Source organism: Neophocaena asiaeorientalis, unplaced genomic scaffold (assembly GCF_003031525.2).
Source record: "Neophocaena asiaeorientalis asiaeorientalis breed wild unplaced genomic scaffold, Neophocaena_asiaeorientalis_V1.1 scaffold598, whole genome shotgun sequence".
In the NCBI taxonomy this organism is placed as follows: domain Eukaryota; kingdom Metazoa; phylum Chordata; class Mammalia; order Artiodactyla; family Phocoenidae; genus Neophocaena; species Neophocaena asiaeorientalis.
Window position 1 is genome coordinate 2,592,957 of NW_020173036.1, and position 72,089 is coordinate 2,665,045.

General features: G+C 38.5%; 1 non-coding gene across 1 annotated transcript; it reads right to left on the reverse strand.

The window, feature by feature from the left end:
* Positions 1-47,711: 47,711 nt before the first annotated feature.
* Positions 47,712-47,814, reverse strand: LOC112398128 (U6 spliceosomal RNA). The gene has a single exon (XR_003002926.1). It is a non-coding gene; the product is annotated as a U6 spliceosomal RNA (small nuclear RNA).
* Between the last annotated feature and the right edge of the window lie 24,275 nt (positions 47,815-72,089).

Genomic DNA, 72,089 nt, shown 5'->3' on the forward strand with positions numbered 1-72,089 from the left:
CTGAATCTATTTAATTAACCCATCTATTCAAGAAATATTCATTGAATGTTTTCAATACTCTAGATACTGTTTTAGGCATAAAGGACACAATAGTGATCAAGACACACATGGCTTCTGTCCACATGGTATACTTAGTAGGTTAGTCCAATAATAAATGATGGAAAAGATAAAGAGAAAACATGTGCTATTACTTTGCTTATTGATTTTAAAATATTTTTATGTGAAAAACAAATAAGAAAGAGGTGAAGTAGAAATAATCATATCCCAAATACTTCAAAATTACATAAAGTAAAATTCTCCTGTACCTCTTTCATCCTACCCAAAATATGGTTTATTCCTTTCCAGTAGTTTTAAAAAAATAAATTTATAAAGATATTGCTATAGGCCTATGCATTTTGATAAGCAGCTTTGCTTTATTACTTAACAATGTGCTATGGACAACTTTCTAAGTAAATACATATAGATCGACCCAATCTTTTAATAGTTGTCTTGTAGCCCATAGTAGGGGCATAACTTGACACATTCAGCTATTTCCTTCTAGATAGACATTTAGATTATTTCTAGCTTTTATTATAGACGATTAATGGTGCATCTTAAATCTCTTCTGTATGAGATCCTATCTGGTTCTAGAGATAGGGGTGGGTTGGCTTTGAAGGTGGGAATCACGTGGGAACAGGGATGGGAAGGAAGCTGGGAAGCAGGTATAGCCTGATAGGCACAAGGGATCCTGTCCCATACAGACAGTAAATGGGTCCATGATTATCAATGAAGCCCCCTCTCTAATATTGTGCCTTTGTTTCAGATATAAAGGAGCCTTATTCACCCTATGGCTTCTTTGTCTAAGAACCAGGGGAGTGCCTTTGAGAAAGGTTGGTAGGGGCGGAGGTCTTCTATCTGAGTGACTTTCTTGGTTGGAGAGGAATGTACTTCAGTCAAAAGAGAGAAACTGGAAGAAAGGAAGGAGAGAAAACAATGTAATATTTTTACAAGGTTAATGAAACTTTGAAAAAGTTTGATGCAGTAACTGAAAATATTTAGCTTTTCCATTAAGTTGGAAGTTCATGAAAAATGTCCTTTTCTGGAATATTAGAGCGAATTTCTGCTTGTTTTCTTTCCAAGTTCCTTTTCTTGTAAACTTTTTAATATGGGAATTTAAAAATACATATACAAAAGTAGAGAGAATGATGAACTCACATACCCATCACCCAACTTTAACAATTATCAACATTTAGCCATTCATCTTCATCTGTCCCTCACCTCAATTCTTTCTCTCTCCTGGAATTATGGTTTTTTTGTTAGTTTCTGATTTATAACAAAGTGAATCAGCTATATATATACACATATCCCCATATCTCCTCCCTCTTGCGTCTCCCTCCCACCTTCCCTATCCCACCCCTCCAGGTGGTCACAAAGCACTGAGCTGATCTCCCTGTGCTATGCAGCTGCTTCCCTCTAGCTATCTATTTTACATTTGGTAGTGTATATATGTCCATGCCACTCTCTCACTGCGTCCCAGCTTGTCTTTCCTCCACCCCGTGTCCTCAAGTCCATTCTCTATGTCTGTGTCTTTATTCCTGTCCTGCCCCTAGGTTCTTCAGAACCTTTTTTTTTTCTTTTTTAGATTCCATATATATGTGTTAGCATACGGTATTTGTTTTTCTCTTTCTGACTTACTTCATTCTGTATGACAGACTCTAGGTCCAACCACCTCACTACAAATAACTCAGTTTCGTTTCTTTTTATGGCTGAGTAATATTCCATTGTATATGTGTGCCACATCTTCTTTATCCATTCATCTGTCAATGGACACTTAGGTTGCTTCCATGTCCTGGCTATTGTAAATAGAGCTGCAATGAACATTGTGGTACATGACTTTTTTTGAATTATGGTTTTCTCAGGGTATATGCCCAGTAGTGGGATTGCTTGGTCGTATTTTTAGTTTTTTAAGGAACCTCTATACTGTTCTCCATAGTGGCTGTATCAATTTACATCCCCACCAACAGTGCAAGAGGGTTCCCTTTTCTCCACACCCTCTCCAGCATCTATTGTTTGTAGATTTTTATGAGGATGGCCATTCTGCAAGTTCCTTTTAAGAGAGGAGAGCCTGTAGCAAAAATTAAGCTTCAGGACTGCATGAATTGCATGCCTGTCTCAGTGAGCCAGCTCTTCCATTCCCCAGTGGATCATCCTCCATGGCACAACCACAAGCTTGACAGATTTTTCATTTCAGGTTTTGGATCTTCTTTCTGAAGGAAAAAAAAAAGTATTATTTTATTGCAGAAATGTTAGCAAGAGCGGTGCTTCATGAATTTCTTTGAAAAGGCAAGATAAGCCAGGCTCATTATTTTCCTATTATAGTCTTCTCAGTATCAGCTTGTTTCTTTATGTTCATTGCCATTTAGGTCAGCCTAATAGTCCCACACCCCCCACTGCATTTTATTATCCCCTTTGGTGATTTTTTAACATTTAGCAGGCAAAAGGGTCATTCGTCATCTCAAAGTGTCATCAAGGGCATCAGTAATTGTACGAAATGTTACCTGCCGGAGCTTGGTACTTTATACATCTTCATCATTTGTACTTTTTGTTGTTGTTGCATTTTCTACGTTTTGTTTTTTATATTTCTAACCAGGGAATGGATGCCATAAAGGTCAGTCTAGACTCCTTCACTGTGTCTCCCATAGAGGTTTGATGAAGTAGAAATTCAATAAATAAAGGCCTTTTGTGCATGTTACTGAGAGGACTTTGAAGCAAGGGGAAGAAATGGAGGTTGTGGATCTAGGCATGAGAGAGATTCTACCACAAACTACATGTGTGGGGCATGTGGGGTTGTGTGCCTGGCTAGGAAATCCACTTGGACAGGAACCTCACGATTCTGAAGGAGCTCAAATTTTGACTTGGACATCTCCAAAGTGATTATACTTACAGTCACAGAGACACACTGTATAAAATGAAAACAATACAACTTTTAGAGATTGCATCCTATTATGAGACTATAGCATCTGCAATGAATACCGCATTAATGTTTAAATAAAATTGTAATTGTCTTATGGTCAGTGTAAATATACTGCATGTATGTTTGTGCTTTATAAAAATAGCTTTATTGAGATATACTTGACATTCAATATACTGTCCATATTTAAAGTGCCCAGTTGATAAATTTTGACATATGTATGTACCTGTGAAACAATTAGCACAGTCAAGATAATCACCCTAAAAGTTTTTTTTTCCTCCTTTTCTCATCCTTTCCTCCTGCTTCTCTCACTTTTGCCTGAGGCAACCACTCGTCTGCTTTCTGTCATCATACGTTAGTTTGCATTTCCTAGACTTTATACAATTGAAGCCGTACTATATTTACCCTGTTTGGGTCTGTCTCCTTTTACTCAACATAATTATTTTGAGATAAATCTATGTTGTAGCATGTGCCAATAGTTTATTCCACTTTATTACTGAGTAGTATTCCAGTGTATGGATATACCGTTGTTTGTTTCTCCATTCACCTGTTGATGGGCATTTGGATTGCTTCCAGTTTTTAGCCACTGGAAAGAAAAAGAATCTGCTGTGAGCATTTGTGAACAACCACTTGTATGGATGGATATTTGCTTTCGTTTATTTTGGGTAGATACATAGGAGTGGAAAGGATAGAAGATATGGTAGGTGTATGTTTAACTTTTTAAGAAACTGCTAAACAATTATGCAAAGTGGTTGTACTTTGCACTATTATACATTCCCAGCAGTAGTGTATGAGAGTTCCAATTCCTCCACATGCTATTCAACACTTGGTATAATGTTTGCTTTTACTATTCTAATATGTGTGTAGTGATATCTCATTTGGTAAAAATTTACATCCCCTTAAGTATATTAATCTTTCATGATGTTTAGCATATTTTCATATGCTTATTTACCATTTATATATCTTCCTTGCTGAAATATTTTTTCAAGCTTTTAAATTCATTTTTAAATTGAGTTTTTCATTTATTATTGAGTTTTGAGAGTTCTTCATATTTTGTTGATAAAAGTCCTTTATCCGATATAGGCTTTATAAATATTTTTTCTCAGTCTCTGGCTTGTCTTTAACAGTATCTTTTTTTCTTTTTGCGGTACGTGGGCCTCTCACTGTTGCGGCCTCTCCCGCTGCGGAGCACAGGCTCCGGACGCGCAGGCTCAGCGGCCGTGGCTCACAGGCCCAGCCACTCCGCGGCATGTGTGATCCTCCCGGACCAGGGCACAAACCCGCGTCCCCTGCATCGGCAGGCCGACTCTCAACCACTGCGCCACCAGGGAAGACCTAACAGTATCTTTTGAAGAGTAGAAGTTTTTAGTTCTGATGAAGTCCAATTTATCAGTCTATTTTTATGTCAGGGATCCATCAGAGCACCCTCAGTTTTGAGATTTGCTAGGAGACCTCATGGGACATAGCGTGTAATTATACTCATGGCTAAAATTTATAAGAGCAAAAGGATACAAAGCAAGATCAGCAAAAAGAAAGGCACATAGGATGCAGTCCCAAGGAAACCAAGTGTCGTCTACTAGGGAAGCTTACTAGAGACTGACTGCCTCAGGGGCTGGTCACGTAGGCATCTTCTTCCTAGAATGTACCAAAAATGCCAGACTCTCTGAAAGAAAGCATGTGTTAAGCGTAGCCATGTTGTTTGTAGAAATAGTTTAGGTTCAGTGGATACTCTTATCAGTTAAGAATGGTGGAAATCCTCCTGAAGTCCAAGTTCCCAGACCCTAGTCAAGGGCCAACCTCGCAAGCAGGTCTTTCAAGGACAGCAGTCTCAGTTCTGCTATATTAACGCTTTTCTATACCGTTCGTTTCTGGATCACACTTTTGGTGGTGTATCTAAGAAATATTATCCTAAGCTAAGGTCACAAAGATTTTCTTCTATGTTGCCTTCTAGAAATTCTATAGTTTTAGTTTGTACATTTAAGTGTATGAAAAACTTTGAATTGTTTTTTTGCATATGGTACTATTGAAGGAATTAAAGGTCACTTTTTAATGTATGGATAGCCTATTGTTTAAGCACCATTTGTTGAAATGACAATCTATCCCTTCTTCACTGAATTGCCTTTGCACCTTTGTTGAAAATGAGTTGTCCATATATGCGTGGGTCTATTTCTGTCTATTTCATTGATCTAAGTGTTTATCTTTATATCAACAGTGTACACTATTGTTTTCATACATTTTACTTTTATAATTGTTATAAGCCCCGTACTACATTATTATTTTTGTTTAAACAGTCATCAGTTATCTTTTAAAGATATTTAAATAATAAGAAAAACTAATATATTTACTCATTCAGTTATCCTTTCTGGTGTTCTTAATTTCTTTTTGTAGACCCTTTTATTATCTGATATTATTTTCCTTCTGCCTGAAGGGCTTCAACATTTTTTTGCAGTGTAGGTCTGCTGGTGATGAATTCTTTCAGACTTTGGATGTCTGAAAAAGGCTTTATTTTGCTTTTATTTTTAAAAGATAAATTTTGCTGGGTATAAAATTATAAATTGATAGTTTTTTCCCAGTACTTTAAAGACGTTGCTTTAATATCTTCTCACATGCATTATTTCAAAAAGGATGTCAGCTGCCTTAGTTTATGTCTTTTAAAAGAAACTTAAATTCCCTTCATACGTTTCTGGCCAGCTTTTAAAGCAGAGTGGGGGCAGCATTGTAGATGGAGAATCCAGGCTTAGGTGGCCGGTGAACCGTGCCTCTAGAATTCGTTATCTGGATTGCCTAAGGCAAGATGTTTAATCTCTCTAATCTTCTATTTCCTCTTCTGTGTAATGGGGACATCATGCCTAAAAACATATGGCTGGGCATTGACACTGAATGAGATACAAGACATTGAGTACTTAGGATATGGCTAGGCATTATACTCTGTGTTTGTATTAGTCAATGTTCTCTGGAGAAAGAGAACAAATAGGGTGTGTGTGTGTGTGTATGTATAAACAATTGTCTGCATTATGGAGGCTGACAAGTCCAAAATCTGCAAAGTGGGCTGGCAGACTGGAGACCCAGAAAGGAACTGATGTTGTAGTTGAAGTCTGAAGGCCATCTTCTGGCAGAATTCCTTCTTACTCAGGGGAGGTCAGTCTTTTGTGCTATCCAGGCCTTCAGCCGACTGGATAAGGCCCACCCACATTATGGAGGGCAGTCTGCTTCACTCAAAATCCACCAGTTTAATTGTAAATCTTATTCAAAAACAACATCACAGAAATATCCAAAATGTTTGACCCAATATCTGGGCACCTTGGCCTAGCCAAGTTGACACATAAAATTAATCATCACGGGCTTCCCTGGTGGTGCAGTGGTTGAGAGTCCGCCTGCGGATGCAGGGGACATGGGTTCATGCCCCGGTCCGGGAAGATCCCACATGCCGCGGAGCTGCTGGGCCCCGTGAGCCACGGCCACTGAGCCTGCGCGTCCGGAGCCTGTGCTCTGCAACAGGAGAGGCCACAACAGTGAGAGGTCCGTGTACCACAAAACAAACAAACAAAAACCAAAAAAACCAAAAACAAACAAACAAGAATTAATCACCACGATGTTTATGTTTATGTAAATTAGCTCATTTAGTTCTCTCATCGATCCTGTGAGGTAGATATTGTATTCCCATGTTTATATTGGGGAATCTGAGGCTAAGGAAGGGGAAGTAACTTGCACAAAACTGAAATTTCAACTCAGATTTGTTGGACTACAAAGCCCATGCTCTTAAGAAATCTATTAAAATGTATCCCAGCACAGGACCTGTGACATAGCAGGTGCTCAGTTAAGGTTAGCTCCCATTTCTTGAAGTGCAGAGTGCTGGTTTCCATCCCTCCCTTGCTGACTAAGCTGTGAGCAACTAAACAACTAGGACAGATCTTTCTGGTCTTCCATTCTTTATGCTCTCTAAAGTGCCAGGTACACTGCAGGTACTCTGCAAATTGATGCGTGAATGCAGTTGGAGACATTATTTTGAACATCTCCTTTACTAAATCAAATAAATTTTTTCTTGAATGATTACTTTGTGTAAAGTACCAAAGAGAAAATGAAGCCAGATCTAGCCTGAATCCTGCCCTCAAAAATCTTATAGTTTCATATTGTGGGTGAGTAATACATTTACTTATTCATTCTTCATTCAGTAAGTGTGCATTTATTCCCTGCTCCGGGCCAGGAATTAGTCTAGGAGCTGGAAATACAGTGTAGACTCTGTATTAGTAGACCCTGCTGCTGCTATAACAAATTAGCACAAGCTTAAAACAACACAATTCTGTTATCTTATAGTTTCGAAGCCAACATCCAAGATGAGTCTCACAGGGCCAAAATCAAGATCTTGGGATGACTGGTTCCTTCTGGAAGTTCTAGAGGAATCCATTTTTTTGTTTCTTCCAGCTTCTAGAGGCTACCTGCATTCCTTGGTTCATTGCTCCGCATCACATGGCCTTTTCTTCTTCTGCTTCCCCCATCACATCATCTTCCACTGACTAATCTCCTATCTCCTTCTTATAAGGACCCTTGTAATTATATCATGTCCACCTGGCCAGGATAATACCTCCATCTTAAAATCCTTAATTGATTCTCATCTGCAATGTCCCTTTTGTCATATAAGGTAACCTATTCACAGGTTTCAAGGATTAGGGTGTGGGCATCTTTGGTTGACCTTTATTCAGCCTCCCATAGACCCTCATGCAATAAGTAGAGATAGATACTAAAACAATTAGCATGCAATATTATATTATGTTTAGACTGTTATAAAGGAAAATGAATTATGGGAGAGAGATACAGAATAACTGGGAGGAAGGAGTTCTTCTCGTGAGAGATTTATTTGTTAGGGAAGGCCTGTCTGGTGTGGTGACATTTGAGCAGAGGCTCTGGGACTGTAGGGTATCCAAACTATTGCCCCACAACTGAGGGTCATCAAAGAGCAGCAGCTTCCTACCCAGAGTGAAGCACAGCGCCCTGTCCAAATTTCCTGTTGTGAGCTTCAAGCTCTTGATGGCACTCCTGAGCCCTATCAGTTACTTCATAATAAGAAAACTACACGGGGTCCAACACAATGCTGGTACCGAAGAGACTGACCAAGCACAGGCTTAGGGCAAAGGAGGAGTGCCACCTCTACCAGAAAAGGGGGGACAGTTCAGTTTTAATAAACTTACCCATAATTTTGCAATTAGAAAATCTAGAAAACGCTCTTTTCATCCAGCCTATATATAAAGTTAATGTCTTTTTTTTTTTTTTTGGTATGCGGGCTTCTCACTGTTGTGGCCTCTCCCATTGCGGAGTACAGGCTCCGGATGCGCAGGCCCAGTGGCCATGGCTCACGGGGCCCAGCAGCTCCGCGGCATGTGGGATCTTCCCGGACCGGGGCACAAACCAGTGTCCCCTGCATCGGCAGGCGGACTCTCAACCACTGCGCCACCAGGGAAGCCCTAAAGTTAATGTCATTTTGAGAAATAAATTTTCTTTTGACTTGCCTGTGAGGAAGAGTGAAACATAGCCTTTCACTTTCTCAAGGTCATTGTGGCCCTGGTCTCACCCATCTGGGCTCACCTTGGTGCCAGTTGACTTTCCCCAGTGTTCATCCTGCCTGGGCGGGCTGGCCACTTTCAGGAACTGGGCCTGCCTGACACTTCCCTCCACCCCCGAGCACATGCTACAAATGGCTTCCTGGCCGAGTCTCCAACTTCGTTATTCACTACTGTTTTGCTGTTTATTTCCCAGACTGTGATTAACATCTAGAAAGGCAAAGATCCCTCTAAGTGAAGCATTGAACCATCACCTGGAAATATACCCAGCTGTTTCCATCATAGAGTTTAAGAGCATTTAGCTAATTACGGTCCGCAGGAAGAGAAAGCTTCTAATGGAAGCAGCAAGATCTTTTCTGCCTTACAGTGGGAGCCAATCACTGACAGATAAACTGAAGTTATGTCACGCCTCTCCTTGTCTGTGCCCTCACAGGGGAGGGTGTTGTAAAGTGCCTCCTCCGCAGGCCTAATGCTATGATATGTATTTTGACAAAGATGCTTTTTCAGGGCTATGAAAGTAAAAGCGCCATAAAATCAGAAGGTAGCAGAGTATAAGTTGAATCGGAATTGAGTCCCAACCCAGCTTCACCATTGCACCTTGGCTGAAATGGCATGACGCCTCTGTCACCTCCAGCCGCTTCAGTGGCTGGACTTCTAGGAGCCTGACAACAGAACAGTCCATTGAGCTGGGTTGGCCTGGAGGGCCTGGGGAAGGAGAGAAGGAAGGAAGGGAGACTGGCCCTGTCCTAGTGTCATGGGTGCACAAGGGCCCTGAAAGTCAGTATGTTGCATGTTTGTCGATGTGTGTGTGTTGCTTGGCTGGCAGGTGGCTCAGGGCTGTGGCTCCCGCGTTCTAAAAGGTGGCTGCCCACTCCTTTTATGAGGCATTGCTGGGAGCATGCTTGCCCTCATTAATCTCTGTAATAGCAATAAGTAGGCAATTAAGTTCTCCCAAGGATGGATGTAAGATTTCTTGGCTTTAGCAAAGCTATGCTAGTTGGAGTTAATGGCAGGGAGCTGGAGCTTTGTGTCTGGGTTCAGACTTATTTTCAGGTTCAGAGAGATAATGACAGACCCAGAGTCAATCAGGGTCTGATTGATAAATAAATAAATAATTTTTATTTTAAAAAAAAATTAATTTTATTTATTTTTGGCTGTGTTGGGTCTTCATTGCTGTGCGTGGTCTTTCCCTAGTTGCAGCGAGTGAGGGCTACTCTTCATTGCAGTGTGCGGGCTTCTCATAGCGGTGGCTCCTCTTGCTGTGGAGCATGGACTCTAGGCACACAGGCTTCATCAGTAGTTGTGGCATGAGGGCTCAGTGGTTGTGGCTCGTGGGCTCTAGAGCTCAGGCTCAGTAGTTGCGGCACACAGGCTTTGTTGCTCTGCGGCATGTGGGATCTTCCCGGCCCAGGGCTCAAACCTGTGTCCCCTGCATTGGCAGGCTGATTCTTAACCACTGTGCCACCAGGGAAGTCCCAGTCAATTAGTTTTGTCGACTCAGAGAGGTGACCCTCAGATTTTCTAGATGGTGAGCTCAGCATTGCAGGGGTCATGACTTCTTCATCTCCCTGATGTAAGGATTTGCTGAGTGGTTGCCTCTGCCTGACCCCTCTATCAAAGGGTGGCCCTCTCTAGCCAACTCCTGATCACCCTGGAGAGCAGGGGGAGGGGCCGTTCCTGAATTGCGGCTCACTCACTCTGTTGTTAGAATGAACGCCCAAACTGTGTCAGTGAACTAATATCAACACTGAAAATGCTGTTGATCTGATGAATTCTGACATCTTAAAGGCCAATCCAAATCTACCTGTTATCAGGATCATTCTAACAGTCTCCTGGAGTGGGAATTTCCTTGAAGCTCTCTCTTACCCACCTCTAGATCATCTCGCTGTTAGACAACCTTCTTAAACACCCACCTCAGAGTATGGTACCTCTGCTCAGGAGCCCTTCAGGCTTCCTATCTCCTTCCGCACGAAGCAGGCTCCCCTACTGAGTAATCCTTGCTCAGTCAGCCCATCCAACTTGTGTCCCACATGCTGCTTCATTCTTCTCAGGGTTTCTCCCTGGTGCTGGGCTGTCTCCTACCCTTTTGGCTTTTCCCCTGCTGTTCTGCTCATTTTGAAGATTCTCTGCTCTCTTCTTCCCTTAAACAAATCCTATCTATCCCTTGAGAGTGACTGTGAATCCCGCCTCCTTCAGGAAGGCTTCCTGGGCTGATCCCCAGCTGCACCAAGCCCTTGTTCCCTGAACTCCTCTTAGGTCTGTTATCGTACAACTGAAACTTTAATTTATATTGACTTGGTAATTTCACTTATTTCTTGTGTGCCCTCAATTAAGTTTTTACCCAGCTTCACTGGTAGTGCCTGGAGGGCAGAGATCAAGCTTTCATTTACTTAGTGGGACAGTTTGGAATATGGGCGAGGCAGCAGACATGGGCCCTGAAAACCAAAGAGCTAGTTCTGCCGCTTCCTACCTGTGGAAATTATTTTTCATGTCTGTTAGATTTTCTGTTGCAAGCATAAGAGCCCTACTTAAGGTAGAAGTTGCCTTTTCCTGTCCCACATTCTTCCCTCCAGGGCACAATGCCCACAGCTCAGGCCCAGGGCTATTCATTGACCTTGCCTCTTTTTTCTCCAACTACAGTAATCATTAGGATTGTGATAAATATTCAGCTCTTCCCTTAGGGGCACAAAGTAGGATTGTACTTCCCTGTCCATTAGGGGTGATCATGTGACTATCACTTGCTCAATAGAAAGTGAGCATAGCAGACACTTGTCACTTCCCAATGGAAGCATTAGTAGCTAGAGCACGCATCCACAAGTTCTGCTTCCCTCATGGTGATCAGGAAGTGCATTGTTTCAAACAGTGGCTGTTCCCTCCACCTGGATCCCTGAGTGAAGCTGAATGATGCAAGCAGAGCCTCCGTCCTGTCCAAGAAGGTCGTGTATTGTGAGCAAGAAATCAACCTTTGTTATTTTGAGCCACTGAGATTTTGTGTTTTGGCTTTTCTTTTTAATCAGCACGTTATAACCTATTCTCTCCTGTCTGATCCACCATCTTCCATAGTTTTTGCTCCTATTTCTCTTTTTCCTGATTTCCCTCACTTGTAAGGAGTAACCTGAAGATGGGCAGCAAGCTGTGCTAAAAGCGTGAGAAACTATTGGAGGATGAGCTGCTGATACTCTCAACAGTAATGTCTCCATTAATTTCAGAACCAGAAAACTCTTTCTGGTCTTTTGATGAACAAACTTGAAGTGTGAATATGTTCGGCCAGATCGAGACTTGGATTTTGATTTTGTAGGTGGTGTGTCATTACTTCCCCAACGTTTCCTTTTGATGTCCAAATCAAGGTACTATAGAAATAGGCAGAACATTTAAAATGTTAGAACCAATAAAAAGATCTGTACTAGATTTGAATTGATATGAACACCTGTGAACGTCTGTGATTTTTTTTCTTTTCATATGATACTTACTAATCTAATCTAAGTGGCTACAACTTCCAAACATTCTTTGCCAAATCAGGATCTGGGAAAGTGAGTCTTTTGCAACATACAGAGCAGATAAAGCTGACTTTATCTGCTCTACCTTGTTGAGAGATATGAACAAAGACTTCCTCAGGATCTCTGATACGGTAGTCTGAGAGAGCCACAGAAAACAAAATTTCCTCATGGAATTAGTTCCCATTTCATGTATTCTTATCTTTCTCAGCTCCAAATGTACGTGCCCAACTATATCTGCAGTAGGGTGTCTAGTCTAAGAGAAATTTCAGAAAGAATAGGATGAGGGTTGTTGACTGAAAAAATTGCACAACCTAAAAGTTGAGAATTACGTTTTATTCTGCGGACTTGCTGAGGACTGAAGTCTGGGAGGCAGCTTCTGAGGTCTGAGGGACTGCTCAAAAAGGTGAGGGAGGAGCCGGGATATATAGGGGTTTCTGCAGTAAAAATCAGGTAGTTGGACCATCAAAAGATTAATATTAATTAAAGAAAAAATAAATATCTCAAGTTAATAAATTCAGAACTTTTCTATGTATGGGAGGATGCAAGCGTCTGAAATTATTCCTTTGATATGCACTTTAACTATCCAGGGCAATATCCTGTTTTCTCCATCTTGAATCCTCTCAGGGTGCACAGTTGAGGTGGGGGTGGGAGGTGGCTGCAGTGTCTGATGGCTTGATGGCCTCATGTTTACTGATATGACAGGCAACATTCTTTGTCCACAGGGGGAATGACTTTGCATCTCAGCTGAGAAGAACAATATAATTTTGTTCTTCAGTTGTGGCTAACCTAGGCTTTTCTTTAATTAACAGACTTGGATAATAATGTGTTATCTAACAGTGTGTCTGAAAACAAGAACACTTGTTTTCTTCCCTCTATGACAAGGCCCAGATGTGCTCAAATCAAGAGTCAGTGTAGAATCCAAATCCCAATACAGGACTCATGGTTTATTTAAAGAATCTAGTGAATATGGCAGGAGCAAAGAAAAAAAATTCAAATGTTCCCAACTACTTTGCTTGACTAGAGATTGGGACTTGGTTGGTAAAAGAAACTTAGAGTAACTTCTATCCCTGGAAGGTCAGGCATAGGGGATTCAGTCTGTGGGATGGTACAGCTGTTTTGAGAAAAGGGTTCTGGGCAAGTATAGTTTTTAGAAATATTTTTTACAGGAAACAAAAATGTCACAGAATGTGAAATTTCCAGGGAACTGGCTCATTTTGTAGCAGCAGTTGGGTGATGGAAATGACCCACCCCTTTCTCAATTTGGATGCTGGATATGAAAATTAAAGTTGTCATTTTTAAACTCAAAGAACTCCTGGAGGCAGTGATGTAATAGCCAATTTATAGATGTGAGGGTTTAAATAGCCATGACCTGAGAGAATTACAGCCATGTTGACACCTTGAAAGATACCTCTTTCTCTTTGGCTTAGCATGGGTAAGCACATTAAATACAGAGATTATTCAGTTGTAAAGGAAAATCATAATGTTGCATGAATACTGAGGAGTAACAAACTTTGGCAGACTGGAAAATTCTTCAAAGTGGAATGCTTGCTAATGAAACTAGGAAAAATTAAGGAGGTGAGACAAAGTGAATGATTTTTCTATTTTTCAAAGTGATAAAACAGGCTCAGTTGACTTTATACTTACACATTTATCCACAGAGGAGGAGGGGAAAGAACTGGGATTCGTCCAGGAGACATTGGACTGAATCCCAGCTCTGTCACTTTCAGCTGTTTCATTAAGCACATATTTCAACCTCTCTGAGCCCATTTTCAGATCACTGAAGCTAACACAGAAGGTTGTTTTGGCAAACAAATAAAGTAATTTATTTGAAAACACTATGTAATTTGTAAAGAACATTAGAAATATGTCAATATGATTTGCTACTATTATTGCTTTTAATTTCCTACTTTTGATGGGGGTGTGGAATCAATATCAAAGTGAATTCAATCTAAGGTGAATCTTATCCAAAAGAAGGAATATGTGTAATCTGTGTATGCAGAGAAGGTAAATACATTGTTCTACTATTCTCATTGTGATGGTTACTTTTACGTGTCAACTTGACTGGGCAAAGGGATGACCAAATAGCTGGTAAAACATATTTTCTGAGTGTAGCAGTGAGGGTGCTTCCAGAAGAGGTTAGCATTTGAATTGGTTGACTGAGTAAAGCAGATCATCCTCATAATATGAGTAGGTATAATCCAATCTGATGAGGGTCTCAGTAGAACAAAAAAGCGGAGGCAGGGCAAATTTGCTCTCTTTGCTTGAGCTGGGACATTCATCTTCTCTTGCTCTTGGACATTGGCACTCCTGGTTCTCAGACCTTTGGACCTGGAGTCAGATTTACACAATTGCCCTCTAATTTTCAGGCATTTGGACTCAGAGTGGGACTTACACCACTGGCTTCCCAGGTGCTTAAGCCTTTGGACTCTGACTGAATTATACCACTGGCTTTCCTTGGTCTCCAGTTTGCAGGTGGCAGATCGTGGGACTTCTTGGTCTCCATAATCTTGTGAAGCAATTCCCTACAGTAAATCTGCTCTTATGTATATCTCTATATAATCTATTAATTCTGTTTCTCTGGAGAATCCTGACTCATATACTCATATTACTGATGACCTAGAGTAGAGATAGCTAGCCCCAAACATCATTTAATCTTTGGGCAGTATTACAAAAGGTATCGGAAACCCAGCAGAAAACTCTTTCCCCACTGCTCTCCTCTATATGCAGGACTGGTTTCTATATCTAAGAGAAAGGTTGCAGATGAGTTGCAAAAAGCTGAGAGAAAAAGGAAAAAAGAGAGAGAGAGAGAGAGAGAGAGAGAGAGGGCAAGTGCTACAGGGATCAGAGGATGGAGACTCTTGCATCAAACCACACAGAGAAGAACTTCAGTCTAAGGTGAGGCAACAGGGGGTTAAAATCTACAAAAAGATGAGTAGTGAGAACTTTGTTCACCCAGCTTCATCTGTGTCCATTTATTTGATATGTGAATATGGGGCAATTTTAGAGCTTGTGAAAACTTTAGAACAAATCCTTAAAATATGTGCCTACACAAAAGACAGTGAACTTTCTGATTCAGAGCCCCATCCTCTCTTATCTGCTAATTGATCTCCCTGCCAGTTACTTCTCATTCAATCCACCCTTCATGCTGTACATGCTGAGACCCAGACATACCTCCAAAATGTGCATCTGGTCATGCCAACCCCAACTTCAGATTACACTTTTGTGTAAGCTTACCAAATTATATGTGTGGCTTTCTCAAACTACTTACAAAGATGTGGTGATAGAAGAAGCTGAAGATGGATGTTTTATCTCAAATGTTTTACCACACTGTAGAGATAAGACTGTACCAATACTTTGCTCTAGCCATGTACATAGCCAATATGTTACCCTAAAATCTAACCTTCACAGTGGTGCTTGGAACTAAAGAAGAGTGGGGGGAAACCTTGAGCTTCTTCTAGGGGGACAGTATTTCCTTTTATTTCCTTCTTTCTCTTGTTAACTTAATGAACCTCAGAACCAGTGCTGTGATCATCCTAATGTTATGGCTACTTGCTTTAGAGAAAGAGCCTGAGTACTAGAGAAATCTATCTGTTCACGCCATCATTATCCCTGCTTCTCTGTTACCTTCCACTTGGGAGGGAGGATTGGGTGGTTCAGCTTCTTTAGACAGTTACAAGCCTGTCTTGTTGTTGCCCTAGAAACGTCTGACATAGACCTCTTCAGGATATCACATAACCACAAGGCCACAGGGTATACTAGGCTGAGGTTTATTCATGATTCTATCTCTCATTTCAAATTAGGTGCATCTTCCTTATCTAAACAGGCTTGTCAGAGAGTTGAACAATGGGCATCAGATGACAGCATTGTCCAGATAATAACCCATTAGCAATGTAACATGCCTGAAATTTGTTGTAACACTTTAAAAATAATTTGAGCCCCTGCCCCATGTAAAGACAATTAATTTTTCCCAGAGACATAAAAGCCTAACTGAATAAGTCATACCTCCACAGAGAATATACTTTCTTAACTAGGTACAAAAGTATCTTCTCTCTCCATGTCTTACCGTGCATTGCTCTTGTTCCAAAGACTGGATCCTCACGTTCTTGGTTAAAGCTGTTGTGAGCTCTGCCATTTGTTCCTTTCCCAACAGCTCTCGTGTTCTAGAAGGTCTGAGTAATTTGTGTTACTCCAGTGTAGCCAAAACTCCCCACAGGTTATATTCGCAGCAGTCCTTTCTCCCTCTAGGTCCTCTTTTCATTCTCATCTGTCTAGAGTGTCCTTCTTTCAAGCAGGTTCAGCCCACAGCTCAATCCTGCTGCCTAGACTGAGATTTTCCTCCTTTACTGTATGTAGGGACAGTGCTTATATTTCCTGGTTTGGAAGATTTTTTCTCTTTTCCACAAGTTTTAATATAAAGCAAAACCTGTTTCTTGAAATTATTTGTTTTCCCCCTTGAATTTCTGATATCTCAGTTTCAAAGGTCAAGGGTTAGTTAGCTGTTTAACATTCAATCTTGAAGCCTCTATTTCTGAGATTTTTTTTGCTGCTCTGAACATACTAACACACTTTTCTGTTGGTTGCCAATTTCTTTTTTCACTGTGATTGAAACTGCATTTTGAGTTTCTGGAATCCACAACCATCATTCAATGTTTATATCTTGTTCATTGAGTCAACTTAAAAACGTATGGTGCAGGGGTGGCAAGCTATAGAAATTTGTAGGTGAGTCCTGCCTCAGGTCTTTCCCTGAACCTGAATTCAGGTATTCAGAATATGTAAAGAAAAGAAATAATATGGGCTGCAATTTTTTTTCTTTTTTTGCCAATTCTAGCATGAAAAATCCCAAAGCCAATAACTACCGTGCATCTGGAATCTGTTATTTTGAGACAGAAATGTGGGAGATAAATTTCAGAGCAGTTGTCCCTAAGTTGCTTCAGGGGATTGGGAGAGGTTATAACAACACTGGAGACGTTGAGGCTATGGAAGAAGTGTTGTAGGGGTTTGCAATTTTGATGTGTGACTACCTGAAGTCGTAGGGTCACACGCAGATTTTTAACTGGACAGCCATGGCAAGTGAAGGCCAGTGGGGTGCTGTCGAACCACTAGGATAACACTGCATCCTGGATCTCCTTGAGTGACACACCTGTCTATGTACAATAAGACTTCTCAAAATAACACCTTTCCCAGCACTCACTCTTGAGTGACTTTGGAAACATCAGAAGCACAGATGAACAGAGACCTTTGCATCTATTTGCAGCTATCAGTAGAGCGCTGTTATTGTAGATGGTGCTTAATGGGTCACATTTTCCAAAAGGCTAATCACCTAGGCACAGCTATGCAATTAACACTGGAATTCAGGCTTTAGCAAGAAGGTTCCGCCTAGGAATCTTGGGGGGTTGGAAGTCTTAAGATATTAAAAGTCAAGTATCCAATAAAGTTGATCATCTATGCTGGTGTGAACTAAACTTCGCATCTGTTCTTGGCTGTAGATGATCTCAACTATGGGAATTTCAGAGAAGAAGGGACACAGAAGAAGGCATTCCTGAAAGTGAAAATTTCCTGTTAAGGAATGGGCTCTAGGGAGCTCCCTGGTGGTCCTGTGGTTAGGACTTTGTGCTTTCACTGCTGTGGCCCAAGTTCAATTCTTGGTCAGGCCAAAAAAAAAAAGAATGAGCTCTAGTGCCAAGTTGGAGATATTAGTCTTTCCCAAACAGGGCATGTTTGAGGTAGAACTAAGTAAGCCACTAGAATGCTAATTAATTCCATGATTAAATCTGTCATCTCAGAATGAATCAAGAGTCACATCAATTGTACTCATAAAGTAGTTGTCTTTATGATTGCCTGGGGTTCTAACCCCAGAACAACGAATGCCTTTTTGGCCTAAACAGAACTTGGTCCAGAAACTCAGTACCTCTAAGAAATTGGTTCTGTAATGCCTGTCTTCTCAAGACCTAAAAACGTTAAATATTCGTATATCTGACAGAGGAGAAACCTGAAAAGGTAACTAAAAAGACATGGCCAGGCCTGATTTGAGGAAAACTAGGGGGAGTGTGCTTATATAAAAGCAAAAATGTAGCGTGTTTTCAGGAGGAGGAATTGTATTGAGTGTTTCGAGAGACTGAGTGAAACTGTCGTTTAAAAATGTCAAGATTTGACAACATGTAGATTTTTGGTAATTTTGATGGGAGAATTTTTGCTTAAATGATAAAGGCAGAAACCAGGATAATATGGGATGAGGTGTCAATGGGAGGTGAGTAACTAAAGGTAGTATACCTGGAAAACTAGAACATTCAGATTGTGCTGTGAAGGGAATAAGAGAAATGAGGCAGAGGGTGAAAAATAAAGTTTTGGGGGGGACTTCCCTGGCAGTCCAGTGGTTGAGACTCTGTGCTTCCACTGCAGGGACGAGGGTTTGATCCCTGGTCGAGGAACTAAGATCCCGCATGCTGAGTGGCATGGCCAAAAATAAATAAATAAAATTTAAAAATAAATAAAGTTATTTTTAACTTAAAAACTGAAAATAATGGGCAAGTATGTGTGCTGATGGAAAATAATGCAGGTGAGAGGGAGAGACTGGTAGTCCAGAAGAGAAGGGGAAACTGAAGAAGAAAATTCTTGAAGACAGCAAGAAGTAAAAGAATTCAGACAACAGGCAGATAAACTGGTATTTAATAGGAATTGGGAAATTTCCTTATTTGTAATAGGACTGAAGAAGAAGAAGATGGGTTTGAGTAGGTTTATACACTAGGTATAGGAAATTTGAGGATGTCTGTGGGCCTGGCTTATTTGTTCCAGTGATGTACGGGAAGGATCATTAGTTGAGAGTGAGGAGGGGTTATGAGAGGCAGGAGGTGATTAGAAGAGAGAGAAGAGGATACAAAGGAGTTACTTTGGACAATAGGAAAGCAAGCTTACTGGAGAAACTTGCAAGGGTCCTAAACAGTGTAGAGAGCCAATCTAAGATTTGTGACCATGAACAATAAGGAAGAATCAGTCAGGCTGGATAGAAGATTTCCTCCATCAAGGATCAGATAATAAAGCTTTGGGATTAGACAGGTGACCTGAAAGAGAGAGGAAAGGGAGAATACTTTGAGAGGCAATGAGGTAGAGAGGTGAGATTTTTGACGGGTAAGAGGAGAAGGGCTGCGGGTTCTGGAACATTGTGACTTCAAGAGAATGGCAAGTCCTTAGAGAAATGGTTCTGAGGTACATGTAAGCAGGTGCTCCCAGAGATCTGTGGGCCCCAAAATGGCACAAAAGAGTAGCCTCTGGAAGTAGAAAGCACTGACAACATGAGCTTGGGCAGTGAGCATCTCAACACTAGGCTGTGTGCACAGAGGCTTGATGATCAGAAAAGCTTCCTGTACTCCCTGGTGCTGTAAAATTACCCTAATATTTGGCATAACCGCATGTTGGGAATTCCCAAGGATTACTGGAGTTGAATTTCTCATTTGCCCGAGACAGTGGATAGACAAAATTAATTTGATTTCATCCAAACAAGGAAATCTAATAAATCTTGAGTATCTGTCTTTGTGGACTTTAAGTCATACCTGGTACTCTATGATAGAGAAGTCAAGTGTAATAAGAAATTATAACAAATGACCTGGTTTCCATTGGGTGGTCAAGGGAGACGTCTCTGAGCAAGTGACATTGAAGCTGAGACTTGAAGGATGCATAGGAGTTAACCAGCTGAAGAGGGGAAAAGGATGAGTGAAAACCTCCAAGACAGGAAGTAACTTGTTGTCTTCTATGATCTAAAAGAAAGTTATTGTGGGTGGTGTGTAATGGACAAGTGGAGGAGTGTCCTGATATGAAGAACATGTGGACAGGGGTCAGATTATGTACAATAGAACCCTACAATGATAAGCAGAGGCCATATCCAAAAGGTCTTCTGGAAGATTCATGGATTTGAATCATTTCAATGAATTTTTCCCCCCAGTTTTATTGAGATATAATTGACATATCACATTGTATAAGTTTTTTTTTTACACCTTTATTGGAGTAAAATTGCTTTACAATGATGTGTTAGTTTCTGCTTTATAACAAAGTGAATCAGTTATACATATACATATGTTCCCATATCTCTTGCCTCTTGCATCTTCCTCCCTCCCATCCTCCCTATCCCACCCCACATGACGTTGCACTCAGCCTGAGGCGCGCCGTGAGTTCTCCCTGGTTAGGTGTCCCTGGATCCCGGGACCCTGGCAGTGGCGGGCTAGACAGGCTCCCCTGAAGAGGGGGGTGGATAGTGGCCTGTGGTCGCACAGAAGCTTCTTGGTGTTGGCAGCAGCAGCCTCAGCGTCTCATGCCCGTCTCTGGGGTCCGCCCTTTTGGCAGCGGCTCGCGCCCGTCGCTGGAGCTCTTTTAAGCAGCGCTCTTAATCCCCTCCAGGTACGTGGGGTGTTTCTTGCCTTTTGGAACGTCTGAGGTCTTCTGACAGCGTTCAGTAGGTGTTCTGTAGGAGTTGTTACATGTGTGGATGTGTTTCTGGTGTATCTGTGGGGAGGAAGGTGATCTCCGTGTCTTACTCTTCCGCCATCTTCCCGGAAACCCCCATTTCAATGATTTGAACAGAGTGAGTACAATAGTCCATGAGAGAAATGGTAGTTGCTTGCAGAAATGATGCAGTGATGTAAAGACATCAGTAGCTTCAAGACCTATCCTGACAATGGAATTGACAGTACTGAACTGAGGAAGAAGTTATTGAGTACAACCACAAGGTTTCTAACTTGAGCTAATAGATCTATTGGAGTTCCATGAACTTAGGTAAGAAAGTCTTCATTAGGAACAGATTTCATGTGTGAGGAGGGGGATAGTAAGAGTTCAGTTTTGGACTTCTACGTTGCAGTGAAACATCCAAATGGAGATGTTTTATATGATTCTGGAGCACAGGGAGAGGTCTGATTTGGAGATATGCCATGATAACTGTCAACCTAGAGATGCTATTTTAGCTACAGGAATAGATGAGCCTCTCTAGGGGTAAAATGTATGAGAAGAGAAGAAGATCCAGGATTAAGCTCCTGGAACTCTAATATTTAAAGACTCATAGAAGAGGTGGAGCCACCAAAGGAGACTAAAAAAGAAGAAGGCAGAAGAGCCAGAGAAGTAGAAGGAAAACCAAGAGATTCTTTTCAGAGAAGCTAAGGGAAGAATGTGGGTCAGAGAGGAGAGACTAGTACTCTGCCATGCTAGCACGAAATCAGCCCTAGATAATATATAAGTGAATGAGCCTAGCCATGTTCCAATTAAACTTTATTACAAAACATATAATGGGCTGTAGTTTGCCAGTCCCTGGCATACAGTACTATTGAAAAGTCTGGTAAGGTGAGAACTGAAAATTGCTCATTTGATTTAGCTGCAGTAAGATCATCATTGTCCTTATTAAGATAATTTTCAATTAATTGGTGAGGGCAAAGGCTCTGTTGGTATCTACCAAAGACTGGGAGGTTCGGAAGTGGAAGCAGTTTATAATTTGTTCTGATGAAATTTAATTTTGAGGGGAAGATAATTAGGGCAGTAGAAAGAATGAGGTATGGGGCTAGGGAAAAATTTGTTCTGTTTGTATTTTTTAAAGAAACTAGAGTGAGCAGAATGATCCAGAAGAGTGGAGTAGAAAGTCCCCCAAGAAAGTGGAATTGGAAGAGATCCAGAGTAATATGGAGAACTTGGTTTTTGAACACGTCTTCTCTTGTAACAGGAGAAAAGCTGAGGTTGACTGGAAGTGTAGTGAGTTGTGGTTAGTTTGATGGGAATATGAGGACATTTGCTTCTGACAACTTATATTTTTCTTTATGAAAGAAAATACTAAGAATTAAGGGAAAAAACCCCAAAATATTGACTGTCAGTGGGACACTGGGTGGAGGGAGAGAGAGAGAAAAAAAATCAGAGAGTTGAGAAATTTATACCGTGTATAATACAGTCTGTCTTAATTATGCTTCCATGTTTGGCCATTTAGGATACTCCCTGTTTTCTGATATTAAAAAAAGGTGATATGTTGAACTCTTTTTGTAACAAAGTAATTCTATTTATAGCCATGTCCTTAGGATAGATTCTCAGAATTAGAAAAAAAAGTTTTCTAATTTTTCTTTCTCTTTCCTTAAAAAACTATTTTTAATTTTTTAAAGTAATACCCTTATTTGTTAAAACTCAGGATACATATAACTGAATCGCTTTGCTATACAGTAGAAATTAACACAACCCTGTAAATCAACTATACTTTTAATAAAATAAATTTTTAAAAAGTCTGACACCAAAAAACCCCTCAGTTAGTAGAGAAAAACTTATAATAATGGCCTAAGAATGCTGCAATTTACTAGATATGTAATCCATTATAAATTAAGAAAATTTTCATTTCTTGAAATTGAGGAACCAACACAACCTGTGGATTACATAGAGTACGGGCAGCTGTGCACAGAACAGAGTTTATAGCACATGTAGTTCTGGGGCTTAAAGTTAGGTCAGTCTGAAAGAATCCAAACTGGAAGCAGCAGTCTGATCCAATTAATCTTCTTACTAGGATTTTGGATTGATGAAGTCTGTATAAATTCCTTGAATCTATGGGGATTGTCTTCACTACCATCATTAAGAAATCTATCAGTAAGAAAATTAGAAGGCAGGATTCAGTTGACTAATCCTTTCATTTTCCAGAGCAAATTAATGAGTCTAAAAAACGTTCACATCTTTTCCAGGCTAAACCATTCAATCAGGCTTGATGATTTAATTTAATCTGCTTGTTCATTTTTTAATAAAAAAAGAAGATTTTGTATTTTTTCCTGCCAAATTGAATTCATTCAGTCCTTTACTCATTCATTCAGCCAACATTTACTGACATCTACCATGTGCTGGGCCCTCAACCAGTGCCAGTGGAGACACAGATGGTAAAATCCATCTTCCCTTTAAGATGTCCATGTTTTGTGGGTAAGAGAGGTGCACAAGCAGAGAATTTTACAACAGTGTGGTAAGTACAGTGGTAGAAATACGAACAAGCCATCATGGAAGCCTCGAGGAAGGGGTCCAGGAGAGAATGGGCCACCAGTCCTCTCTGGAGGCAGAGATGGTAGTGTGTGGGCCAAGGTTTACAGGATGAGGAAGTTTGTCAGTTGAGGAGTGTAGCTGATGCCAGAACCTGGAAAGACTTCCTTGATTTAATCCAAAATCAGCAGCGTCACTTGGCCATGATGACACAGGGAAGATAACTACGACTCTTCTCCTTCCTCTCCACCTCTTCCTCCTTTCTCTTCTCCTTTTAAATCTATAATTATTTTGAGCACTTCCCTAGTAACTTAACTGTAAGAAATTATACACATTGATGTAGCTTGGATGTGGCTTCTCAATTATGGCCAAAGACTTTTCAAGGCACTTTCTCACATTTTTTTCTAGAAGACATTTCTTGGATCCTTCCATGTACCTATCGATCCTAGATTGTTGCTCTAGTTGTCTCACTGGTCTCTTTAAACCATTCATGTCTCTGCGTCAACCCCTATGATGTGATGGGACATCTCCCCAAACGCAGATTTGATCACGTCGTCATTTAAAACTACACACTTTCTGCTCATTATCATAATCTGGATCCTTAGCAAATTTCTGTGCCAATTCCTCCTCCCCCTGTGGGTATGAAGAGAAGGCTCAATGTTACCTTCTATTCACCAACTTACTATTTCAACTCTTTACTTAAAAAAAAAAACAAAAAAACTTCTTTTCTTTGTCTGACACAAAAAATATCATTAAAAAAGCCCCTTCCTTTTTTCTTCACTTATCAATATATTCTGGAAATTGTTTTGTACCAGTTTATACAGCCCTTTTGCATTTTTTTCAAATACACACTGTATTTTATTTTTACAAGAGACAAATAAACTGACAGCAAGCATTGTAAATGGATGACCACAACAAAAGCAACAATGATTGCAATTACCAAACACGAAACACACTCATACTATGTCATAATATTGACATTCAGTCCAGTAATCCTCCACTGTAACAGCTCCTTTCCTTTGCAGTGAAAATTGATTTGTATACTTTTTGCCTCTGAGTCCTTGTGGGATTTTTTTTTTTTTAATTCAAGCAGAAAGTCACAAAAATTATAATCATCCTCATCAGTTCACTCAGTCCCATGTAATTAATTTTTTTTTATCTTGAGCTTTTGTTAGCACTTTTATGAATTCATCAGTTTTCCATTAGAGTTCTGGAAATGCTTATTCATTCAGTTCAGCAGTATAGTCAGTTACCAGAAACCTGTACTTGTCAAAGCCATTGGTTATTTGATAGGGATTGCGTTGAATCTGTAGATTGCTTTGGATAGTATAGTCACTTTCACAATATTGATTCTTCTAATCCAAGAACATGGTATATCTCTCCATCTGGTGGTATCATCTTTAATATCTTTCATCAGTGTCTTATTATCGTTTTCGGCAAACAGGTCTTCTGTCTCCCTAGGTAGGTTTATTCCTAGGTATTTTATTCTTTTTGTTGCAGTGGTAAATGGGAGTGTTTCTAAAATTTCTCTTTCATATTTTTCATCATTAGTGTAAAAGAATGCAAGAGATTTCTGTGCATTAATTTTTTTATCATGCAACTTTACCAAATTCAATGATTAGCTGTAGTAGTTTTCTGGTGGCATCTTTAGGATTCTCTATGTATAGTATCATGTCATCTGCAAACAGTGACAGTTTTACAACTTCTTTTCCAATTTGTATTCCTTTTATTTCTTTTTCTTCTCTGCATGCCGTGGCTAGGACTTCCAAAACTATGTTGCGTAGTAATGGTGAGAGTGCACATCCTCGTCTCGTTCCTGGTCGTAGAGGAAATGCTTTCAGTTTTTCACCATTGAGAATGAGGTTTGCTGTGGGTTTGTCATATATGGCCTTTATTATGTTGAGGTAGGTTCCCTCTATGCCCACTTTCTGGAGAGTTTTTACCATAAATGGGTGTTGGATTTTGTCAAAAGCTTTTTCTGCATCTACTGAGATGATCATATGGTTTTTCTTCTTCAATTTGTTAATATGGTTTATCACATTGATTGATTTGCATATTTTGAAGAATCCTTGCATCCCTGGGATAAATCCCACTCGATTGTGGTGTATGATCCTTTTAATGTGTTGTTGGATTCTGTTTGCTAGCATTTTGTTGAGGATTTTTGCATCTATGTTCATCAGTGATATTGGTGTGTGATTTTCATTTTTTGTAGTATCTTTGTCTGGTTTTGGTATCAGGGTGATGGTGGCCTCATAGAATGAGTTTGGGAGTGTTCCTTCCTCTGCAATTTTTTGGAAGAGTTTCAGAAGGATGGGTGTTAGTGCTTCTCTAAATGTTTGATAGAATTCACCTGTGAAGCCATCTGGTCCTGGACTTTTGTTTGTTGGAAAATTTTAAATCACAGTTTCAATTTACATTACTTGTGATTGCTCTGTTCATATTTTCTGTTTCTTCCTGGTTCAGTCTTGGAACGTTATACCTTTGTAAGAATTTGTCCATTTCTTCCAGGTTGTCCATTTTATTGGCATAGAGTTGCTTATAGTAGTGTCTTAGGATGCTTTGTATTTCTGTGTTGTCTGTTGTAACTTCTCCTTTTTCATTTCTAATTTTATTGATTTGAGCCCTCTGCCTCTTTTTCTTGATGAGTCAGGCTAATGGTTTATTAATTTTGTTTATCTTCTCAAAGAACCAGCTTTTAGTTTTATTGATCCTTGCTATTGTTTTCTTTGTTTCTATTTCATTTATTTCTGCTCTGATCTTTACGATTTCTTTCCTTCTGCTAATTGTGGGTTTTGTTTGTTCTTCTTTCTCTAGTTCCTTTATGTGTAAGGTTAGATTGTTTACTTGAGATTTTTCATGTTTCTTGAGGTAGGCTTGTATAGCTATAAACTTCCCTCTTAGAACTGCTTTTGCTGCATCCCCTAGGTTTTGGATCGTCGTGTTTTCATTGTCATCTGTCTCTTGGTATTTTTTGATTTCCTCTTTGATTTATCCAGTGATCTCTTGGTTATTAAATAGTTATTATTTAGCCTCCATGTGTTTGTATTTTTTATAGATTTTTTCCTGTAATTGATATCTAGTCTCATAGCATTGTGGTCCAAGAAGATACTTGATACAATTTCAGTTTTCTTAGTTTTACCAAGGCTTGATTTGTGACCCAAGATATGATCTATCCTGGAGAATGTTCCATGAGTACTTGAGAAGAAAGAGTATTCTGTTGTTTTTGGATGGAATGTCCTATAAATATCACTTAAGTCCATCTAGTTTAATGTATCATTGAAAGCTTCGGTTTCCTTATTTATTTTCATTTTGGATGATCTGTCTATTGGTGAAATTGGGGTGTTAAAGTCCCCTACTATGATTGTGTTACTGTCACTTTCCCCTTTTATGGCTGTTAGCATTTGCCTTATATATTGAGGTGCTCCTATGTTGGGTGCATAAATATTTACAGTTGTTATATCTTCTTCTTGGATCGATCCCTTGATCATTATGTAGTGTCCTTCTTTGTCTCTTGTAATAGTCTTTATTTTAAAGTCTATTTTGCCACTCCGCCTTTCTTTTGCTTTCCATTTGTATGGAATATCTTTTTCCATTCCCTCAGTTTCAGTCTCATGTGTCCCTAGGTCTAAAATTGGACTCTTGTAGACAGCATATATACGGGTCTTGTTTTTGTGTCCATTCAGCTAGTTTACATCTTTTGGTGGGAGCATTTAAACCATTTACATTTAAGGTGATTATTGATATGTATGTTCCTGTTGCTATTTTCTTAATTGTTTTCAGGTTCATTATTGTAGGTGTTTTCCTTTTCTTGTGTTTCCTGCCTAGAGAACTTCCTTTAGCATTTGTTGTAAAGCTGGTTTGGTGGTGCTGAATTCTCGTAGCTTTTGTTTGTCTGTAAAGGTTTTAATTTCTCTGTGGAATCTGAATGAGATTCATGCTGGGTAAAGTAATCTTGGTTGTGTTTTTTCCCTTTCATCACTTTAAATACGTCTTGCCACTCCCTCCTGGCTTGCAGAGTTTCTGCTGTAAGATCAGCTGTTAACCTTACGGGGATTCCTTTGTATGTTTTTTGTTGTTTTCCCTTGCTGCTTTTAATATTTTTTCTTTGTATTTAATTTTTGATACTTTGATTAATATGTGTTTTGGTGTATTTCTCATTGTATTTTTCTTGTATGGGACTCACTGCATTTCTTGGACTTCATTGACTGTTTCGTTTCCCATATTAGGGAAGGTTTCAACTATTATCTCTTCAGATATTTTCTCAGTCCCTTTCTTTTTCTCTTCTTCTTCTGGAACCCCTATAATTCGAATGTTGGTGCGTTTAACGTGTCCCAGAGGTCTCCGAGAGTGTCCTCAATTCTTTTCCTTCTGTTTTCTTAATTCTGCTCTGTGGTAGTTATTTCCACTATTTTATCTTCTAGGTCACTTATCCATTCTTCTGCCTCAGTTATTCTGCTCTTGATTCCTTCTAGAGAATTTTTAATTTCATTTATTGTGTTGGTCATCATTGTTTGCTCTTTAGTTCTTCTAGGTCCTTGTTAAACATTTCTTGTATTTTCTCCGTTCTCTTTCCAAGATTTTGGATCATCTTTACTGTCATTACTCTGAATTCTTTTTAAGGTAGACTGCCTATTTCCTCTTCATTTGTTTGGTCTGGTGGGTTTTAACGTTGCTCCTTCTTCTGCTGTGTGTTTCTCTGTCTTCTCATTTTGCTTAACTTACTGTGTTTGGGGTCTCCTTTTTGCAGTCTGCAGGTTAGTAGTTCCCATTGTTTTTGGGTCTGCCTCCAGTGGCTATGGTTGGTTCAGTGGGTTGTGTTGGCTTCCTGGTCAAGTGGACTAGAGCCTGTGTTCTGGTGGATGAGGCTGGATCTTGTCTTTCTGGTGGCCATAGCCATGTCCGGTGGTGTATTTTGGGGTGTCTGTGGCCTTATTATGATTTTAGGCAGCCTCTCTGCTAATGGTTGGTGTTGTGTTCCTGTCTTTCTAGTTGTTTGGCATGCGGCGTCCAGCACTGCAGCTGCTGGTTGTTGAGTGGAGCTGGGTCTTAGTGTTGAGATGGAGATCTCTGAGAGAGCTTTTGCCATTTGATATTACTTGGAGCTGGGATGTCTCTGCTGGACAAGTGTCCTGAATTCGGCTCTCCCACCTCAGAAGTGCAGGCCTGAGCACCCGGCCAGAACACCAAGACCCTGTAAGCCACATGGTTCAGAAGAAAAGGGAGAAAGAAAAGGAAGAAAGAAAGAAAAGGAAGGAAGGAAGGAAGGAAGGAAGGAAGAAAGAAATGGACAGACAGAACCCTAGGATAAATTGTAAAAGCAAAGCTATACAGACAAAATCACACAAAGAATCATACACATACACACTTACAAAAAGAGAAAAAGGAAAAAGAAAAAAAAATATATAAAGGAAGAGAGCAGCCAAAGCAATAAACAAATCTACCAATGATAATAAACTCTAAATACTAAACTAAGATAAACATAAAACCAGAAACCAGTCAGTCGTATACAGCAAACCCCAAGTCTATAGTTGCTCCCAAAGTCCACCACCTCAATTTTGGGATGATTCGTTGTCTATTCAGATATTCCACAGATGCAGGGTACATCAAGGTGATTGTGGAGATTTAATCCACTGCTCCTGAGGCTGCTGGGAGAGATTTCCCTTTCTCTTCTTTGTTTGCACAGCTCCCGGGGTTCAGCTTTGGATTTGGCCCCGCCTCTGCATGTAGGTCGCCTGAGGGCATCTGTTCCCTCCCCCAACAGGATGGGGTTAAAGAATTACCATATGGTTCAAATTTCTACTCAAAGCTGATTAGCGGGCTCTGGCGAGCCTGCGGCGGCAGAGGCTAGTGTGACGTTGCAACAGCCTGAGGCGTGCTATGTGTTCTCCCGGGGAAGTTGTCCCTGGATCACGGGACACTGGCAGTGGCGGGCTGCACAGGCTCCCCGGAGGAAAGGTGTGGACAGTGACCTGTGCTCGCACACAGGCTTCTTGGTGGTGGCAGCAGCAGCCTTAGCATCTCATGCCCGTCTCTGGTGTCCACGCTGATAACCGCGGCTCTTGCCTGTCTCTGGAGCTCCTTTAGGCAGGTGCTCTGAATCCCCTCTCCTTGTGCACCCCAAAACAATGGTCTCTTGCCTCTTAGGCAGTTCCAGACTTTTTCCCGGACTCCCTCCTGGCTAGCTGTGGTGCACTAGCCCCCTTCAGGCTGTGTTCATGCAGCCAACCCCAGTCCTCTCCCTGGGATCGGACCTCTGAAGCCGGAACCTCAGCTCCCAGCCCCGCCCACCCCAGCGGGTGAGCAGGCAAGCCTCTCGGGCTGGTGAGTGATGGTCGGCACCGATCCTCTGTGTGGGAATCTCTCTGCTTTGCCCTCCGCACCCCTGTTGCTATGCTCTCCTTCGCGGCCCCGAAGCTCCCCCACGCCTTCGTCACCCGCAGTCTCCGCCCACAAAGGGGCTTCCTAGTGTGTGGAAACTTTTCCTCTTTCACAGCTCCCTCCCACTGGTGCAGGTCCCATCCCTATTCTTTTGTCTCTGTTTTTTCTTTTTTCTTTTGCCCTACCCAGGTACGTGTGGAGTTTCTTGCCTTTTGGGATGTCTGAGGTCTTCTGCCAGCGTTCAGTAGATGTTCTGTAGGAGTTGTTCCACGTGTACATGTATTCCTGGTGTATTTGTGGGGAGGAAGGTGATCTCCATGTCTTACTCCTCTGCCATCTTGAAGGTCTTCAATGTTTTCCCCTTTTCTGTTTTGTGATTTGAGCCTGATTTCTTTGCTGAGGGAAGTCTTTTATTAATTCATTTATTCACTCATTCAAACAAACAATTCTTGAGTAGGTATTTTGTGTCAGGGTGCTGGCTGTGTCATGGTAAAAAAGACAAAGTATCTCTGTGCTTATGGAGCTTATAATTTAACTTAGAGAATGTAATCATGCAAAAAAAGAATAAGGTCATTTAAGGTAGTGATGCATGTTATACATGGTAATAGGGTGAATAAAACAGTGAGAGGGGAAATTTTTAAGGGATCAGGGTATTTCTCTCTAAGAAGGGACAGATGAACTGACTTCTGAGTGATGCATAGACATTCCAGAAAAGTGGATGGACAGTATCTCAAATCACTGGAACTTTGGTTTATTTTCTTGTACATATACAACATATCAACAGGTGGGCAGTTTAGGACCAAAGTATTAGTTCAATGACAGTATCAAGAACAGAAACTCCTCTTATTCTGATCATCCATTTTTAATATGTTGGATTCTCTCCTCATGATTTCAAAATGACTACTGTACTCCTAGGTGTCATATGTGCATTCAGGTCAGAAAGAAAAGGAAATGTCTGTCAGAGCTGGCTACATAAGTGACAGGGGCAGTTAAAAATGAAACTATGGGTCTTTGTTCATAAAGCAGGAAAAAAGTGATGTTTAAAAGGACTAACACAAAATAAAGCTTTTTCATTTAAAAATATTTTATTCCTTATGTGTATGTAGAACTGATTCACTTTGCTGTACTCCTGAAACTAACACAACATGGTGAATCAACTGTACTCCAATAAATTTAAAAAAATAAAAAAGTGATATATGAGTGACAGCATAAACTTACCAACTGCAAAAAGAATTTGGTACCATAGATTTATATAAAACAATAAATACTAATGAGTAACGTGATATCTTAAATCATCTTTTTCTGGCTTGCTTTTCTGCACTTTCATTTATTAGGTCATCAGAATTTCTACTCAAAGTAGGTACATTTTCAATCAATGTAATTGAAAACAACACCAGTCACTCTTGGCAAGTACGAGACTGCAAATCATTTTTGATAATTTTTTAATTTTGAGAAGTATCTTTCTGCTGAGGTAACAGTTGTCATGGGAGCTGCTAAGAGCATTTTTTGGACTGTGGCAACATGAAAAAAATTTCTGATAAATTATTTTGAAATAAAAATTTTAGTACATCCAAAGTTGATTCTCATGAAGTAATTTTTCTAAAATAAATTTTCTGTAAGTCTGAATTTTATTTTAAGTGTAAATTTGTACCATGGCACTTTAATGTCTCCTCTGACATTTTCTGTAACATATGGAGGTTGAACAAGAAATGGGAAGTGGCTTCGTGATTTGCCTATAATTCAAAATGTTTGTTTATGCAGTCCATCATTGTATTTTCAATTAAAACATTAATTTTGAAATTGTCTTTCTCATTAATAATTGGCTCAACTGAAGCTTCCTTTGAAAAGTGTTCTTTTCTGCAGAATGCCACATCTTTAAATTTAATTTCTGTTTGCTTTGCAGCATTTCTGTAGTTTTCCAAACTGGAGATTCTAAATGATTGGAAGAATCCAAATAACTCTCTGATATATTTTATTGCAATGTCCATGCATACACTATTACTTTGTAAAAATTTACTGGCAAAGTTTCCTGCCTGAGTGTTGGTGTTCCCATCCTGGTGCTAAGAGCAGAGTTAATATTTATGCAGAGGCTGATGTAAAGGGCTCAAGGGAGGATAGCAAGCTGGCCTCCCACTGTATCACAGTGCACAGCCCCTAAGCCTGTTGTCATTCTGGGCCCAGGTCCCTGCCCTGCTTCCCCCACCTCGGGGCCTCATATTATCCCAATTGCCCAAGGCAAGTGTGCGCTGCATCCAAGCCAAATGCTTAAGTGCCTGCATTGTCTGCCTTGTCTGCTGAACTTAACCTATCACCTGGAGAATCTCTGCTTCACATGATCATGCTCTGCTGTCTCATAGGAGATTAATAGATTTATTAAGAATTTCAAAAGGCAATAGAATATTACACTAAGTGGGAAGGTATGGGAGGGCCCTTCTGAGAGCAGAACCCTCTGTGGCCACACAGATTGCAGCCTTACAGCTAGCCCTGGTGCCTGTAATGTCTTTTTTTTAATCAGGAAAGCAAAAGTATTCCCAGAAGTCTCTACTTATGACTTATTGCCCCTAACTCTCTCATGGCTGCTTCTTGCTGCGAGGCACTCTGGGAGAGTGATTATTTTCCAGCTTCTATAGTGAAGGCAGACAAGGGAGAAAGGACTTGGGAATGTGTTGGTTTAGTCAATCAAGAGTCTGCTGTAGACAACCACAAGACCATCTGTGGTAAAACGTACCAGACTGAATTAACAGGGAGTGTGGCATCCTGAGATGAACACAAGTTTGTGGGGGGTCGGGGGGCAGTGTTTGGAGGGAAGCAAGAAGGCCAGTGTGGTTGGATCAGAGTGAGGGAAGAAAAATAGTTAGGACCTTGAGTCCTTGAATGGAGCAGTAATGCTATAGGACTTCAATTTTGGCGGGCACCAACACACTATGTTCTCATTTCCCCCTTCCCAGGGAACTAGGCATAGGGTACACTCAGTGAGGCCATGGGTGGGTCAAGGGTGGAGTAGCAGCATAGAAAGGAAGGCATTCTGGTAGTGTGGGAGACTTGCTCCTAGAACTTACCTGTGACTTGTTTGGACTTAGTGCTTTACATTCCACTTATACTTGATGCTGGTGTGCTGCTGGGAATGCCTGATTTTATGTCTAGGTGGATCAGATGGTTCTCAGTTAATGATGGAAAGGCCTGGCTTCATCATCATCTGGTACTTTATGCTTGGGTGTTGAGTTTCTACCCAAACCCAGTAACAAGTTAAAACCTATTATTCAAAATACAGGTGTGCAGAAAAGAGAACCCTCCTACACTGTTGCTGGGAATGTAAGTTGGTACAGCCACTATGGAACACAGTATGGAGGTTCCTCAGAAAACTAAAAGTAGAATTACCATATGGTTCAACAATCCCACTGCTGGGAACATACCCAGACAAAACTATAATCCAAAAGATAAATGCACGCCTATGTTCATAGCAGCACTGTTCACAATAGCCAAAATACGGAAACCACCTAAATGTCTATCAACAGATGAATGGATAAAGAATATGTGGTACATATATACAATGGAATACTACTCAGCCATAAAAAAGAATGAAATAATGCCACTTGCAGCAACATGGATGCAACTAGAGATGATCATACTAAGTGAAGTAAGTCAGAAAGAGAAAGACAAATACCATATGATATCACTTATATGTGGAATCTAAAATATGGCATGAATGAACCTATCTACAAAACAGAAACAGACTCATAGAGAACAGACTTGTGGTTGCCAAGGGGGAGTGGGGGAGGGAGAGGGATCAACTGGGAGTTTGGGGTTAGTAGATGCAAACTGTTACATTTAGAATGGGTAAACAACAAGGTCCTACTGTATAGCACAGGGAACCATATTCAATATCCTGTGATAAACCATAGTGGAAAAGAATACAAAAAAAGAACATCTATATGTGTAGAAGTGGGTCACTGTGCTGTACAGCAGAGATGGGCACAGCACTGTCAATCAACAAGACTTCACAAAAAAATAGAATAGGCATGGACTTGCTCCAAACCCTGACATTTCTGATGTTCTTCTCTAAGCGTAGATTGACCTGGGTTCTATGAAGCATCCTGATCTTCCACAAACACTTTAAGCATCACTGAATCCACTAGGTAAAGCTTGACTGATGGCCCCGACCACCTGGAAACCCGGCCTTGCTCTAGGTCCTTCTTTAAGCTGACAATTTCTACTCTCTAGGTAAATTAATCAAAACAGCACACCCAAATATGTGTATGTTACCTAGAAAATTAAAATGGGCTCACCGATCATTATGTCACTTCCTTTGTGACACAGATTGCAGTGTATGTGTAGCAACTTGTCTTTTACCTTCAAAAGTGTACTCAGATATGTCCCATATCACTAGACACTGCACTTCTGGCTGAGGTGGTCGCCTTGTACTGTTGTAGATTGTGTTTCCTGCTCTCTGGCTTGTGTGAATCTTGCCATGTGATATAGGATGTGTGCTACTTCCTGCTCAGTCATTTCACAAGATGCCATCATTACAGTGGACAAGTGTGATGAATTTTCTCCTACTGTTCTTTGTAAATAGAATTTCTATCCTTCTCCACCCTGATCTGTGTCCTCTGAGGTTGAGCTGTAAGGCTCCATTGCTGTCTGGATTCCAGCTGGATTTATCTACTAGAAAGTACTGGCAGGATATTGAAGGTTGGGAGGGAAGAGATCGGGGTGTTATTTTCTCCCGGCTCTCTCTCACCAGATCTTCAATTGGTCATGGCTGCATTACACTACTGAAGACCACATCTTCATTGAACGCCCCCCTCATGCAACCACAGGTCCTATTAATCTCTCCCTCCATTTGCTCCCTCAGGTCCGGGGTAGATAATGCCTTCCTGCTGTTGTTAAGGCTACTTCAACATCCCTCCTTGGTGTCCCTTAACCCTGTTTAGACCTTTGGAAATAATCCAGTCAGTAAACCATCTTTAACTACTCGTTTTGAGTATGCCATCAGTTTCTTGCCAGGTGCTGGGTCATAGAGAAAGTGAGAATCGCTATTGCATGGTGTTCCGTTGCAATTGTGATAGGGAAAAGTATCTTCTAGATCCATAACTGAATATCAGGATCCAGGAATTATATTGATATGCTCTGGAAAATAGTCCACATTTAAAACAGGTAGCTACAGTTATAGTCCCATCTGATAAGGGTTTGTATTGTTATTCTTTATGACCCGTCTCTTTTGTGGAACAACCTGTATCATTACCTCCCAACTTTACAACGGTGGAACACATTTCTGCAGGTCCCCTGGGATATGACTTTGAATTTGATAAATTATGGTCAAACGCTTCTGTTTGGCCTTTACTTTACATGTCAAGAAGCTAATTTGTGGGTTTTACTAGCAGTTGAGAATAGCCATTCCCAGTAAGTACTACTCTGTACCTGACTTATGTATAGGATCTTACTGGTTCTATAATAGCATATTTAGAGAGGCTTTTAGAATGGAATAATAAAGAACAATAGATCCAGGTTCATATTCTGAATGGTGGAAAGCAGTGCTATTAAGGGCCCCAGAGAATAAGTGTTGCCCCAGGTACTAGAGTTTAATAAATTCTGAAGAGTGTGAATATTTCCTTTTCCCCACTACACAGTTACCCTGGAAAATGGCCACAGGTCCCTTTATGAGAATCTGAGAGTAAGATTCAGAGTTCTTGCTGCTGATGTTGTTGGAGAACCTTTTTCAAGATTACCCAGCCTCCTCTTTATTCAATAAACCCTGAGATTTTTTTTTTAACTGGCTCAGGTTAGGGTATTAGATCAAGGATTATGACTCTCTTTTGATTGCCCTAGGTTCATAAGACTTTTAATTTGTTTGTTTTGTTTTTGCCCTAGTTACATAAGGAACTTAGTAAGATGCCCATTTATTTGTCATTCCCCACAAAGGTCATTTCACAGCAGATCATTCTGATCCCTAATCCTGCATTTTTAGCCCCTCTACTCCCCTGGCTCTGGTAAACTACTGCCTGGCCTCGGCCATTCATGATTGTTCTATTCCCACTGAAATTAGGAAACTGTTTCAGACACAGTAGCTCCTACCAGCATCCCTGACCTTGAGAGAAGAGCTTGGTTTGGACAGGGGATTTTGCACATGTTAAATCCACTCCAATATTTATTATCTCCCTAAGTCTCTGTAGTCCTTCTTTAATAGCACATTAAGAAGTTGCTGGCATCTTAGCTTCAGTCAGTGCAGGCCTTTGTTGAACCCATATTGCAGTTAATCAACCAAGCAACCAATTAGAACTACTCCCTGCTGCTTGTGCTAGCACACTGAATTCAGAAATGCTTCAAAGTACATAACAGATATATTAAGTGGAATTTAAAGTTGTGCTAATTTTTCTTGGCCTGGCATTTTCAGAATCCATTCCTGTACATATTTCTAGAATTTTGCATGTAGTGATAAACAAAGCCCTTCAATTATTTTGGAGGATAAGTTTTCTCTCTTAGGTCTGACATGGCTACTGGCCCTTGGGGAATGCTGACATCTGACTCTGTGTCTAGGTTTGCAAACACTGAAGGATATTAGGATGGAATGAGAAGACATAGGACATACAACAAGAAGCCATGAAAACAACTCCATGAGTGAGGATGTTGACAGGCCCTTTAGGAATGTCAGTAAGAACTCATCAGACAGGGATGGCAGAGGGGCTTTGAGTCCTCTGGATTGAGTGATACTGTACCACGTCCTCATTCTGATTTTTAGGATTCCACACTTTGCCAACTAAAATACTAATTTCCATGCAAAAGACCTGACAAAGTTGTAGATTTAACTGATATTGTAATTTTCAACCCTCTTTTTGAAAATCTTAGTTTAATCTCAGCTCTTTCCGTCCTGTTAATGTTACTTTCGGAGTATACTCATAAGAAGTCCCAAATTCTCAGTGTGTGCCTTGAGTTGAGAATTATTTCTAGATTCTTCTCCTTTATAAACATATCTAATGCTTCTAATAATAACCATTCCACCCCATAATATTTGATTTTTTTAATGCCTCTCATACTGATCTGTGGCTATAGCTATTCAGTCTCCCCAGATTTTGCCTTCACTAGGCACTTTAATTTAAATGATCGTGGATATAATACAATTAGCTGTTTCACCAATATCTGCTCTCAGATGGCAGAGCCTGATCCCTCATCCCCTTTAGGGTTATCATAGTGTTAAGTCCAAAAATGTCAGATAATCTACTCAGACTTCGGATTTGGGCTTTCAGGCTCACAGAAAATGCTGGCCACTAAGGAAGAAGAGCTGGCTTGGCTTCACTGGGATAAGGCTGTTTTTTCTAATACTTGGAAGGTGACAGGGATTTGTGTGCTGTCTGTATTTGAGACCCTGTCCCATTCACATGCCATGCTGGAGAGGTATCAGCATCTATGGGAGAATGTGGCTGCCAGGGCTACTGCACAGGATACTGAGAGCCAATGGCTTTCAAGCCTCACTAAATGACACTTGTTTGCAATTGGTGGGGAGGGTGGGAGGCAGAGGGGGAGCTGGGCAGGGGGACACCTGGCTCTGAATGAACCATGAAAGCTTGGACAATGAGTTTCTCCATGGTAACCATGATGGGCATATAAGACTAGAGTCCCTGCTCCTATTTTTATAGAATGAGGTAGTTGGTACCCCAAAGATCAATAATGAGAGTATCAAATCATGAATTTAAGGATGAATAAAATCCTACAAATTTGCTTAATAATTATTTGCTGATTGATTAATTTTGTTACCTGCAGAAAGTAATAAGGGGCATAGTTTAGGAGAAACATTTTGCTTGGGTTGATGTTGAAATGATTCCTTCAATTCAATTTGTGATTAGTTACAAGAATATAGCATTTCTTGGTGTCAAAAATTGTAGGATTTACTTAAAAGGAACTATTCTAAGATTCACTGGGTTTTTATTCTGTGAAGGGACCGTGCTGTGCATTTGACATGCAGTATCTTCTTTAAAACAAAACAAAAATCCCCACGAAATCCAGGGGTTGAGTTTAATTGTGTTACTGTATTTTTCAATTCTGTGATTTCCATTTGCTTTAAAATTTTTTCTAGTTCTTTGCTGAGATTTCTTTTTTCTGTTCGTTCGGAGAGAATTCCTAATTGACGATCGCAGCATTTCTGTGACGGCTGATTTAAAATCCCTGTCCGATAATCCATCAACGCAGTCATCTTGGTATTGGCAACAGTTAATTGACTTCTCATTCAAGTTGTGATTTTCTTGGTTCTTTGTAGGATGAGTAAAATTTTTGATTGTGCCTTGGGCACTTTGTCTATTGTGTTAGGAGACTCTTGGTCTTATTTATATCTTTTATTTTTGCATGCAGTCACCATGTTTAGTTTTAGCATTCAGGTCCCTGGTATGTGCTGTGGTTCCAGGGGCAGTTTAATTTTCAGAATCTTTTGGTTTTTTTGGTTTATCTGCTGCCTGTGGGGCTCCTGCTCGTCCTGCTTGCACTGTCTGAGGGGTGAAGGAGTTTTCCAAGGCCCAGCTGCTAGGTGTCTCTTGTTGGAGGATGGGTGCAGAGTGAATCGCTCTACCTGTCCTCTCTTAGGCCTTTTCCCCCACGCTGCTCAGGTGTCTCTAGACAGGTGAAGAGCAACTATAGAATGTACAGACCAAGAGGCTTACCACACCAGGCCACTTGTTATAGTTGGGATTCTTTAGTCTGATTCTGCCTGTCCACCTTGGTATCTCTTTGAGGAAAAGTGGAGTCCTCAGGCTTGATGAAGAAGAGTGTTACTCCAGCTGCTTATTTTTGGTTGTGGTCCCAGTGGATCCCTTTTGCTGATGGTGTTGGGTTCACCTGTTGTCAAAGGGACTCCCGTCAGTCTGCGGGAGGAAGAGCCCATCTGGACTGATTTCTCTTGCTCGGTTGGAGATCGTGAAATACAGCACTCGGGTTGCCTTCTTCTGATGTGTGTAGGTTGCACAATGCCCTGCTGTTGTGCTGTTCCTTGAATCTTGGGGTCCCAAACAGCTTGTCTTCTTCTAAACTACCTATCACAGTTTTCCTTTGGTTATTGTTTGGACTATACTAAGGCTTATAGTTTTGTTTAGCAGGGAGGCACTGGAAGAAATGGGTTAATGTCCCATTGTCTGGACCTGAACTCCTGGGGTTTATTATCACAGTGAGAAAATCTATGTAATTTCCCAAAGTCACTCAACTATATACAAAAGTGTCAGGATTCAAACCCAGGTCTGCCTAAATCCTAATTTTATGCTCTTTCTTCTCTTCCCAAATGGCAAATTTTAGGGAGATATTAATGGAAAACATCCAGTAATTAATAGCAAAAATGTCCTTCCACTCAGCACCCACATTTACCAATGGATTCACTTTGTTTAAATAGTGTTTGTGCCCTATTTCCCTACCCTGAGTGATAAATAGAGATTGAGTGACAGATGCAGACATGTTTCCTGGACAGAGAAATGCTATTTGCCTGGACACTTTTCACCAATGTAATCACACTGTAGCTTTTCAAATGCTCCCTTTTTTGATGCCTCTTTAGGTTGTAATCTGCTGCTACACAATTAACACCTTTTAAACTAGATGCCCTTGTGGTGCAGTGGTTAAGAATCTGCCTGCCAATGAAGGAGACACAGGTTCGAGCCCTGGTCCGGGAAGATCCCACATGCTGCGGAGCAACTAGGCCCGTGCACCACAACTACTGTGAAGTGGGGAAACTTCTGTTCTTTCTACATCTAATCTGAAGTGAAAGAAAATTGATTATCATCAAGGTGTTTGAGATCCCACTTGGCTATACAGAGCATAACATTGAATCTGATGTAGAACTGTTTAGTTCATTTACAGGCTTCTGTTTTGGAGTGATTATATATGAACAAACAAGAGGATGCAAGTTATACTCAGAACAGAACTTTCCTCATCAATAGTTGTTCTCGGTAGGTTCATAGCTCCCATGTATCAGGCCATGGAAGGAATTAGTAAAATGGATCAGGATTAAGACAGCCCTCAAGAACAGTCCTTTGGTAAGGCTGAATTAATTCAGCCATAATGGCCTCTTTATGTAACACTGTGGGACATATAGCTGACTTCAGGGCTGAAACTGAAAGGAAATGGAGTTTAAAATTAAAGCCTGTGAACAATGGATGAGTCTGCTGATGGAAGCAGCCCTGTGGTAATCCCCCTCTTTCTGTGAAAATCCTAACCTTAGGTAAAGGAGGGCAGTGATGGATTCTGTTATGGTATTCTGGGTCCCCCAGCTGGTCAAGAGCACCATCTCTTCAGGAACCTTTGCTTTGCTTGTTTCTGTGAAAGGCAGAATAAAAGTATTTTAGTTTGAGAGGGCAAAGCACATGGGTGAGTGAGCCCTGAACTTGGCTGTGCCCCAGGTAGGCATTTTCAGTACATAGTTGGACGAGTCTAGGGAGGACTTTTAGAAATTAATTGATAAGTAATATGGAAAGGATTTTCTCTATCTGATGGGTGCTAGATGTCTCCTACTCCTTTGTATTTAGAAGATACAATGTTAGAAAGTGGAAAAATCCTACCTGGTTCCCTCAGTTTGGAATCCCCTTCCTTTGTTCTATATCCTTGAAAGTCTTTCATTCTTTTTTTTTTTTTTAAGAAACTACAATTATTTTTATTGAAAAATGTGGAAGTGAAATATTTTTATTGCGTTATTTTTTAAACATCTTTATTGGAGTATAATTGCTGTACAATGGTGTGTTAGTTTCTGCTGTGTAATGAAGTGGATCAGCTACATGTATATATACATCCCCGTATCAAAAGTCTTTTCATTCTTCAAGGTCCAGGACAAATGCCTCTCATGAGCTTTAGGGCCCAGCACTGTGTCTTGTTCAACTTCACAGAGAAGAGCTAACCTACTGTGGTGCACATATAGCAGCTGCCTGCAGATCATCCTTTAGATCTCAGCACTAGCCTTCCCTGACCTCCAGACCTGGTCCTCCCAGCAGACTCTTTCATTTTCCATCACGGGCTATGTCGTACTTTGTAAGTGCATGTTTATGTGATTGTTTCATGTGTATATGTTTCTCCTATAGTTCGTTCTGTTTTTTGCTTATTATGTCCCCATATATCCCCTGGTATATGATTTGCAGTAAAAACAAACAAACAAACATTTGTTGAATATTGAATTAATACACTTTAAAATCAAAGTGATTTAATTAGCAGGTTTTTAATAACAGTTCCTTACCGGGACAACTGCATTAGAGCCACAGCTGAATGAATAACCAAGGAATATTAACGGGAACTCAAGTGAACTAAAGCATTTGTATTTACTGCAGTGGCCCTTGCCAGATGTAACTTCCTTCGACCTAGTATGCTGAAGAAAACAAAAGCCTAACTAGCCAAATTAATGGTAATGTGAATGTTCATTCTGATGACATTTTAGAAAGAGAGCCCTGTTGCTTTGTCAACTCCATAGCACCCTTCCCTTTTTGGGGCATCTCTATCATTAGGACATGTTTCGGGCTTTTGACTGAAGTTGCTGAGAAGTTTCACTCACATTCTGGGAGGAGGAGGAGGGGACTAGTTTTTGTGGCAATGACCACTCACCAGTCAATGTGTGGTATGGAGAAAGGCAGAGCCATTTGTACCCATCTATTATTGAGTCTAGACATTCTTGTTTTATTTTATTTTATTTTGTTTTATTTTTTAACTGGAATAATTTTTTTTTTTTTTGCAATAAAAGTTAGTAACTTTGGCTTAACTCCAGGTGATGCTGATAGCCATGCTCTGAGAGTTTTCTACTGGGGACATGTATGTGTGAACCCTGGGGCATGCATGGAGGTGGGAGGGATTCTGAAAGGACTTCCCCAATTCCTCTTCTCCTTCAGTGCCTGACTCTCCAAATTGAGGTTGTTTTTGGATGGAGTTTCATCAGGATTTTCTCAGCTTTCTTCCTATGAGGATGAGCTACTTTATTGGAAAGGAGGATCATAAGTTTACTTTTTGCCTTTTTTAAAAAATTTTAACCTGCAGTCTGGTAGTACTCATGCTGCAGGAAACAAAATGTCATTGAAGGTTTTGGCTTTCAGGTGCACCTATTTCTTTTTGTTCCATTAAAAAAAATAGACTTTATTTTGGCTTCGCTGCGCAAGATCTTAGTTCCCCAACCAGGTATCGACCCCGTGCCCCCTGCAGTGGAAGCCTGGAGTCTTAACCACTGGACCACCGGGGAAGTCCTGAAGTAGACTTTATTTTTAAGAACAGTTTCAGGTTCACAGCAAAACTGAGGGGAAGGTACAGAGATTTCCCATATACCCCCTGCCCCCACTCATGCATAATAGCTTCCTCCATTATCATCCAGAGTGGTACATTTGTTGCAGTTGGTGAACCTACATTGACACAACATTATCCACTAAAGCCTGTAGTTTACATCAGGGTTGACTCTTGGTGTTGTACATTCTATGGGTTTGGACAAATTTGTGATGACATGTACCCATCCTCATATACGGAGTAGTTTCACTGCCCTGAAAATATTCTGTGCTCCCTCATCCCTCCCACTCCCTTAACCTCGGTCAACTGTTGATCTTTTTACCATCTCCATAGTTTTGTCTTTTCCAGAATGTCACATAGTTGCAATAACACAGTATGTTTACTTTTCAGATTAACTTCTTTCACCTAGTATTATAGGTGTACCTTTTACTGCTACAGACGTTTCCCTATTTTCTTATTCCTGGGATGATTTCAATGGGAAGAGGGTTGAGGAGATGGAAGAGGAGCTAGATACCTATGGCAAATTTGCCATTTAAAAATATTTTTTTAACGTTGCTCCCCTTTTCTGGCTATCAAATAACTAGAATTTATTTTTTTAGTTTTGAACTTAACTTTAGAAATTACATTCTTTGTCATCCCTACCTTTCTAATTCCTAGGAGCCTCCAGGTTATTAGTAAATGTTTGAAAAGTTAGAATTTACTTATACTAGTTAATTATGAAATGATCAACTTAATGAGCAAATATTTATTACTATTCCCATTTTATCAATATTTATCCCATAAGTAGTTCATGTGGATTGAAAGTAATATTGGGTTGGCTGAAAAGTTTGTTCCATACACCTTATGAAAAAATACAAACTTTTTGTCCAACCCAATATTGTACTTGAAATTAATTTATAAACTCAAATTACTATCTAATACCAGTTCTTCAATAATTACTTCTAAATTAACAAATGAATGTACTCACTTTCCTGGAAAAATTATTTATTGCCCATTTTCTTTATTGGAAAACAAAAAGATATAATTAATGGCAAACTACAAAGAAGGTGAATCAAAGGACAGAGCTTCACAGCCAACTGAGGGAAAATAGGATTAAAAATCCCTAAATTCTGTTTTCCATCACAAATGTCAATGATTACACCAGAGGCTGAAACATTGTCAGACCTCAGCAAAATTGTAAAGTGGATGAAATTTGTCTTCATCCTCATTTAATACTCTAGTGAATTCCCTACTATTTTTGGCTCACAGGCAAAAAGATTAGATGTGTTACCTTTTGTTAGTTTTTGGTTGTAATTGATAGAAATCAATTCTGTTTGGCTTGAGGAAAATAGGGGATGTTATGGGAAGCATCCTGGAGTGTCTTGTGTAATCACAACAGAGCTGGATATTAAGTCATGAAGGAGGCATCAGGGCAGCTCTGGGAACTTCAGCAGCAGAAGTGCGTAAACTTTCTATCCTGGCACTACCGCAAGTGTGACTCACCTCACATGACATGGTGTCTGTGCTGTGTCAAGCTTGGGCTTCTGTAAGAGAAAGTCTCCAGATACCTGCTTGTTCAAGGGGAAAGGTCACGTGGCAGAGACACAGTCACCTGGGGCTTCCCTTTGTACTGGGTACCCTTTACAGAGTGTGGGAATGAGCCAGGCAGCCACTCCAAGGTGTACCACTTCTCCATGGAGGAAAAGGGGTCTGCTAAAATTGATTACTTGTGGGCATAGGTTATATTTGGAAAGTGTGTTACCATTTCTTTGGCACTATCACATTTGAAACACTAGGATATATTCTTTAGACTAATGGGGAAAAAATGGCAATCAAATCACTGGTAACTTTCATAGATATAGGATACGGGAAGGGATTCTTTGGCCAAGAGAAGCATAGGTGATAGAAGAGAGACATGATCATAAGAGCCAATAAATGGAGTTAAAGGGGGCTTCCCTTGGTGCTACTTGAGAAAGCTCTTGGGATTCTCCTGTTCCTGAGAGTCTTGGGTAAAAGTAAAACATAAGATTTACTACTTGATCCTGGGCAATTAGGCAACCCTATCCCAAGCCATCTGAGTAAGAGCGTCTCTGCTGTTGCAGAGGATGGTGATCCGAATTTATACTCTGTGAGCACTTACTCAAACACCATTCTAGGCCCTTCACTCATTCAATGTTCACAATTGCCCTATCAGATAATACTATTATAGTCTCAGTTTTAACTCTGTGTAAAGCTGAAAGGGAGTTTCTAGCTGGTTTCACCATTCAGCATGTGCATTCAAGTCCCAGGAGAAGCAAACAGTGGAAGAATGTATTACCATATCTCATCTACCCAGTCTGGAAAAGACTTTTGGCATCAGGATTTGTGGGTCAGGAGAATCAGTTCCCCACCCTAAGTTCACGCTGGAATACTCAGTACTTACTAAGATGTAAAATAAATGTTAAGGGCCTTTTCTATTAGATGTACATCTTTACCTGTATATCTGACAAGATTATTTGTTTTGTTTTTCAAGTAGTATTCCTAAGAATAAAGGAAATGGAGGAAAATGGCACCAGAAATAGTCCACAAAATAATTGTAAGGGTTATACAGTACAAACATACCGTTTTATGTTCATAGGATAATAGAATCTGTTGTCATAGAAATATATAATGAAAATATAAAATCTGTTGAGTTTATAACACCCCTGTGAGTTTGGCAGGGTAAGGACTATTGGCCTCACTCACAGAGGAAGAGCCCAGGATTGCTCAGCTGGAAAGAAATAGGCCCCTTATTAGAAATGGCTCATTTAATTCCGAGTAAGACTAATGTATTAGTGACATTTAAGATTTCTTTTAAACAAGGCATCCCTCCCCCTCCCTGCTTAAGAGTTGCTAGAGGGGCCTAGTGGAGCATTATAACTTTTCCCACTGCCCAGAGGTAATAAAGCCATTCTTCTTCCCCTGTCTCAGTGGAGGCCACACAGGAAGCAGTAAGGGACTCTCCTAACCCTCCCAAGGAGATATCAGTCCTGCCTAGAGGGGAGCCAGAACTCTCACCCCTGTCAACACTAACAAGGAACCCCTCTCATTCTTGGGTGTCAGCAGATATGGTTCTTTTTATTGACCTGAAAGGTCGATACCAATGTCAGAAATGACAGGAGATATCACTACAGTTCCTCCATATATCAAAAGAATAATTAAGGATTATTATGAATAACTGTGCACACACAAATTTGGTATCTTAAATGAAATAGTTTAATTCCTCAAAAATACAGCTATCATAATCTACCCAATATAGAAAAATTAGAAAGCCCTATAAATATTAAGGAAATTGAGTTTGTAATGAAAAGAATTCCCCCAAAGAAATATCCAGAACTAGATGATTTCATGGATAATTCTACCAAGTGTTTAAAGAAGAATTAACACCAATACTATACAACCTCTTCCAGAAAATAGAAGAGGAAGGAACACTTCCCAATTAATTTTATGAAGTTACTATTACCTTGATACCAAAATAGTACCAAAAAAAAAAGAAAACCCCACAATGATCAATATTCCTTAAGAATACAGTCACAAAAATCTCTAACAAAATATTAGCAAATAGTATATATATATATACACACATATATATATATAGTAATCCATCATATTAACAGGCTAAAGAAGAAATATTACATAATTATATAATTTGATGCAGAAAAAGCATTTGACAAGATTCAACACTTATTCTTTTAAAAACTCAGAAAAATAGGAATAGAGGAAAATTTCATCCACTTGATAAAGAGCATCTGTAAAATACCTACATCTAATATTATACATCATGATGAAAGAGTGAGTGCTTTACCTGTAAGACTGAGAACAAGGCAAAGAAGTCTCTTTCACACTCTGACTCAACATAATGCTGGGTGTTGTAGACAGTTCAATAAGGCAAGAAAAAGAAATAAAAGCATATAGACTGTAGAGGGAAAAAATAAAACTGTCCTTATTTGCATATGACATGATGGTCTACATAGAAAATTCCAGGGAATCTATGATAACATTTCCAGAACTGATAAGTGATTATATATATATTAGCAATGAACATTGGGACATCAAAATTAAAAATACAATACCATACAATATTGCTCAAAAAATTAAATACTTCGATGTAAATCTATCAAACATGTTTAGGGCTTGTGTGCTGAAAATTGGAAAATGCTGAAGAAAGAAATCAAAGAAAGTATATCATGTTCATGGGTTGGAAAATGCAGTATATTAAAGATATCAATTCTTTCCTAATTAATATGAGTTTAATGCAATTCCTGTCAAATCCCAACAATATTTTTGTAGATATAGACAGAGAATTTAACATTTATATGGAAAGAAAAAGGAACTAGAATAAAACAATTTTGAAAGGAATCTGTGTCCTCAATTTCAAGACATTATATACCTGTAGTAATCGAGACTCTGTGCTATCGGTGAAGGGATAGGTTCATAGCTAATGAAACAGAATAGAAAAGCAGAAATATACCCATATAAATATGCCTGATTGATTTTTGGCAAAAGTGCAAAAGCAATTCAATGGAGAAAAGACAGCCTTTTCCACAAGTGGTGCTAGAGGAGTTGGACATCTATAGGCATAAAAATAAACCTTTATGTAAGTCTCATACCTTATACAACATTAATTCAAAATTGATCATGAGCTTATACGTTAAATGCAAAAATATAAAACTTTCAGAAAAAAAATGATCAAGTTCTAGAGTGAGGCAAAAATTTTTTAGACTTGATAGTAGCAACATAATCCATAAAAGGAAATACTGATAAATTAGACTTTATCAAAATTAAAAAATGTTTTCTCTATGAAATATTCAGTTAGGAGGATAGAAAGACAAGCTACAGTGTGGAGAAGATATTTACAAACAAAATATACAGCATATCCAAGAGTATCTAGACAAAGAACTCTTACTGCTCAACAAAAATAAAAAAGTATTCAATTAGAAAATAGGCAAAATAAGACACATTCCACTGGAGAATATAAAGATGACATATGAAAAGATGTTCCACATCATTAGCCATTAGGAAAATGACAGTTAAAACCACAAGGATATCACTACACATCTATCAGAATGCCCAAAATAATTTTTTTAAAAAGTGACAACACCAACACTGACAAGGATGTGGAGAAACTAATTCATACATTGCTTCTGGGAATGTAAAAAGTACAGCTAGTTTGGAAAACAGTTTGACAGTTTCTTATAAAACTAAACACCTAACTACCATATGACCCAGCAAGTGCATTGCTACACATTTATCCTAGAAAAATGGAAACTTTGCTTACACATCTGTGTGTGAATGTTTTAGCAGCTTTTTTTGTAATAGCCCCAAACTGGAAACAATTCAGATGTCCGATGTCCTTCAATAGGTAAATAGTTAAACAAACTGTTATACACACATATCATAGACTGCTACTACTCAGCGATAAAAAGGAACAAAATACTGATACAAACAACAATGGGGATGAATCTCTAAAGAATTATGCTGAGTATAAAAAAAGCCAATTCCCCAAACTTCCATACTGTATGATTCTACTTATATAACATTCTTGATATGACAGAATTATAGAAATGGAAGATAGATTAGTGGTTGCCAACAGTTAAGGAGAGGGTAGGGGCAAGAGGGAAATGGATTAGGTTATAAAAGGGCAAACTGAGGGATCCTTGTGAGATGGAAATGGCCTGTATTTTGACTATAAATTTCAGTATCCTGGTTATTGTACTATAGTTTTGCAAGATGTTATTATTGAGGGAACTGGATAATGTGTAATGGCATCTTCGTATTATTTTTTACAACTGCATGTAAATCAACAATTATAATAAAAATATATTTAATAAAAGAATAGCAGACTGGCTATATGGTTCTTTAACTCAAGAAAAATTATACAAACAAAAATTTCACAGCCCTGGAATTAAGTTAGGAGAGCCATTTAGAGAGGAATTGGACCTTTCTGGTATTTCCCAGATCCTTTCTTTTTAAAAATTATGATAAAAAATATATACCATAAAATTTGTTATTTGAACCGTCCTTAAGTGTATAGTCCAGTGGCATTAAATTCATTCACATTGTTACGCAACCATCACCAACATCCATCTTCAGAACTTTTTCATCATCCCAAACAGAAATTTCATGCCCACTGAACAGTAACTCTCCTTTCTCCAAAATATGAGTTGCTTCAAGAATTTTCATGTCGTCTTTGTGTAAGGGCCATACTTGTCTCTGTATTGTTCCAATTTTAATGTACGTACTGCCAAGTGAGCACCTAAATCGCCTTTCGGGTGGCTATTTTTTCCACCTATATATCATAGCATCTGGATGATAACCCAAAGACATCATTCCTGGTAGCCCTATGATTTGCTTAACATGCCATGGTTAACAGAATCAATTGTTCGATCTGATTCTTTTGCCTTAAGACAATCTCACAGATATTTTGAGGGTTATGTTTGTAAGTAAATTGATTCAATTTTGAACCATCCACTTCCTCTCTCCACTTGTTGTCTGCTCTATGAAACATATTGTTGGATAACTAGGGTGCTCATTTTACTTTACCTAAAGTTCTGTGTGCCTGTGGATTATATGGACCTGGAGAAATTCTGAGGGAAGGAATATTCTTTCATAATTCAAGAAATCAGCTATTTCAATAAATTATTCTTGGTAATCTTTGTTTCTCTCTCTCTCTTCTTAAAAATATGCAGGATTGTGAACCTTCTGTTTTTAAAGCTTTCTCCTATGTATATAAGTACCTTGAATTCTGGAAATATTTAGTAGAATGTATTCTATTTAATTTCTTCAATGCAGCTGGGATATATTTTGTAAAACTGGTGTCAGAAATTACAATGCTCTTCTCTGATATTGAAGTATTTTGAATATATGAGGCTTTCCCTTAGTGTGGAAATTGGTCACATTTCCTTTTCTAAACAGACTATTTTATTTATTTATTTATCTATCTATCTATCTAATTGGCTTCTTTTAAAAAACATCTTTATTCGAGTAAATTGTTTTACAATGGTGTGTTAGTTGCTGTATAACAAAGTGAATCAGCTATACATACACATACATCTCCATATCTCTTCCCTCTCGTGTCTCCCTCCCACCATCGCTATCTCACCCCTCTAGGTGGACACAAAGCACTGAGATGATCTCCCTGTGCTATGCATCTGCTTCCCACTAGCTATCTTAAATAGACTATTTTTAGAAGAGTTTTAGATTTATAGAAAAGTTGAGAAGATAGTACAGAGGATTCTCATATATCTTGCAGTCAGTTTCCTTTATATTAGTATGATATTAATTATAATTAATAAGGCAATATTGATACATTATTATTAACTAAAATCATAGTTTATTCAGATTTCCTTAGTTTTTACCTTTTCTATTTCAGGATCGCATCCAGGACACCACACTACATTTTGTTGCTATGTTCCCTTTGGCTCCGCTTGGCTGTGGAGTTTCTCAGACTTTCCTTGTTTTTGATTTTCCTGACGGTTTTGAGGATTACTGGGTAGGTGTTTATAGGACATCCCTCAATTAGACTTTATACAAGATCTTTCTCATGAGCACAGCGATCAGCTGCCATTTTCATCTGCTCAGTGTGTGAGAGTTAGATGAAGGATATGGTTGGGGTGAGAGCTCAGGATTGCTTGGTTTACATATTAAATGCATGCTTTCAAATAAGTTGTTTGCTATCTCTAGGAATTAGCTAATCTGGGGAGAGGCAATATCTTCCTGAGTTCACAAGGCCCCAAAATGTCAAAGTATCATAGAATACAGAAAATAAAAAACATGATTTTTATACAACTTATTATTTTCTGTTTCCATGATTGTACTTTTTCCATAATGTCATATAATTGGAATCATACAATATGTAGATCTTTCAGATTGATTTCTTTCCTTTAGCAAGATGTACTTAAAATTCCATCATATCTTGATAGCTCATATATGTTAAAGTGGTGAATAGCATTCTATTGTATGAATATACCACTATTTGTTCATCCGTTAACCTTCTGAGGGACATCTTCCTTCCAGCTGCTTCCAGTTTTTGACAGTTATGAATAAAGCTGCTGTGCAGATCTTTGTGTGGTCATATGTTTTCAAGCTGCATGTGCAGATCTTTGTGTGGTCATATGTTTTCAAGTCAATTGGAAAAAAATATCCTGGAGTACAATTCCTGAATCATATGTTAAGACTATATTTAGCTTTGTAAAAAACTGCCCAAATAACTGCCAAAATGGTGTACCATTTTGCATTCCCACCAACAATGAATGAAAATTTCAGTTGTTCCACATCCTTACTAGCATATTGTATTTTCAGTTGTTTGGATTTTAGCCATTCCAGTAAGTATCTAGTGGTATCTCGTTGTTTTTTTTTTTGTTTGTTTGAAGACCACTAATCTATCCTGTTACCAGAATCACCTTTTTAGTTTTTTAAAACAATTTGCATTTTCTTTTTTTTTTTTAATAAGCAGATATTCATTTAAAATTATTTATTTATTTTTGTCTGTGTTGGGTCTTCGTTTCTGTGCGAGGGCTTTCTCCAGTTGCGGCAAGCGGGGGCCACTCCTCATCGCTGTGCGAGGGCCTCCCACAGTCGTGGTCTGTCTTGTTGCGGAGCACAGGCTCCAGACGTGCAGGCTCAGTAGTTGTGGCTCACGGGCCCAGCTGCTCCGCGGCATGTGGGATCTTCCCAGACCAGGGCTCGAACCCGTGTCCCCTGCATCGGCAGGCAGATTCTCAACCACTGTGCCACCAGGGAAGCCCCTCATTGTTGTTTTGATTTGCAATTACCTAAAAACAACTGATGTTGAGAATTTTTTCATATGCTTATTTTTCAGCTGTATATCTTCTCTGGTAAGATACCTGCTCAGACTTTTCACCTATTTCTGAATTGAGTTGTTTATTTCCTTACTGTTGAGTTTTAAGATTTTTTGGTGTATTTTAGATAAAAACCCTTAATCAGTTATGTGGTTTGCAAATATGTTCTATTAGTATGTGGCTTCTCTTTTGTTTCCCTTAAAGGTGTCTTCAATAGAGCAGAAGTTTTTCAGTATTTAATTTGAATAAAGTTGAAAATATGTTTGTTCTTTTATCAATTTTACTTTAGTTGAATCTAAAAACTCATTGCTAAACCCAGATAGATTTTCTCCTACATTTTCTTTTAGAAGTTTTATTTTAAAGTCTATGACCCAATTTTAGTTAATTTTTGTGAAACAAGTAAGATGATATGATGATTATTTTACAAATAGATGTCTAGTTGTTCTAGCACTATTTGTTATAAAGATTATCCTTTCTCCGTTGAGTTGCCTTTGCTCCTTTGTCAAAGGTCAGTTGACTATACTTTTATGGATCTATTTCTGGGCTCTCTCTTTGGTTCCATTGATACATGTGTCTATTACACTGTCTTGATTACCATAGCGTTTTAAAAAATAGACAGTTCAGAGGGCCCCAGCTTTGGTCATTTAAATTTGTCAGGAAGAAGGCTAGAGGACTGAGATTTTTATTTTCCAGTTAAGCCACTAGTATACCTGCAGTGAGTGTATCCATCAATCATATCCCTCCAATGCCTACATTCTCCAGCCAAAATTTTAACAAGATGGTGTGGCAGAGTTTCTAGGTACACAGAATGTCAAGTATTTTATTAACTTAGAAAAAAATAGTTTCAATATATAAAACTGAAAAAGTTGGTATTCCAGAGTACATAAAGAACTCCTATAAATCAATACGAAAATTATAAATAAATAAGTTTTAAAAGTAGATGAGGGATACGAATGGGCAATTCACAGAAGAAATTAAAATAGCCAACAAAAAAAAAGAAAGAAAATATTCTTTCCTAACTCCTCAGGGATCAAGTGGTACAAATTAAAACAGCAATAGCATTTCACATCAATCAGATTCACAGATTCACAGAAATTTAAAAGCCTGATAGTAACATGTGATAAATTATGACACAGTAGGAAATTTCATATACTGTTATTACAGAATCAATTAGCATGAACATCCTAGGGAATATTTTGAAAATAACTAATAATATTAAATATCTGTATTTCTTATGACACAGCAGCATTTCACCTCAAAGTATGTATTTTAGAGAAATTGTTAAAAAAGCCAAAGAAAGAGATTAAAAATGTAATAGATTTTCCTACTTTCTATATTCATCCTTACTGGGTGATTTTACCTAGGAAAGTCTAAGGAAAGCAGTTATTCCAATCCCTTCCCTTTTCTCAATCTGAAACCCTTGTTCTAGTTTTAAATGTCTGGGCAGCCAAGCCAGCAGCAGAGTAATTGAAACAGTAAGCATCACAGCCAAAGTCACATCCAGGCAGTTTTCCTGTTAACTACATTGAGGGAGAAAATGGCAAATAACTTCAGAAGAGGCTTCAGAAATTGCTCCTGTTTTCTTGTGGCACACCATCCATATCATTTGGCAAATGTATGATAGAATTTTTTTTATCATATTAGCACACAATCTTTATGATTGTATTAAAAACTCGTACTAAGGCACCATGGAAAATTGGAAACACCAGGCATTTTCATGCCATATTAATGCTTAAGGGACTTATGGAGACAGATTAAACTTGAATAAAAGCTTCGGGTTTATCATGTTTTGCTTCAGAGACACATTTTAAAAATTCATGGTTTAGCAGAATGCCTCTACAATGTTTGAAACCAGACTTTTCTGTATATTTTAACCTTTTAAAAATTTAACCTTCTTGAGATAAAATTTCTTTGTAAATAAAATGGACCTAAATGATGACCATTTTATAGAGGTTTTGTGAGAAATATATGAAATTGTAAGTAAAGGCTTTTAGCATCATGATCGGCACAGTAAGAGCTCAATGACTGTTAATTCTCTTTTTTCCAATTTACTTAGAATAATTCCAACATACAGAGAGTTATAGGGAGTAAAACAGACAGCCATTTAAAGAATGAGACTATCTTTTCAGATTGTCTCAAATGATCTTTAAAGAAATCAATTACTGCAGGCACAATTAAAACTCCCTGTGTTCTATCTCTGACTACATTCATCCGCCTTCCCTAGAAATAACTATTATCCTTATTTATTCATCATTCCCATGCATTCCTGTATGTTTTAATTATATATATTTATATAGGAATAACAGACAAAGTATATAGTGTAAAATATAACCTCAATTAAATAGACTCAGGAGACCAGAAGGGGGAGCTCTCACGCCCTACAACGACAGCAGAGCCCAAGGGAAGGGAAAAAGACTCCTTTCCTGGAAAGGACTTAGCCATTTGAAAAACTGTGGACTCTGACTACTGTAGCCCTCCCAACTTCCTTTTCCCCTCTCCAAAGGTGTTCTTCCCTTGTTATGTGGGAACTTGCAAATGGCTCTCTATGGTTGCAGACCCCAAACTGCAATTCTTGAATAAACTTACCTTTGCTGGAGAAATAATTGGCAGTTTATTTGTTTTAGGTCAACAATAGATATAGTATTTTTAAACTTTATACAAATGACAATGTTTTATTTTCATGAATTGGGTAAATTTAAAATCTAATTCCATTTTTTCCCATGTAGATAACAAATTGTCCCAGATCAGTATATTAAAAAGTTCATTGTTTTCTCGTTGATTTGTAATGTCATCCTAATCAAATATCAAGTTTACTTGTAGGTGTGTGAGTTTGAATTCCCGTCTTTTTTTTTGCACATAAAGCGTTTATTTTAAATGTTTTAAGGATAGGATAGAGTTACATCATAATTATAAAAATTACTTACAGAATTAACAGATTTATATTGTTTATACTTCTAAATGCAGAGAACAGGGAACTGTCTACACATTGTATAAAATAAAATTTAAGTTAAAAATGATTGAATTCCCTTCTATTCTGTCAGTCTCATCATACATCCCTGTGTCAGTACCACATTGTCTTATTCAAAACAGCTTTATAACAAACTTGATATTTTGTAAGGAAATTTCTTTTAATTCTTTTAAATTTTGGTAGCTATTCTTAAACTTTTTATTTTCTGTATTAGAATCTGGTTGTTAAGTTACACATGCACTCATTTCAGACTTTCATTGAGATAGTACTGAATTTTGGGGATAATCTGGACAGATTCGACTTTATTACAATAATTCATGTACATGATGTACCCTGATGCAGTCTGTCAGTGAGAAACAAAGCCAGGCATTTGTTAAAGGAAGTAAGATAGATTTCACTTAGTAACTACTTAAGTAGGGAAGAGAGTCCAGTTTAAATTGAGCTCAACTTCAATCTTTGAAGAGGTTACTGGGCATATTAAAGGGAGAATGAGGGAGGAGAAATGATGCGGGCTCCAGCTGAGTCAGGGAAGTTGAAAGTTATGAAGTGGGTAGGGAGGTTGGTCAATGTGATTAGACCATCTGCATTTGCTAACTGGCATGTATTGAAGTTAGGCTCTTACGCTCCTGCAGAAGCTGGGAGACAGCATCTCTGTCCAGGTGTTGGCTAGAACAATCAGTAAATTCTTTTTGCAGCTTTGAGCTTTCCCAGGCAGGAACTTAAGGGGGCCTGGGTCATCCCAGGGATGTGGTTTTAAGCTGTTAGAAATTATGCTAGAGTTTGTTCAAGTCTGTTAGTATGGGGGTGGACAACATTGTTTGTTCTGAGAGTCTACAGTCTTCATAGACCAAGGTTGAGCCCTAGATGAGAAGGGAGCTCAGAGGATCCTGAGTTTGGTCAAGTAGAGAGTCTGTCAATTCAGTTCTTTTATACTCTTTACTAATGTTTTGTGATTTTTTAAAAATCCCACGGTGAATCAGTCAATCATGTTTAAAATCAATGTCAAGAAAGCATGTGAGCATATTGTATAGAATAAGTTTGTCTATACTGTGCAGACTGAGAGACTTAAGCCAGTAGGAGGTCACCTATACAAAATAAAGTTATGTTTTTGTATATCTGAATTTTGGATGTTTAAATTCCTTCCTTGTTTTATACACACATAGATAGATAGACAGACAGATAGAGGAATAGATAGATAACCGCTAGATCAATAAAAAGAATGTATATTTAAGGAAAAAGTGTCTGACAACCTTTTAGAAGCAGAAAAATATGAGACAGAAGTTACCTAAATCACCACAGAAAGTTCAGGCACAGAATTCTGAATGGGCTCCAGGATGTTGTTGACAACATGTTCTCTTTTACAAAGGACCTCAAAAAAGAGATACAAGGCTTAAAAAGAGGATGAAAAATGGGAGAAAAACAAAATCCATTAGAGAGATGAAAGCCATAGTAGAAGTAACATGAATTAGAATACAGTCTAAAAAGCATTTATGATAGAAAAGATCATAGATATGGATGGGAGAAGAAATATAATACATATGTGATTGACATCCTTGGAAAAAGCCAAATACAATATAAAATGTAATGAAATATGTAAACTCAAAGGAAATTTCTTCTAAAATATAGAACATTGTTGTCTGTAGAGCAAAAGGGCACATCAATCCCCAGAAGATTTTGATACAGAAAAATTAGCACCAATTTATAAATATCTTAAGAATATCAAATTTAAAAGTAAAAAGAAGGCTTGGTGGGTAGTCATTGAGGCAGACAGCAAACTAAGCAGAATTTGGGTCTCAGACTTTCTACATTAACACTTATTTGAGTAGACAGACAATGAATTCTGAGGAAATTCTGTGGGAAATAAAGTGTGACCTAATATTCATATCTTCAGCCCTGTTGTCAATTCAAGTATAAAGGTAACAAAGAGACAATTACAGATATTCAAGGTTAGGACTGAAGCCTCTGAGCTCCTACCACCAAAATCAACAAGCAATCAAGCAAACAAACAAACAAACTCTAATGAATGACAAAACCCACCCAAACAGGGAAAGAAACAAGACATAACTCAAGGTACTAAAGAATAGAAGCCATGTTGAAATCACTTGCGGTGGGCACTTAATCCATTTAGTTAGAAGTGTAAAATACAACAACCGTGAAAAGTATACTTTTAAAAAAGAAGATACCTTGATATAGTTCAACCTGTTAATATTTAATATCATTTTCTAAACTCTAGAGGCATGTTTTAGGAACCAAATATTTCTTATGTGGAATATTATTCAGGACAGTCTGGGATAAGTTACAGTAACATACACCTCCAAAATCTCAGTAGCTGAATACAAGAAGGCTTTATTTCTTCTTGTTGCAAAGTCAGCTACAGGTCCAGGCATCTGTTTCCATTTGGTTTTATTGTCATGCAGCTACACTATATAGATTATGTAGCCTCCCTGGTGAACATGTAGGGAGAGCAAGTGTTAGAGAGATATATATGGCAACTGAATGCTTTGCTTGGAAGTCATGTTATTCTTCCACTCCAACTCATTGGCTAGAAACAGTCACAGGATCCTGCTTATCAACAAAAGAACATCATGCTGTGTAAATCTCCTGGAGCACAAAAGGAGAGGAAAATCAGATAAGGTGAGAACTAGAAGGCTCTACCAAAGTAGGAAAGTTAATTCTCTGAAGTTTAGTAACTCCTTTAGGTTTCCATTAATGCTCTCTTTCTCTCTCTCTTTGTTTCACTTAAGTTCAACTGAATTCTAAGTTATTTTTCACAAATACAATTATATAATTTTTCACACATTTATTTTTTCATTTCTTTTTCCTCTTCCTCCCTCCCTCCCTCCTTCTTTCTTTCTTTTTTCTTTCTTTCTTTCTTTCTTTCCTTCCTTCCTTCCTTCCTTTTCTTACTTCTGCCTTTTCTCTCTCTCTCCTTTCCCTCCCTCCCTTTCTTTCTTCCTTTCTAAGTATGCATAAATATGAGAGGTGACTAAAATAACACTTATGTAAAAAATTAATAAATGGAAACCTCAGTTACCAAGAGCTGGGAACCAGAAAGGGGAGCTCTCATGCCCTGTGATGATAGCAGAGCCCAATAGGAAGAAGAAAGCCTCCTCTTCTTTCCTGGCAAGGACTCAGCCAATGAAGAGTCATGGACTCTGTTTATTATAGCCCTCCCAACTCCCTTTTTCCTCTCTGTGAAAGTGTTCTCCTTCCCTTGTTGTGCAGGGACTTGCACATGGTTCACCATAGTTGCAGACCCCAAATTGCAATTCTCTGCAGATCCTTAATAAACCCATCTTTTCTGGAGAAATACCCGGCAGTCTGTTTGTTTCAGTTCAACACTTACCAAATGTTAATGGTGATTTGTGAATGTCAAGATTATTTTATTCTTTTTAATTTGCTTTTTAATACCAGGATGTAGTATTTTTATCAAAAAAGGTACATTTTAAAATGATGTAATACTACGAGGTACAATTTGAAAATCTTGAAGGAAATAGAATAACTACTATATGTAGAAGCTTCAGTGCATAAGATAGATTTTATGATGGTTTCCAGCATCACCTCTTGTATATGTAGCATATTTCTGACTCCATATACTGCTTCTCATAATTAATGTTGATAATAGCACCACAGTTTCCAGAACTTCCTGCCTATTTTCTGCTTCCAGACACATCACTATCTTATTATTAATTTCCATCTGATAAAACACGATGTTCTTTAAGCTAGCCTAATTCATCCATTTGTCACAAACCCATGGACAACCTAATTGTATTAAACCAGTTCTCCCAGATCATCCCCACTTATTTCTAACCTGCTCCTATTTACATCAAGTTCATATATAGTTTTGAAACTTGGCTTTTTGTCATAGTACATCTATTCCCCATCTGGTTTACACAACTGCTATCTTTGACTTTCTTTCCAGGGCTTTATTTGAACTTTTTCTCTTCACTTTTTTCCTGCTTCATGAAACAAACTCTGTCCATGATGACCCCTCAGGAGCCCGATTCCCTGCACCAGCCCATCAGCTGGGAGCCTACCACGCTGAATACATTTTCTGGTAAGGAGGCTCCTTTAGAGGAATGCCTAATGTTTGGAGTAATCTAGCCGGAGTCCTAATGTAAGTTCTGTCTTTTACTGGTAGATGACCTGGGAGTCCCCCGATTCTCAGTTTCCTGGTCTGTTTAATGGAGATCAGCCTGCCTTCCTTTAAAGGTTGTTGTAAGGATAAAATGATATAACTTATGTCCAGTGCTTACCCTAATGTTAGCTGTAGGGGAAATGTTTACTCAGGATGACTTTCGTTTATTATAAAATCGCAAAAGCAAAGACTGTTCTAGGAAACATAAAGCAGGGCAAATTCTGTGGTGAAAATTACTCTTTCCAGACTAATGACTTTAAAATATACTTTTACTCTTGTGTCCGTGAGAAGTGGTGGCTAGAACTACCTGTTTTGAGTACCTGCCGATGTCTTGAATCGCGTTTTCCTGCCTCTGAGAGGTATTTTAAATTGCCCCATAGGCAATTCTCAGTCCTCGGAAAAACTCTTTTATTCTGTTTCCATGAGACACTTCCTCTTCAACCCCAAAATGTGGATGAAGAAGCTTTCCCAACACAGAGGAACACGAGTCAACTGCAAATAGGAAGACACTGTTTGTGGAGCATATTTTTTTTGGAAGAATCATTGTCACATATCTGACTCAACACTTATTTCTAGAAGAACAAGTTGTTCAGGAAGGAAATCTATTTCCATATCTAAAATGAAAGTTTTATTTAAGAAGTGCAATTGGAATAAATCACGCAAGAGAAAGCGGTTAGAGTGCACAGCTGCTGGTTTCAAATTTAACACTAGTTGTTAAATATGAAAAAGTAGCTGGGAAAGTTTCAGTTCTAGACCTGCTGAGTAGCTTCAGGGCACAGGAAAGTGTTTTTGATTCCTAGCTCTCTTTGCAAGGGCTTTTGTGCAGAAGCTCTGTGGCTTTCAAACAAGCAACAACCATCCAGCGAAAACCCATGGTGCATCTTGGGTTGGGATTTTGAGGCGTGACCCTGAGAGTTTTCTAAGCAAAGTGAGTGAGAGTGTTTGTTGCTGCTATGTTGAACAAAAGCAAAATAGAAAGGGATGCTGATCGGAGTGGATCTAGAACTAGATGGAGATTAAGATATTAGACCCAATTCTCTGTATTCAGGGGAACTCCTGGACAGAGATCCACAGCCTGACACCTTTTGATGCGCTATGTGGAGTTTGATCATCTTACCAGGCATATCCTCACTTTCAGGATTCTCCCTCTCATCTCACTACCTTGTTCTTTAACTCTACTTCCCTCAGCCTTTTCACATTCTTTCTCTTCTCTATTTCTTTTATCTTCCCCTTTTGCTTTTTCCTCCTTGTATCTTCTCAAATACTGTTTTTCTCCAAGGTTTCTGCAGCCTCTTTTTCTTCTCCTCCCCACTTATTTCTCCCCATTTTTTCTATCTTTTCATTACATCTTCTTATACCTCTTTGTCTTTATTCCCTATTTTCTCTTCTTTTTGTCACCAATTGAATGAGGAGTAGAAAATATACCTTACCATGATTGCACTGTGTTTGCCACATCTTCATGAAAGCTCTTCTTATTCCAGCTTCCCTGGATTTTCCTAATACTCCATCCAGCTTGTCTCTGATTTGTCCTTGCCTCCCTCCTTCCAGCAATCTGAGCACCTATCTACTCTCCTGCATCCCAGTGGAAGCTCCTTGTGCAAAAGAATAATGTCTTCTCCATCACTGCCTGCTCCATAACACTTAGCATAATGGCTTGCAGTTGGTAGAAATATTCAATAAATATTCCTGAATATACACATAAAATGGTTAACATGACAATTTAATATGTGATCAGCAGTTGCAAGTTTTTATCTGCTGAGAAAGTTCTACAGATAGTGCTCTCTATTCTGCTAAAAAGAGATTTATTTCCAAGATAAATTTCCAAGGAACTGTTGTTTCAGAAAAAAACTTATTATTTGGAGAGTATGAGTTTAGAACCAGAGTAACCACTGTATTTGTCATTAAGCATACAGGGGCCTTAATGAATGAACTGGCTGGGGTTAGGGAGAAGGGAATGAGCCAGACCATGGTCCTGGGAAGCAGGAGGAATGTTTGGGCCCTGAGTCACCCCATATGATAGATATGCTATAGTCCAAATGAGAATATTTGAGAGATTTTGATGAATTTACTTTACTGTTTGATTTCAAAATTTTAAAGTGAGCTCAGTATAGATCTCTTCTCCACTTCCTCTTCTTTCAAGGGCAAGGGAGAAGATAAATTAGATCCAAATGGTGAGTATTTTAGCTTTTACTGTGGCAGGTAAAGATGTAAACTTACCCTGGGTATGTGGGATTTTTGTGTGATGTCACTCGTAGTTAACACAAAAGTGCTAAAAATGACCTAAGAGGCCTTAGGTGATCTTTGCCATATCTTCTTCTCCTCCACCCCTACAAGTCTTTGGTTTCATATTTTTCTACTGTTTCTCTCCACTCCAGCCATTATTTCTTCAGTAGGCTGGGCATAGGTTTGCTCCCACGTCGGGGTTTTGTGCCCTCTGCCAAGAATGCTTTTCCCCAACACTTACCAAATGTTAATGGTGCTTTGTGAATGTCAAGATTATTTTATTCTTTTTCATTTGCTTTTTAATACCAGGATGTAGTATTTTTATCAAAAAAGGTACATTTTAAAATGATGTAATAATATGAGGTACAATTTGAAAATCTTGAAGGAAATAGAATAGCTACTATATGTACTCTTAAATAACTAAGAGAACAAGAGATGGCCTCATGGCTCCATCCCTCTATTCTTTTAGGTCATTAGTTAGAAGTCGTTTTCTTAGGCCTTTCCTCTTCACCTTCCCTAAAACTGTGAAACCTCTTACTTTATATCATTCTTTCATACTTTCTCTTTTTATTTTTCACTCATTATATACACTCTAATGTTGCATATCAGCTTACTCAGGACTAGTTTCCTGGCCCCAAGCTTGGTTTTATGCTCTGCTAGTACCATCTTTAAATTCTTAATAACTTTTGAACAAGGGCCTTGTGTTTTCAATTGGCATTGGGCCCTGCAGATTATGTAGCCAGTTCTGAGTTTACTTGCTTTTAATATTGCCTGTCTCACCTCTAGAATATAATCTGGTTAGAGGCCGTGATTTACATCTTTTTTGAGCATTTGATACTTGTTTGAAAAATATTAGTATCATAAATAAGTTAATAAACGGAGCAATGAGTCTGGTAGGTATAAATTTAGTGGAGTTCTTGCTTGTCTTTTTCTTATACATTTTTTACTATGCATAAAAATATGTATTGGGAGGGGGGTTTGTGCTGCTATTTATGTAGTAAAAGTTAACCAGGAGCCTACTGTATAGCACAGGGAACTCTGCTTAGTGGTCTGTGGTGACCCAAATGGGAAGGAAATATAAAAAAGAGTGGATATATACATATATATATGTATAACTTCTCCACTTTGCTGTACGGCAGAAACTAACGCAACATTGCAAAGCAAGTATACTCCAATAAAAATAAAAACAAAAAAATAAAATAAAAAAAAAGTTAACCAAGGTTGGAGAAATAAAGCCAAAGCATTGTTTGTTTTTAGAAATATATGCTGGAAATCATGGCATTGCACTGTGGGTCTCTGAAGGCACAGGCTCAGGGAGTACCTATAGAAGTATATATATGGTAATATACACATAACATAAAATTTACCATTTTAGCCATTTTCAAGTGTACGATTCAATGGCATTAGGTACATTCACATTGTTGTACAACTATCATTACCAACCATCTCCATAACATGTTCATCTTCCCAGATGAAATGGGGAATTCCTAATTCTCCCTTTACCTCAGCTCCTGGCAATCACCATTCTTCTTTCTGTCTCTATGAATTTGACTACCCAAGTTACTTCATATAAGTAGAATCATACAATATATGTCCTTCTGAGCTTCAAGGTGCATCCATATTTTAACATGTGGCAGAATTTCTTTCCTTTTTAAGACTGAATAATATTCCATTGGATATAGAGGCCACATTTTTTTCTTTTTTTTTTTTTTGCAGTATGTGGGCCTCTCACCGTTGTGGCCTCTCCCGTCACGGAGCACAGGCTCCGGACGCGCAGGCTCAACGGCCATGGCTCACGGGCCCAGCCGCTCCGCAGCACGTGGAATCTTCCCGGACCGGGCATGAACCCGTGTCCCCTGCATTGGCAGGTGGACTCTCAACCACTGCGCCACCAGGGAAGCCCTAGAGGCCACATTTTTTTAATCAGTTCACACACTGATGAACACTTGAGTTGCTTCCACCTTTTGGCTTTGTGAATAATGCTGCTATGAACATGGGTGTACAAATTTTGAGTCCCTGCTTTAAATTCTTTTGGGTTTTAACCCAGAAGTGGAATTTTCAGATACTATGGTGATTCTATGTTTAGTTTTTTGAAGAATCATCTTACTGTTTTCCATAGCAGCTGCACCATTTTACATTCACATCACCAACGCGAACAGGTTCCAATTTCTCCAGATTCTCACCAACATTGTTGACTTTTTATAATATCCATCATAATTGAGGGTCATTTCCCTAATGATTAGTGATGTTGAAGATTCTTTCATGTGCTTATTGGCTATTTGCATATCTTCTTTGGAGTCATATCTATTCAAGTCCTTTGTCATTTTAAAAATCAGATTGTTGTTGTTGCTGAGTTGTAAGAGTTCTTTATATATTCTGGATATTAATCTCATCAGATATATTATTTGCAAATATTTTCTACCATTCCATGGGTTGCCTTTTCACTCTGTTGACAATGTCCTTTTTTTTTAATTAAAAAATATATTTATTTTATATTTATTTGTTTTTGGCTGTGTTGGGTCTTCGTTGCTGTGCACGGGCTTTCTCTAGTTGCGGTGAACAGGGGATACTCTTCGTTGTGGTTTGCATGCTTCTCATTATGGTGGCTTATCTTGTTGCGGAACATGGGCTCTAGGCGTGCGGACTTCAGTAGTTGTGGTTTGCGGGCTGTAGAGTACAGGCTCAGTAGTTGTGGCGCATGGGCTTAGTTGCTCTGTGGCATGTGGCATCTTCCCGGCCCAGGGATCAAACCTGTGTCCCCTGCATTGGCAGGAGGATTCTTAACCACTGTACCATCAGGGAAGTCCCGACACGGTCTTTTGATGCACAAAATTTAAGATTTTGAGGTAGTCCAGTTAATTTTTTTATTTTGTTGCCTGTACAAATCCAATGTCATGAAACTTTTTCTGTGTTTTCTTCTAAGAGTTTTATCATTTTGACTCTTACTTCTAGGTCTTTGAGCCATTTTGAGTTAATTTTTGTGTATAATATAAGGTAAAAGTACTACTTCATTCCTTTACATATGGATATCCAGTTTTTTCTAACACCATTTATTGAAAAGACTATCTGTTCCCCATGGAAAGGTGTTGGCACTATATATGCGAGCATTTGTTTCTGATATCTCTATTTTACTTCCTTGGTCTATATGTCTTTATGCTAATTCCACAGTATTTTGATTATTGAAGCTTTGTAGTAAGTTTCAAAATCAGAAAGTGTGAGACCTCCAACTTTGTTCCTCTTTTTCAAGATTGTTTTAGCTGTTTGGGGTTTCTTGAAATTCCAGGGTACATGGGGCCTTGAAGTAAATGTAAATAATTTTGGTTCTAATTTACTTCAGAGACTTTTGTGGACAACAGCTAAACTGCCCATCTCACTAGTTCAGGAAGATACAAGGGGCTTTGATAGGTATCGGGGGAGCAGCTTCACAAAGGGGACATCCTTGGAAACTGAGAGGAGGGCTGCCATGCCTGTTATTAACTACAAGGACTGGGAGATCCTCCTTACACCCTCCTCGTTCTTCTTGTAGAACTATAGCCAGTGTCACAAGCAGGATATTGAAACTGATATATTCAGAATATTTATTACATCATTATAAGGGTTGCTCATGTTGCTCTTTTATGGTCACAACTGCTTCCCTTTCACCCTCACCCCCACTCCTTAACCCATGGAAACCACTAAACTGTTCTCCATTTCTATATCCAATTCCAGGATATATATATATATTCAATTCATTCATATACATATATGTTGGAGTATATATAGTATATGATGTATAGTATGATTATATATATATATTTTTTTATACATATATATAAAATCACAAAGTATGTAACCATTTGGAATTTTTTTTTTTCACTCAGCATAATTCTCTGACAGTTCCTCCAGGTTATCATGTTTCAATAGTTTGTTCCTTTTTGTATACAGTTTGCTTAACCATTCATCCATTGAAGGACATCTGGGATATTTGTAGTCTTGAGCTATTACAAATAAAACCTCTATAAACATTCACATACAGTTTTTTATGTGAATATAAGTTTTTATTTTTCTAGGATAAATGCCCAGAAGTACACTTGCTGGAGTGCTCGTTAATTGCATGGTTAGTTTTATAAGAAACTGCCAGACTGTTTTCCACAGTGGCTGTACTATTGTCTATTCTAAAGAGCAGTGTTTTTTTTGTTTTAGCCATTCTGAAAGGTATGTAGTGATAGCTAAATTGGATTTTCATTTGCATTTCCTTAATGGCAAATGATGTTGAACATCTTTTCATGTGCTTACCTTTTTGTTTATCTTTTTCAGTGAAACGTCTACTGATGTCTTTTGCCTTTTACATTATTTTATTTTAATTTAATTTTTTTTAACAATTGAATTTTGAGAGTTTTAAAATACTGTAGATGCAAGTCCTTTGTTGGTTATGTGACTTGCAAATATTTCCTTACATCCTGTAGCTTACATTTTCATTGACTTAATAGGGCCTTTCATAGATGAAAAGTTTTGAATTATTATGAAGTGAAATTTATACTTCTATGGATCATTCTTTCAGTTTCAAGTAGAAAAAAATATTTGTATAGCCTTGTATCCTAGAGATTTTATCCTTTTTATTCCTAAAAGTTTTATAGTTTTAGGTTTTAATATGAGTCCATGATCTATTTTGAGATAATTTTTTATAAGTTGTGAGATCTAAATTGAGGTTTATTTTTTTTGCCTATGCTTGTCTGCTTCATTCAGCACCATTTGTTGAAAAGTCTATCTTTCCTTCATTGAATTACTTCTGTACTTTTTCCAAAAAAAGTTAGGCATATTTGTGTGGGTATATTTCTGTGTTTTCTATTCTTTTTTATTGAGCTATGTGTCTGTGTCTCTGCTAATACCTCATAGTCATTACTACTCTAATTTTTATGTAATAAGTCTTAAAATTGGGTGGATGGATTCCCCTCATTTTGTTGTTCTTTTCAAAATTGTTTTAGCTGTTCTAGTGCCTTAAACTTCCTATATAAGTTTTAGAATAATTTTGTGTATGTCTAAGAAAAAAATCTTGCTGGGAATTTGATAAGGACTGCATCAAATCTGTATATCAGTTTGAGGGAGAACTGACATTGTTACCACATGGAGTCTTCCAGTCCATGAACACAGTATCCCTTTCTCTTTGTTTGGACATTTGGTGACTTCTTTCATCAGTATGTTGTAGTTTGCAGCACACAAGTCCTGAAGATGTTTCGCTAGATTTACATATAAGCATTTCATATTTTTTAGAGATTGTAAGTGGTATTATATCTGTAACTTCAATGTCCAGATGTTCATTGCTGGTATATGGACTTACAATTGATTTTGTTTGCTTATCTTGTATCCTGTGACCTTACTGTTTTTAGGAGTTTTCACTTATTATTTTAGGAGTTTTTGGTAGATTCCTTGAGATTTTCTGTGTAGAAAATCATGCCATCTGCTAATAGGAATCATTTTATTTCTTCCTTTCCAACTTGTATACCTTTTGTTTTCTTTTCTTGTCCTATTGCACTGGCTAGAAATTCAAGCACTAAGTTGAATGAGAAATGAAAGCAAGTATCCTTGCCTTTTTCCCAATCTCAGTCTCTTACCATTACATATAACATTAGCTGTACTTCTTTGTACATGATCTTTATGAAGCTGAGGAAATTACCCTATATTCCTATGGTATATATTTTTGTTTCGTTTTTAAGTGTTTTTAAGTTTTTAAGTCTGAGGGATTTTTTTTTTTTTTATCATGAGTGGGTATTAAATTTTGTCATATGCTTTTTCTGCATTCATTCAATTCTACTTGCTGATATTTTGTTAAAAGATTTTTGCATTTATATTCATGAGAGTTATGGATATTTCTCCATTTTTTTTTTGTATGGTCCTTGTCTTGTTTTGATATTAAGATAATACTAACTTCAAAAAATAAATTAAAAAGTATTCTCTCCTTTCTATTTTCTAGAAGAGATTGTTTAGAACTGGTGTTAATTCTTCTTTAAACATTTAGTAGAAATCTCCAATGAAATCATTTTGTCCTGGAGATTTCCTTTTTTTCTGAGATTGTAAATTACAAATTCAGTTTTCTTAATTGACATAGGATTATTAAAATGATCTATTCATATTAGGTGACTTGTGATAGCTTGTGTTTTTTAAGGAACTGGTCAATTTTTTAAGTTGTCAAATTAATATGTGTAGAGGTGGTATTGAGGTGTTTCTTTGCAGCCTTGCAAGGGTAGATATCTAGGCTCTCCACTCAGCCTTTGCTGGTAAGGGTAGGAGTGAGGCCACAGTTTTTTCAGCAGTGTTTATTAGGCGGAGTAGGGCAGTTGTTGGTTAAAAGGTTTCTGTCTTGTTATGTTTTTCCTTTCCTGGTCCTTTAACTAGAGAGAGTAGGCTTTTGTTGGGATCTCCAGGTTGCCTGGATTCTTTAGCTCCAACTATAGGCTATATGAGACAAAACCCAAAAACATAAGCAGATCCTCCCCTGCTCCCAAAAAAACCCCCAGAAAGAAACCAGAGAAAACCACATTGTTGTTTTTCGGGTCTTGAGGTTCTTATTCAGTCTACATTCTTACTTTCATCTTTTAGAGCCTTTTTGTGTTGTTCTGTGTATAATAGCTAAGGTTTTTAGTTGTATTTAGTGAGAGGAATAGGGAAAAGTATATATATAAGTATATAAGTTCTTATATATAAGTATATATATTCTATCTTCCTACCAGTCCATGATATATTTTTAAGTGGAAAATAATCTTAAACAACAATATGTATGGTGTGAACCAGTTTTTATGTATGCAAAACATAAAAAAGAAAAATTACCATATTATATATGATAAGTATATTAGTTATAATGTATAATGATATAAATATATACTATATAAATTGAACACATAGATATCTAATTACAAAATTGCTCTCTTAAAATGGAGAACTTTTTCTTGCAAGTTACCCGTTTTTTCTTCCTTTCTCATTCTTTCTTTTTTTTCTAATTAATTAAATGTTAGTTGGACAAGGACTTCCCTGGTGGTACAGTGGTTAGGAATCTGCCTGCCAATGCAGGGGACAGGTTCGATCCCTGGTCCAGGAAGATCCCACATGCTGTGGAGCAACTAAGCCCGTGCACCACAACTACTGAGCCTGTGCTCTAGAGCCTGTGAGCCACAACGACTGAGCCCATGTGCCACAACCACTGAAGCCCACGTGCCTAAAGCCTGAGCTCCACAACAAGAGAAACCACTGCAATGAGAAGCCCACGCACCGCAACTAAGAGTAGCCCCCACTCAGTGCAACTAGAAAAAGCCCAGGTGCAGCAACGAAGACCCAACGCAATCAAATAAATAAAATAAAAAATAAATACATAAAATAAATAAATAATAAATAAGTAAAATTAAATATATAATAAATAAATAAATTTAAAAAATAAAAAATGTTAGTTGGACAACTTCATAACAAAGAAGACTTTATGGCTTGCTTACAAAAATCTAAAAGTCTGTAGATGTGTAGTCGTCTTCTCCCTCTGCAGAAGCACCTTTTTCAATCAGCCATACACAGTCCTCAATACAGATTTGTTCTCATGAATTAATACCTTCAATTATGTCTAGTCTTTCACACTCTTCAATCACAGCACCCAGTTTCTCAACTTCACCTGTTTTCTCAGCAACTTTGAAAGCTCTTTCAAATGATGTCCTTAATAATCAGAGAAATTTTAGTGTCTTTCGCAGATATAAGGTTTATCAATAGTGTATAATTGCTCCTCTGTGGACAAAATATATAGTTTGTTCAAATGTTCTTTCCATTTGAAAATTTCTGTCATTCTTATAATTTCCTCTTGAATATTATTGGGGAAAGGGACCATAATTGACAATCTGCTGGATCTGATCTTGACAGCCGGCTGTGCATTAGACATCTATCCATCCTTCTGGATATTAGTTTTTCTGTTAATTGGCTGGAAGTACTTTCCTCTTGCTCCATGCCATGGAATAGGTGATACACTGTGAAATTTTCAGAGTAAAGAGGAAAATCCCTCTTACACTGGTGACCTTCATTGCTATGGATAATCTAACAATTTTCTTTATTTCCTCTATTGCTTTATTCAGGTTTTCTGTTTCTTACTGTGTTAATTTTGGTGTCAGTTTGGCTATCATAGTACTTATTGGTCTGTTTTATAGAACATGAAGTGTTTCATCAATATTCCTAATTTTATTACAAAACCATGAGAGTAATCCATTATAATCATTTTATTCATTATATCTCCTTTCTAATTTTGATTTCTTAATCTTATTTTTATTAAACTTAACAGCATTTTTCCTATTTTATTAGACTTTTTCAGCAACTGTAATATGAATTTATCCATCAATTTTACTAACTTTTAGTTCTGTATTTTGTTTTGCATTTCCACGTATTATTTCCTTCCCTCAAATTTTCTTTGGGTTGCTTTTTCACAGTTTTCTGAAATCTCAGCTAATTTGCATTTCAGAAAATAAGATTTTAGTGAACATTCTCCACGGCAGAAAAATAGTTTTATGTATTTGTCTAAAAAATGCTGACTCCCCCTGAGAAAGTTTGACTCAATTTTGGGAGAAGATTGAAAAGATACGGTGTGTCTAGGTCGGCTATGCTCAGTTCCTCCCTGCCTTGCGATGTAGGAGATTCTGGTGTATGCCCTGACTGGTCATCATTACATGGTTATAACGTGACCACACATGTGTAATGCCTGGTTGTGACGTAGAACCCGTGGACAGTACAGCAATATGATGCCAGAAGTGACATAATCAGAAACTAGGTCAGAGCTTGATACTGGCGTTAGGTAGCATAGCTTAGTAAGAGTTTCAGGGTAGTATGATCAAGAGTCCCCACCCTGGAGATCTAACATACAGGCAGTGCTTCACCCTGAAAAGGCAGAATACCTGAATACCCACCACCTGAGTACCTCTCCCATGAAGAAACTGGGATGATCTGAGAAACCATGGTTCTTTAGCTTTCCCATCCTGATGCATTTTTATATCCTTTGCTGCAATGTAGCTTTGAGCTGACTACAGTAAAATTTAACTACTAGTCACGCATTTGTGTCACATTTTCACCAAGTCAAGCCCAATCCTCTGTGAAACTATTTCAAATGAGTTCTTCAGTGAACAGTATTAAAGTATAATTTTCAGAAATGCAAAATCATGATTCTCAGGCAAATACAAAAAATGAGTACATGTCAAAGGTTTTAACTCATTAATTAATGAAGGAACCAATAATACATTGTGACTGGTTCAAAGAGCACTTAAGAGGCAAGAGTTCACAGGCAATTAAATGAAGAAATGTTGAGACAATTATTGAGTCAGATGTAAACTGTTTAATGTCTAATATCTATAAATTTGTGAGAGTAATCTCTTTGACAGAAATTATTTGTATCACTATAGGACAAAAATACATTTGCTAAAAAGTAACTTCATTAAGTCTGTAACTTTTAATTAGTCTTTAACAGTGAGATGAACTAAGTAAATTCTCCTAAACAATCCTTGAGTGGTCTTTGCCCCTATATAATATTGAAAAGATGTGATGCCCACATTTTTATTTTCAAGTTTCAGACCGTTTTTCTGACAATGGAAAATCTCCTAAAACTGTTGGTGAGAGCGCCCATGATAAAGCCTTTGATGATTAAATCTTACCATCTCTAGCACTAGAAATATGATTGGAAGTAAGAACATGTTTCCTTTGAAAGTTTGAAAAATGATTTCAACCTATTTGGTGAGAAACACTTTTCCTCAAGTTTTACCAAGCTATGTGGAAAATTATTTAGGCAGCTAAGCATGGAAGAGACTGGGTAGAAATTAGTCAATTTTTACTGTAGAAAAAGAAAAGGGGAAAGAAAAAGAACAGAGAAGGGGAGTTTTGATGCTACCATGGCCAGAAGACTTAGAGATATGCTAAGATGGACAGACAAGAAGAATGATTAAGTGTGCTAGTTTTTACTAAGCCTAAGAGCAGTTCTCTAGCTTATGCTAAGAATCACCTGGAGGAGGTTTGCTAAAACACAGCTTCTGGGTGCCATCCCTAGCAGATGATCTCAAAATGTGGTCCCCCAGACCAGCAGAATCAGCTTCACCTAAGAACTTTTTAGAAATGCAAATTCTTAGGTCCTGCTCTATTCAGAAACTTTGGGATTGGGGCCTAATATGTTTTTAAGCCCTCAAGGTGATTCTGATATACACTTAAGTTTGAGAACTCCTCCCTAAGGATAAGCTAGGAGTTACTTGGGGTTGAGAATAATCAAGGATAGTTGAGAAGCATTATCACAACCCACAGGCAATGTCCTAAGCACTTTACACGTCAGTTAACTTCTCCCAACAAAACTATTAGGAAGGTGCTATCATCATCTCCATGGATCGATGAATAAAGTGAGTAGCAGTGGTGAAGCCATCAGCACAGAGTCACAGACAGGGAAATGGTGGAGCCAGGATCTGCCCCCAGAGCCTGCATTTCTAATCACTGCTCTACTTTTCCTCATCTTCTATGTAGACATTGGTTTTTATTGTTTTCTTCAGAATTGCTTTCAATGCATATTACCTTCAAATAAATTATTTCATCATTTTTGTATCTGTCTTAATGTCACTCTTTCTAATACTATCCATGGCATATTTCTTGATGATTTCTTCATCCACACATAGACCTCTATAGTATATTGGACTTTTAATTCTTTAACCTGTCTGTCTTCTAGCCTACAACAGTCATCCACTCTCATGGTTGTTTTCTAGGATTTAGAAATACCAGTAGCTTTACGCTCTTCACAATCTCAGTTCCAGGAAGACTATAATCTGATTACCACCTTCCACTTTTCCAACTCCACTCCTCTAGTGAGCTCCAAAAATTTGAACTCAGAGGACCCTAAAATCATGTTATCCTATTGACTTTTCACTATTATACCTATGGAGTTGATAAATGGAATATTGCCTGCCACATCAGTAAACAAAGGATGTCATAGTCATCAATGATTACAGTCCTCCAACGTGAGCTGGTAGACTCTGAGGAATCTCAGGATGTGAAAACGTGGGATACTGGCCTCAGATAGGTGAGGTGCATATCAAAGGAATGATTTCAATGAGCCCAGACTCTTGCATCTTCCCATACATAGAAAAGTGCTAAATTCCTTAACTTGGGATATCTGATTTTCTTTAATTAACAACAACTTTTGATGTTCAGACTACCTGCTGTTTGTTGCAAGAATTCTATATAACCTGGCCACCCCCTTGCCTCCTCGGAGCAGCTCTCTCAGGGTTACTTGTGATGTTGCCTCCCGGCTTGAAGTCCTAAAAATTCCTGCTGAATAAAACGTAATTCTCAGCTTTTAGGTTGTGTATATTTTTAAAGTTGACAGTCCCTAAGTCCTTCCTCATTTCAGCTGAGAGCCCAGCCTCCATCATATTAATCACCTTTTTCCATACACCTCAGCAACCTTTCTTTTCCTGCATTATAGTCATGTGGTTAAACCCGAACTTTGTTAAATATAACCCGACAACCCATCCCATACCTACACATAGGCTGCTGAAACTAGTGTGGGAAAATGACCGTGCTGATTGGCCTTACATAAAAATTATGACCTCTAACCTTGGCGCTGCCCAGCAGTTGTGCTATGTTTCCCTGGTCCAGTGGTTGTCAAATGTATCTGTACACTGATATCAATTGTGGAGCTTCCAGAAATACTCATGCCTCTGTCCTACTCCCAACGATTGTGATTTAATTGGTCTGGGATATCGCCTGGGGTGTGAATTTTTAAAAGATGCTTGTAATCTAGTCCATTTATACTTCAGCTCTTCTAAATGACTTTTCCACGTTTCTTTCCTCAAGTCTCTGACACCTCCTTGATTATCCTCTCTCTCAGCTTGCTTCATTTTTCACTGAGAAAATAGAAACCAATAGAAGAGAACTTCTATACACTCCAATCACTAAATCTACAAACCTAAAGTTATCTGGACCCATTTATTCTGCCTCCCCAGCTAGTATCCTGGATGCACTGCCCATGCCCCTATCTAAGGCCAACCTGCCTCTTATGCACTCCATCCCATCAACTCTTCCCTACTCAAGAGCAGCATTTCAGCAAAATATTCGTTGTCTCCCATTACTTGAAATTGGGAACAACAACTTAACTATTCTTTTGTAAAAAATACTTATTTATTTGTTTATTATTTATTTATTTACAGTAGGTCCTTGTTGGTTATCTGTTTTAAATATAGCAGTGTGTACATGTCAATCCTAAACTCCCAATCTATCCCTCCCCTCCATCCTTCCCCACTGGTAACCATAAGTTCATTCTCTAAGTCTGTGAGTCTGTTTCTGTTTTGTAAATATGTTCATTTGTATCATTTTTTTTTAGATTCCACATAGAAGCAATATCATAAGATATTTGTCTTTCTCTGTCTGACTTACTTCAC